The sequence below is a fragment of the Chrysochloris asiatica genome, unplaced genomic scaffold, assembly GCF_000296735.1.
Source record: "Chrysochloris asiatica unplaced genomic scaffold, ChrAsi1.0 scaffold00011, whole genome shotgun sequence".
Classification (NCBI taxonomy): domain Eukaryota; kingdom Metazoa; phylum Chordata; class Mammalia; order Afrosoricida; family Chrysochloridae; genus Chrysochloris; species Chrysochloris asiatica.
The window spans coordinates 16,872,179-16,938,157 of NW_006408529.1; the positions used below are offsets into that span (position 1 = coordinate 16,872,179).

General features: G+C 38.7%; 1 protein-coding gene across 4 annotated transcripts; it reads right to left on the bottom strand.

The window, feature by feature from the left end:
* Window positions 1–17,434: 17,434 nt before the first annotated feature.
* PDLIM3 (PDZ and LIM domain 3) lies at window positions 17,435–60,692 on the bottom strand. Of its 4 annotated transcripts, XM_006834441.1 has the most exons (8): window positions 60,599–60,692; window positions 48,008–48,159; window positions 44,735–44,819; window positions 35,806–35,873; window positions 25,909–26,172; window positions 23,949–24,079; window positions 19,215–19,326; window positions 17,435–17,624 (listed from the first exon to the last, which is right to left on the bottom strand). In XM_006834441.1, exons 1-8 carry the CDS (start codon window positions 60,689–60,691, stop codon window positions 17,435–17,437), a joined length of 1,095 nt encoding a protein of 364 aa, XP_006834504.1. In that variant the 5' UTR covers window position 60,692. The 4 variants fall into 4 exon arrangements, with proteins under 4 accessions (XP_006834504.1, XP_006834506.1, XP_006834505.1 ...); XM_006834443.1 differs by lacking the exon at window positions 25,909–26,172 and having other exon boundaries at window positions 60,599–60,691; XM_006834442.1 differs by lacking the exons at window positions 25,909–26,172; window positions 35,806–35,873 and adding an exon at window positions 36,205–36,392 and having other exon boundaries at window positions 60,599–60,691.
* Between the last annotated feature and the right edge of the window lie 5,287 nt (window positions 60,693–65,979).

The following is a 65,979-nucleotide window of genomic DNA, read 5'->3' on the forward strand; positions in this document are numbered from 1 at the left end:
GATAGGGACTATACTTTCTCTGATCACACATATCAGTCAGCTCACCAGTTGCCCTCAAAAACATCTGACTTTGTAAACTGTGAAGTTCATTGCTAAAGAACAGAATTGAAATTTGCACTGAAGACATCCAGGTGGCCAAGAAACATGAAGAAAGTCTCACAATCATTACTCATTGTTGTTGTTGTTAAGTGCCGACCCATCGCGACCCCGTATATGATTTCCAAGGAGCAGCTGGTGAGCTTGAACTGCTGACCTTGTAGTTCAAATGATTTTGCAGTTTGACATATTAATCCACAGTGCTACATCAGGACTCCCATTACCCATTTGTTGTTAAATGCCGTTGAGTCAGTTCTGACCTACAACAACCCTGTATAGGGTTTCCAAGGAGCAGGTGGTGAGCTTGAACAGCTGACGCTGCAGTTCAAACGGCTTTGCAGTCTGGTGCATTAACCCACAGCGCCACACCAGGACTCATTTGTTGTTGTTGTTAAGTGCTGTGGAGTCGGTTCTGACACATAGTGACCCTGTACAGGGTTTCCGAGGCTGTAAATCTTTACGGGAGCAGAACGACTCATCTTTCTCCCACGGAACAGCTGGCAGTTTTGAACTGCTGACCTTGCGGTTCACAGCCAGAGTTGTAACCACTACGTTACCAGAGCTCATTTACCGGGACTCATTTAGAGAGATGTAAATCATAACAACAATGAGATATCATCTCATCCCAGCACTAATAGCAAAGTTCAATAAACCAGAAAAGAATCAATACTGATGAGGGTGTGGAGAGACTGGGACCATCCTATATTGCTGGTGTGAAATAGTGTAACCACTGCAGTAAACAATATAGTTCTTCTTCAAAAAGTTTGAAATAACCATACTGTATGACCCAGCAGCAATCACTCTACTTGGCATATGTCTCCAAGAAATAAGAGCATGGCATGAGGAGATATATGCACCCCATGTTCATTGTAACACTAATCACAATAGCAAAAAGATGGAGACAGTCTAGATGCCCATCAATGGAAGAATGGATAAACAAACTTTGGTACATATACACAATGGAATATTATACAATGATGAAGAATAATGGTGAATCTGCAAAACACTTCATAACATGGATAAACCTAGAGGATATTATGCCAAATGAAATTAGTCAATCACAAAAGGACAAATGTTGTATGGGATCACTATTATAAAAACTCAAGAACAGACATTCATGCTAAAAAAAACCCCCAAAACATTATGGTTGCTAGGGCTGGGTGGTAAGGGAGAGTAATTCACTGGCTACAGGGTGGTGATGGTGATTTTTAAGTGCCATTGAGTCAGCTCTGACACCTAGCGACCCTGTTGAGAGTTTCCAAGGAGTGACTGGTGCGTTTGAACTGCCAACCTTGTGGTTAGCAGTCCAGTTTTTATCTTTCAGCAACACACTGTGTGATGGGGAAGGCAATATGCAACAAGAGAGAGGTTGGAAGAAGAATGAAGACACAAGGAGGAATGTAAGGGTTAAAGGGGATAGAGGTAAATACTGTTATATACACAAGTCTACAACAACAGTGTTGTAGGGGTAGATGCATGGACAGATACACAGGCTAAATGGGTATGGGAGGGGCAGTGGGTTGATAGAGGATGTTTGTACATGGATATATATTTACCTTTGCTGCAAACACACCTATGAATGTGGTAGAGCATTCAGGGGGCAAAATGATGAAAACTTCTTAGATGTTATTAAACATCTATAGTGAAGGAGTTGCTGGGTTTGGGGATACTGAGGTACCGTAGTCTCAGGGGATACCATAGTCAATTGGCATAACATAGTCCTCAAAGACAATGTTGTACATCATACTTTGGTGAATAGTGACCAGGATCTTGAAAGCTCATGAGCAGCCATCTAAGGTGCAACTATTGGTCTCTCCCTGTGTGGAAGAAAGAAGAGTGATGAGAATTGAAGATGCTTGGAATCAATTAGTCCAATGGAACATGTAAACGTCAGTCTCCATGATTCTGAGACCAGAAGAACTAGATGGTATCCAGCTGCCACAATCAAGTGCTCTGAAAATGATCACATTATAAAGTTCTGGATACAGTGGGAGAAAATGTGAAACAAAATTAAAAATTATAAAAAAGACTGAGATTACTCAGAAAGAGACTGGAGGAACTTGAGACTATGGCCCTTGACTGTTCTTCAGGTCTGGAATGAACTTTACCCACTGGCTTAATTTTCAGTCAAGTGGTAGATAAATAGATAGGGGAACAACAACACTAGTAATGTATGCTCACCATGGAAAGGTCAACCATTCAAGTTCAAAAGGGCAACATTTACCAAAGAACAAAGTTCAAAATTGGGAAGGAGGGTAGAATGGAGATGGAAACCACAGGGAGAAAGTGGAATAACTCTTGTTACGTGGAGAGGAGTGCAATCATTGAGATGTAACGAAGGGCGTGATTTGTTGAATGTAAAACTGATAATCTGCTCTGTAAACCTTCACTCTTCACAATTAAAAGTTTCCAAAAAGATTCTGTACTGATAACTTAAAAAAAAAAAAAAAATCTGTGAGTCACAGTATTTCAAAATCTTCAAATAGTTGCTTCTTTTAAAGAACCCACTCTCACCTGTTGACTAACAGCTGAAGATTCAAGAATCTGGAAGAAATTCAAGAGCATTTCCTAAGAACAAGCTAGTCCAATCTATTCTTAGCAACTTACTACCAGACTAAGATACTTTAGGGTTTTGTTAGCTTCATAAGATCTTTTTTTAAACCTGAGATGCCAAGGCTATTATTAATCATTACTGAGATCTATAGAGGTGTGACAAACAGCCAAACCACCCAAAGGGTAGAATAAATCTGGGCAATTTTCCTAAGACTTGTACTTTGGTCAGAGAAGGACCCCCATGTACTTAAGAAACTCTGGTTGGTATAGCTCAAATATTTTATTCAAATGTAAACCCCTCTACACCCAGCCTTCTTTAGTCTGTTTTCAGTGTTAATTTTAACCTGACTTCATCTATGTAACAGACTGAATTTCACAACTCACTAAGAGTAGACAGCTGCTTTGACTTTTCAAAAGTTGATTGACATTTTAAAGCGGGCTTACTTGGTGGCATGGTGAGGATACTGAGAAAGTCTTTATACTACAAAATCTGATGTGCTATATAGACTAAGAGAAATATTCAGGTAGCTTGAGAAGTAACAGATGTTAGAATAAAAGATATTTTTAGGATAGAGTGAAATTCTTGAGCGTGTTTGTAGGCTGAGAAAAAAAAAGTGGCGAAAAGAAGCTGAGTGAATGATATAGAGCTATTCTCCCCGACAGAGGCCAGGGTGCCCTCTTTCTCTGTAACAAGCTACTTATCTCAGATATGTTGTCTATTAAGTTTACTCAAGGTGTGTAGGTATGTATCAGTAAAGAGTAAATTTAGCTGCAGTAGTCTCTAGTTTTTTCTAGACCTTGGAGTCTTTAATTCAACTCTTAGCACATGAGCCACCTTTCTCCTGATGCTACATTGCTTTCTGGATTTTAGACACTTATGGAGGAGTGCCAACACTGTCTACTTTGACATTTTTAATTATAATAATGTGTTTTTGTTACTTTATAAAGATACCATTAATGTATGCTTCCAATTGTGCTGTTGTTAAGTGCTGTCAAGTCAATTCTGACTCGAGACACTCTATAGAGTTTTTGAGGAGCAGCTTGTGGGTTTGAACTGCCAACCTTGTGGTTTGAATTCCCATGCTGCTCTTTTAGCATCACACAGGTTAATTGTTGTTAAGTGCTGTCGAGGTGGTGCCAACCCATAGTGACCCTGACCCTGTATAGGGTTTCTGAGGATTGGGTTTGAACCATCAACCTTGTGTCTCAAGCTGACTTTGTGGTCTAGCACATTATCCTGCAGTGCTACACAGGACTCAACAGAGGGATGGTAAATAGAGGGATCTAAGTCTTCTGCATAGTCATAAAAATATAAACTATAGGAGCTTTTTGTTGTTGTTGCTCTTGTTATTCTATGCCTTTGCTTGAATCACCAAAATTTTAACTCAATCAGTCTTAATTCTGTTAACCCTTCAAATTTTAAAAGTATATGAATAAAAGTGATCTTGAAATAACCTTTGTCAGGGAGTCTTTAGCCAAGTCAGAATGCATGTGAGCTCAGACTTTTACAATTGCCCTCTTCAAATGAAGAAAAGTTCCAGAGACTTCAAGCTTTTGATCAATTTCAATGTGAAATGTCAGCTTTCCTGACAATCTAGTTCTGAATCTTCCAGTCTCTTCAGCTTGTTCCTTGTAGATCTCCCATGTGGCTTGAGATCAGTCTTGCCCCATATTTGCTTACTAGCTTGTGCTTGTCTTCTTATACTTCAAAAGAAATTGACTTGCTGTAGAACATGAAATCTGAAGGCTTTTTGCCTTTGAAAGACTCCAGCCTAGCAGAGCTTATTAGTTCTATCTTGTGCCTAGGTTTAAGTGTTCAGATGCCAATTTATCTTGAGTACCTCAAGCAACTCTAACACCTGAACTGCCAGAGTTAGAAACAATATATTTAAAAATAAGTTTTGGTGCCACTTACCTGAGCTAGCTCTTTCAGGAACATTCTTAGACATACCCCTTAATGGTTGGCTAGTTGTGATGTCATACCCCCAGAGCATCAGCTTGTAACTATAAGCTTTCCTTTCTGCCTCATGGCTGATGTCAGTCATGGTTATGGGAGGAGATTCTTTTGTTCTCTATACCCTAATAAAGGTCCTGGTATGGTGCTGTAGGATAAGCACTGGACCTCAAGCTCAGTTTGAATTGCAAGGCCAGCAGTTCTAACTCACCAGTTCCTATTTTATTTGCTATGAGTTTGAACCACCTCGATGTCACTTAACAACAACACAAGGAGGTAGAACTTTGGAAATTGATCACGGTGTCTATGATTTCCCTCACCTGGTAATCTATGTTTGTCTTTGTCTTATTTTACTTTTGTTTAAGACTTAATGTTGTTGTTAAGGGCTGTCCAGTAGGTTCTGACAGTCTGTATTTTATTTATATCTTTGAAGTCTCTTTTCTCCCCTATATCAGATTCAAACTACATCCTATACTAATCCCGTCTCAATAACAAAATAAAAACAGCCCATTTCCAAATTAGATTATAACCACAGACATAGAGGTTAGGGTTTATGATTTATTTTGGGGCGGGGGGACACAATTCAATCTATACCACTAGGAGATACATTTTTTAAAAGCTTACAAGATCAGTGTTGTTCCAAGAAAGCCAATAATTATCCTAAACTAAAAGTGATTAAATTTCTTTACAGAAACAATGTGTGATGATATAGTAAAGTGATCAAGAGCATGAACTCTAAAACGGATCACTGGGATTCACATTCTGGTCTACCATTTATTAGAGGATATTTTGGACAACCTCTTTGTGTTTCAATTCTTTCATCTATACAAAGGAACCTCACAGGGTTGCTATTAAAATTGAATGAGTTAATATATATAAAGTACTTAGAACATCACTTGGCACACAGTAAAATTATATAATTATTTGCTACTGTTTCTATTTCAGCAATGATCAATCTTTTTTCAAGAAAAGAAATTTATGGAACAGCTAATAAGGAGAAACTTTACTAACCATGCTGTTTCTTCTGAGTTCAATTTGAATCACTAAGAGATTTATCTTCAAGGTCGCTAATTCTGGCTTTCATCCCTTCAATTCTACTCCTTTGCCTTATCATTGTATTGTCCATTTCTGATATTTATTACTGATTGTCTGGACCTTTTTTTGTAGATTTTATATTGTCTCTAATGCTACATCTTATTTGTAATAATGCTATATCTTATATTTTATTTGATTGTTACTGTACCACTTTTCTGACTTCTTCATTATTTTCCTTTACCTTGCTGTGAAACATTTGGGTTCACCTCAGTATCCTTCTCCTGAATTCCTTATCAGGCAGTTCCAGAGCCTGAACTCCTTCCAATGCACATTCTAGTTCTACATCTTGCTGGTTTTGTTTGTGCTACTCTGTCTTGTTTCTGCATAAGAGCAGAAATTTTCTGTTGCTTTTTAGGCACTGTGGTAGTTTTGTATTTGTAATAATTAGAGATGAATGTTGGTGTATTCTTAAGCTGCTTCCAGTTGCCTCCTGGTAAATATGATCAGGAGATGGATGTCTCTTTTCACTTGTTTTACTGCTCAATCCTGAGTGTTTTTAGCAGTTGTTGGTTGTTTATGCTGCTCTGGTGTATAGCAGCTAGTATTGGCTCTTGCCTGGATGGTGGGATTTTATAGGGTGTAATTATAGCAAGGTTGGATGGCCACAATTTCTGTAACTCTTGGTGGGTAAGGCAAGAAGAGAAAGAACTCCCTCAAGATAAAAGGGGGATAGAAAAAAACAAAAAACAAAAACAAAACAGACTAGCCACTGAAGTCCAAAATCAGCAAATTCTTCCCCCACAAAACTGTGGCAAAATATGAGTAAGACTTTAACTTTGCTTTATGGCCTCTTGCCTTCAAAGCTGCCTGAGAAATTTCAAGATGTTCCCATAGCACCTGATGATGTAACTCAAGGTTTTGTTTTTGGCCTTTTTTCCTCCTGCCTCCCCACCCCCACCCCCACCTCCATTTAGGTTCATTAGGAGAACCAGCCCAGGACTGGCTAGACCTGATTTAAGACCCTCCCATTTTAAGCTGTTCCTCTTGACTCCTCCCTCTTCTTTAATTCTGCACCCAGTGATCCTCACTGTGCAGTTCCTTCTGCGGTGTAGTAGAACCTCCCTTGGGGGGTGTCCAGTCATTCAGATATCTCTTATGGTCCCCAGAGTAGAGGTGGGTAGACAGAGGAAAAGAAAAGAATGGAAAAGGAATGCCCACACTTTTATTTCTGCTGATCTGTTAGATCTCTGTGATTGGAGTGTTCTCTTCACTCCAGATCAAAATGGTTGCGCCAGGATTGTTGGCTGCTGCAAATCAGAAGCTACCTTGTTTCTTCCTGCTACTCTAAATCTTACTCTCAATAACATTCGATTTGTCTCTTTATCTGTAGTTCAGAGTTCTGTGACCATCTTGTTCCAGTGATTATTACAAGAGACATATTCTCTGACTTGTTGTTGTTGTTAAGTGCCATCGAGTCGGTTCCGACCCATAGCGACCCTGTATAGGGTTTCCGAGGGTGTAAATCTTTACGGGAGTAGAAAGCCTCATCTTTCTCCCGCGGAGCGGCTGGTAGTTTCGAACCGCTGACCTTACGGTTCGCAGCCCGATTCGTAACCACTACGCTACCAGAGCTCCTTGACTATTATTGTTGAATTGCTTATTTTTTCCTACTATTCTTTCTTTCCACCATTCGTCTGTCAGTTTGTCGTACTGTGGTGGCTTGTGAGTTGCTGTGATTCTGAAAGCTATGCCATCAGTATTTTAAATACCAGCAGGGTCACCCATGGAAGACAGGTTTCAGATGAGCTTCCAGATGAAGACAGACTAGGAAGAAGGAGTGACAAACTACTTCAGAATATTTAGTCATTGAAAACCTTATGAATAGCAGACAAACACTGTCAGATATAGTGCTGGAAAATGAACCCCTCGGGTTGGAAGGTACTCAAAATGCGACTGGGGAAGAGCTGCAGCCTCAAAGCAGAGTTGACCGTGATGATGCGAATGAAGTAAAGCCCCTGGGAGAAAAGCCCTGGGACCTTCATTTGCTGATGGGGCATAACTTAAAATGAAGAGAAACAGCTGTAAACATCCATTGAAAATTGGAACATGGAATGTACAAAGTATGAATCTGGGAAAATTGGAAGTTGTCAAAAATAAATGGAATGCATAAGCATTAATATCTTAGGCATTCGTGAGCTGAAATGTACTGGTATTGGCCATTTTGAATCTGATGACCACATGGTTTACTATGCTGGGAATGACAAATTGAAGAGGAATGGTGTTGCATTCATCGTCAAAAAGAACATATCCAGATCAATCATGAGGTACAACACTGTCTGTGATAGGATAATATCTATGCACCTACAGGGAAGCCCAGTTAATACCACTATTATTCAAATTTACGCACCAACCATTAAAGCCAGTGAGGATGAAATAGAAGAATTCTACCAACTTCTTCAATCTGAAATTGATCAAATATGCAATCAAGATGTATTGATTATTACTGGTGACAGGAATGCAAAGGTTGGAAACAATAAGAAGGATCAGTAGTTGGGAAATATGGCCTTGGTGATAGAAACGAGGCTGGGGATCGCATGATCGAATTTTGCAAAACCAATGACTTCATTGCAATAACCTTTTTTAAATACCATAAAAGTAGACTATACACATGGATCTCACCAGATGGAATACAGAGAATTCAAATTGACTATATCTGTTGAAAGAGACAGTACAAAAGCTCCACGTAATTAGACAAAACAGGACCAGGGACAGACTGTGGAACAGGCCATCAATTGCTCATATGCAATTTTAGAAACTTAAGAAAGTAAAAAGAAACTTAAGAAAGTTAAAACAAGTCCACAAGACCCAAAATATGACCTTGGATATATACCACCTGAATTTAGAAATCATCTGAAGAACAGCTTTGATGCATTAGATACTAAAGATCGAAAACCAGAAGAGTTGTGGAATGATATCAAGAACATCACACAGGAAGAAAGAAAAAGGTCATTAAGAAGACCAAAATGGATGTCAGAAGAGACTCTGAAAGTTGCTATCCAGGATAGAGATGATAATTCAAATGGAAGAAATGAAGAAGTAAAGAACTGAATAGAAAGGGTCAGCTTGAGAGGAGAAAGTCAACTATTACAACAAAATGTGCAAAGACCCAGAGTAAGAAAACCAAAAGGGAAGAACACACTCACCATTTTTCAAACTGCGGGAACTGAAGGAAAAGACTCAAGCTTCGACTTGCAATATTGAAGGATTCTATGGACAAAATAGTGAATGATACAGAAAGCATCAAAAGAAGATGTAAGAAATACGCAGAGTCACTGTACCAAAAAGAAATGGTTGCTGTTGAACCATTTCACAAGGTAACATATTACAAGAGTCAATGATACTGAAGGAACAAGTCCAAGGTACACTGAAGGCATTGACAAAGAACAAAGGCTTCATGAATTGATGGAATACAAATTGAAATCTTTCAACAAACTGAAGAAGCACTGGAGGCACTCAATCATCTGTGCCAAAAATTTGGAAGACAGCTACCTGGCCAACTGACTAGAAGTGATCCATATTTGCACCCATTCCAAAGAAAGGTGACCCAACAGAATGTGGAAATCATCAGATAATATCATTAATACAGCATGCAAGTTAAATTTTGCTAAAGATAATGAAAAAATGGCTGCAACCCTACATTAACAGGGAACTGCCAGAAGTTTAAGTTGAATTCAGATGCGGAATTTCATTGCTGAAATCAGATGGATCTTGGCTTAAAGTAGAGATAAACAGAAAGATGTTTACCTGTGCTTTACTGACAATGCAAAGACTTTCGATTGTGTGGATCATGACAAGCTATGGAGAATAAATATTGTGGAGAATAAATATTCCTGAACATTTATTTGTGCTCATGAGGAACCTGTGCATAGACCACGAGGCAGTTATTTGAACAGAACATGGGAATACTGAATGCTTTAAAATTGAGAAGTTGTGAGCCAGAGTTGTATTCTTTCACTATATTCATTCAATCTGTGTGCTGAGCACATAATTTGAGAAGGTGGGTTATATGAAGAAAAATGTGGCATCAGGATTGGAGGAAGACTCGTTAACAACCTGCAATATTCAGATATACAACCTCACTTGCTAAAAATGAAGAGGACTTAAAATACTTACTGATGAAGATCAAAGACCACAGTCTTTGGTATGGATTGCACTTCACTGTAAAAAAAAAAAAAAATCCTCACCAATAAATAACATCCATTTAAATGGAGAAAAGATTGAAGTTGTCAAACATTTCATTTTGCTTGGATCAATCATCAACACTCATTGAAGCAGCAGTCAAGAAATCAAACAATATAATGCATGAAGCAAATCTGCTGCACAAAACCTCTTTAAAGTGTTGAGGAGCAAAGATGTCAGCTTGAGGACTAAGGTGCTTTTGACTCAAGCCATGGTATTTTCAGTAGCCTCATATGCATGTGAAAGTTGGACAGTGAATAACGAAGACCTTACAAGAATCGATGCATTTGAGTTATGGTTTTGGAGGAGAATATTAAAAATACCATGGACTTCCAAAAGAATAAAGCATTCTCTGTTGAAAGAAGTACAGTCAAAATGCTCCTTGGAAGCCAGGATGGTCAGACTTCGTCTCTCATACTGCGGACATGTTCTCAAGAGGGATTAGTCCCTGGAGAAGGATATCATGTTTGGTAAAATGGAGGGTGGAAAGACCCCCAACAAGATGGATTGGCACAGTGACATCAGCAATGAGCTCAGGTCTAGCAATGATTGTAAGGTTGATGCAGGACTGGGAAGTGTTTTGTTATGCTGTGTATAGGGTTGCTATGAGTTGCTACTGATTTAAAGGAGCTCTGGTAGTGTAGTGGTTATGAATTGGCCTGTGAACCACAAGGTCAGCAGTTCGAAACTACCAGCTGTTCCATGGGAGAAAAATGAGGCTTTCTGCTCCCATAAAGATTTACAGCCTTGGAAACCCTGTATAGGGTTGCTATGAGTTGGAACCAACTCCATGGCACATAACCAACCAACAACAACATATGACCCACAGGTCGGATGTTCCCCACTCCTGGCATCAGTTGAGACAAATTTATGGGATGTGACATGAGACCTCTTCTTTTCCCTGTTCTAATTGACTAATATTGTGACATTGTAGAATAAGCACTGGACTACTTCCCTAAGTTCAGCAGTTCAAAGCCTCTAACCGCTCCTTGGAAACCCTATACAAGCCTTTATGAGTTGGAACTGACTAGACAGCATTTAACAACAACAACAACAAAAGAATTCACTAGTCACTGAAATATGCTTTAAATGAAAGGGAAATAAACATTTTTCAGAGAAAGTAAAATGAAGTAAATCGATCACTTTCAGGTTTGCACTAAAGGACTAATACATTTTTATGCAAATAACACTTTATATAGTTTTTCATACTATGCAAACCCTGTGGATTACTTTCATAAATGTCCTTTACAACTTTTTTTATATGATGTTGTAAGTTTTTATAAGTGTTTTCAAGTAGGTTCTGACTCAGAACCTGTATATGGTTTTTGAGAAGTGGCTGGTAGGTTTGAACTACTAACCTTATGATTAAAGTCCAGTGCTTGTCCTACAGTGCCACACCAGGACTCCTTTTACATGTTGGAAACTTCAATTTCATTTTTCCTTCCTGTCCAATGGATTTTAATGTTACGTCTTCATCTTGGGGCCTGTTAATGTGGAGGTTTGGGTTCTAGCACCAGATCCTCACTAGTCTATGCTTGAGATACTAAAGCAGCTCTGCTCCTTGCAGAATTTCCTCTCTGCCTTGTAAACCACTTTCTCCAATGCAGGAAGAAATCACTTTTCCCACCCTGAATATAGCACTTGTCAGGGCATCCTACCCCAGCCCAGAAAGTGTGCCAGCCTGTGCACCCCAGGCAGGAAAGGCCACTTAAGCAGGCAAAGATGGCATGTCCAAGATGCTCACATTCTGCCCACCATCAGGCTGGCAAGCTGATGCACTAAGGTTACTTGAATCTTCCATCCACACAGTCCCTGCATTTGATCTGTAGGAGCAGAGGGGTTGTGGTGCAGTGCAAGTAAAAAAAGAATATTATGCGATGATGACATGGTCATAAAAAAGCAATAGTTATATCAAGCACTCCCCTGCTTACACAGGTGCAAAAATATGTGATAACTAGTACTGTTCTTTCAATCAATCATACTATTGATGGCAAGTCTAGAAACTCTGTTGTATGTTTATTGTGAAACAAAACAAAACAAAATTAAAACAACCCAGTAATTTAGCTAATCTTGAGTTCAAAGTTCATAGCAGGCCAACTGTTAATCACGGATAGTCTCATTCATCATTGTTAGCTTTAATAAGTCTATAAATTTAAACACAGTGACTAGACTGTTTTCTAAGAAAATATGTTATTCTGTGAGCTAAATCAAAACTGATTGGCATTCAAAACCATTGTTCATAGTATGGAGTCCTATATAGAACATGCTGTGATTTTATTATTGAAGCAGACATTGAGGGAAAGAATGGTAGTATAGAGGGAAATATTCTAACTTTATTTTATAGAAAACTTTTAATTCCTTTTCACTTCGGCATTGCTATTTTCATTTGGTACCTGATATAAAGTTTTTAAAAATCCACATCACATTAATTTCTATTTACTAATTCTATAGTTTATTCCTCTGCTTTTCATACTTAGATTTCTGGATTTAATTGTCAAAGAATTATTTTTATTCAAAATATTGATTCTGCAACTTTAGGGCATGCTTCACAAGTTTTAGTCACATAGCCTGAATGATCATATTTAAGCATCCCTCCTTAATTTTTTATTAGAATCATGCTATTTACAAAATATCAGAAGTTCTTTATTAAATATTTGAACTTGAACTGTTCATTATGTACTCTAAAAAACTACCCAAAAAACCCGATGCCATCTCTAATGTCATCAAGTTGATTTCAACCAATAGGGTTTCTGAGGTTGTAACCGTTATGGAAGCAGAGTGCTTCATCTTTCTCCTGAAGACTGGCTGGTGGGTTTGAACTACCCACCTTTTGGTAAGCAGCCCAATATGTAATCCACTGTGCCACTAAGGCTTACTATTAAGTATTCTACTGCAAATAAAATGAATAAAACATAATTTTAAAGAAATAGTGCCCAATGTATAATATATAATGTCTGTTTAGTGTAAATCACAGTATTTTTTTTTTGAAACTTTTAATTGTGAATTGAGTATAGTTTTACAGAGCAGATTATCAGTTTACATCCAACAAATCACACACTTTGTGTCATATCCATTGCAATCCCCTCCATGTAACAACACTTATCTCACTTCCTCCTTGTTGTGTGCACATCCATTCCACCCTCTTTCCCAACCCCTCTGAACCTTGTCCCCAGGCAATGTTGTCTTTTTGATCTTGAATAGTTGGCTGTTCCATGGTGAACATACCTCACTAGTTTTTTGTTCCCCCTGGTATGGTGCCATAGGATCAGCTCTCGACCTCAGGGTCAGTTTGAACTGCAAGGTTGGCAGTTCAAATTTGCCAGCTGCCCCTTGGAAACCCTATACAGGGTCACAAGGAGTTGGAACCGACTCGATGACACTTAAAAACAACAACATACATCTATCCACCGCTTTTTTGAAAATTGGGTCATGAAGGGAAGTTCTGTTCCAGACCCAGAGGGTGGCTGAGGGCCATAGTCTTGAGTTCCTCCAGTTTCTTTATAACCATTAAGCCCAGTCTTTTAATACTTTTGAGTTTTGTTTCACATTGTCTCCCACTCTATCCCACCTTCAAATGTGGTCCCTTTTCAGATCAGTTGGTAGTGGTAGGTGGGCACCATCTAGTTCTTCTGATCTCAGAATCATGGAGACTAACATTCACATATTTCATTAGTCCATTTGGACTAATTGATTCCAAACATCTTCAATTCTCATCACCCTTCTTTCTTTTGCACATGGAGAGACCATAACCTTAAATTGTGTTTGATAATAGCTAAGATGTTTTCTTTATTTTGTCTCCTGTATGCTCCTCCACATTCATAGGTGTGTTTGCAGCAAAGGTAAAATTCTTGCTGTTAAGTGCCATTGAATCAGTTCTGACTCATAGCGACCATGTATAGGGTTTCTGAGGAGTGGCTTGTGAGCTTGAGCTTGAACCACTGGCCTTGTGGTTCAAGCTGACCTTGCAGCTCAGGGCATTAACCCACAGCACCACACAGCCATGTACAAACATCCTCTGTCAAACTTTTGTGTATTTGTGGGTATACTCTCACTCTCCCTCCCATACCCATTCAGTCTACATAATGTTTCATGTATACTTTTCTTATTAATCTTTTATACTTAAGTTAACCTTTTCATGGTACAGCATCATACATTCAATTATGGGTCTTATCTTCCAGTCCAGAGATACTACGTTTTACTTTCTCCAGATATGCGTATCTGACTTCTACTGGGATAGGATTGCTTTGCAATATTTGTTATGTTGTGGGGAGAATGCTCTAGTTTTTAAATACCTCTTAAAGAGCTGACTCTCAGTCCTCCTTTTAGTACACAGTTTCAATTATTTATTTTCCAGTAACTGGGGTACCAGCAAATTCGATCCATGACTTCTTGACTGTGGGCCACACCTTTATTAAACAAATATGATCAAAAGTAACATTTTTGGAATATTAAGTTTACTTTGGAAATGTGTTGTGACTTGTGGTGTATGCATAGGTGTGCTGTGTCAAGACTTTTAAAACATAACTTTATAATTTCTATTCTTTCTATGGATGTGTGTGTTATTTACATGGGCATGTTATTTGCAAAAATTATTGTGTTATTTTAAATAATTAAACAATTTTCAAGTCAGATGAAAACAGGGAAATGTTGAAAGAACCAGTTACAGAAACTTCCTTACTTTATTGATTTCTTTTATATAAGTTCAAAATCAGACAAAACTAATGTATAGCTAGTTGAAACATAGGACAAGTTTCAGGGAGAGTATTCTAAGTTCTAAATCGTTCTTAAACAGTTTACTCTCAGTTTTCCTTTTAGTAACTTCACCTTTGCCTTTTAGTCCAAAAATATCTGATCCTATCAATTCCCATTCTAGGAGGCAAATTGGATTGATTTTTAGTTTTCCCCACTGATACTTTGTTTTTTAATTCTCAGGTTTTCTAAATCAGTTATTCATTTGTTGAAGATGTTCTGGAGGGGTCTAGGTTGGGAGTTTGGGGAATTCAGACAGGAACAACTAGAGCCTCACAAACATGAAGGGTGGACTGAACAACACGGAAGGAAGTGGCACTTCTGGCATTATTGTTCATTGTGCATGATCTTGTATGTGACATTGGTTGTATGCAGAGCTGGATTAACCAATAAACATGAGCTTACATCTACTTACTGATTTGCAGTGAACAATTTCACATTTTTTCTACCACATCAAAGAATCTGCTTCTAGACATGGCTGGTTTCTTTCTCTTCTTCAACCTCACAGAATCTTCCTACAGAATCCAAATCTCTTTTCGAATTTGCAAAGAGGTTATGTAACCTAATGTCTTATGTATACTTTGCTCATTAATCTTTTATGCTTAATTTAAGCTCTTCTTAGTACAGCATTCATGCATTCAATTATGGGCCTTTTAAACTATTAAGTTTACTTCTGGAAATGTGACAGAGACAGAGTACCCAATAAGCAAGGTAAGCATGGGCTTACTTGTGCTTACGTATAACCTGTAGTGAACAATTTCACTTGAGTTTCATCACATCTTGTGAAAATGTTTTCTATACATTAGTAATAAGCACAAGTGAGCTTGTGCTTTCCTTGCTCATTGGATACACTGCCTCTGGTTGTATTTCATCAGTGTTTTAATGACCCATACATATGTACACAGAACATTGTTACAGTGCCTTCATTCCTCCTCTTCATATCCTTGAATGATTTTACCTTTTTTTTCAAAGAAATTTTTATTCCTTTTTAAAAATTTATATTTTTCTCAGAGCACAATATTTAAAAATGATATTTCTAATAGTTTTAGTTACATCTAGGTCTTTGATTTCAAAAGTTAACTTATTTTTTAAAAATAGCTCTACTGATGAATTTATGGAGCCCAAGTCTGCAGAGTCCTTGTGTGGCACTGCGGATTAATGCACTGGACTGCAAGAACACTTTTAACGGCAAGGTTGGCACTCCACTCACCAGATGCTCCCTGGAAACCCTATACAGCATCACTATGAGTCAGAACCAACTTGACGGTACTTAACAACAACAACAAAGTCTGTAGCAGTCAGGCAGGTGTTCTGACTCCTTGCACTAGGCCCAAACCCTGGACAGGTGGGTGTCAGAGATGATCAATTAAGCTTGGGAGAATGCAAGAGCAAGAGGACTTGTGCTCCATTTTCCATTTGGGATTCTGGGAGGAGAAGACTTGCTTCAGCTAACAGGTACCTGCTGCAGGTGAGCTGATAGAACGGTAAGGTATGGACAGGTGAAGAGCCTGAGAGCTGGAGATAATTCCAACCTCCCCCTTGCTGGATCCCCAAGGCTTGTACTTGGAGGGATAATTTCAGAAGTTCCCATGTATCTCCAGTGAGGAACATGGCAAGTAGGCGAGAGAAGCAAGTTAGAGTGTTGTTGTGAGGCCAACCAGAAAGAAAGGCAAAATGACCAGGAGCAGAATTTGCATGCAGACTGCCTGGACCAGGGCCTAGATGGAATTCATGCAGGAGATGCAAAGGTTCCGGGACTTCAGGAAGGCTGAGCTGAGACATTTGAAGGTGGTGGTGCAGACAGAGTTATTGCCTGGCTCTAACTATGTGAAAACAGACCACAAGTGTAATCATGCAATTCGTCAATGGATACAAGCAGGATGCCCAGAGACCAGTAGTGCCTCCTCTCTCCTCAAGGAGCCCCCTAAGCTGCCTCCACCTAAAGGGGACACCTTGCATGCAGAGAAACAACCCCGATGGACTTGAATTTTGAGTTTGAGTATTTATCTGAAAGAGACACTTCAGTTGAAAGAGACCATTTTAAAGCAAAAGAAACTCTTTTAATCTGAAAGAGATTAAATTTTTGTTGACCAGCAAATTTAAATTCCCTATGTTATCATCAAAAATAGGGGGCTCATGAGAAAGTGTTACAGAAAGAGTTAGAGAAACTAAAGAAGAAGCTACATTTTTCTTAAAATATCTGAGTTTGTGTATGCATCAAGATATGATTGAGACCTGTCATTAGAATTTATCTGAATTCATCGAGTACCACATCATTAGATATTTTTTAAATGCTTTATTATGTATGTTGCATCCAGTGGTATAATTTTTTATTATGAAACTAAAGAAATCCAGGGAATTTCCCCCTAACATGCACTATCAGAATCAATACAGACAATTACAGCGTGTGTTACGATACAAGATTGTTATTTGGCATTAACTAGAATTTCTGAAATTGTTAAGGAAAGACAAGTAGCCGCCCAAAGTATCTCAGTGTTCACATATTTGATGGTCTTAATATCAATGTAAATTTTGGAGTACAGCCTACAAAAATTATTGCTTCAAATGTCATTAAGTTATTGTTAGCTGAAAAGATAAAAAGAGTCGCAAAACAATGAAACATATGCTTTTGTTATATAGCAGGCATTTACTTCCCATCCTGTTCCTCAATACATAACAAGATAAACATTTAAAGTGTATCTTGTTGGAGGTGAGAATTTGCTTGCATACTCCCTGGCCAATGCTACTAATGTCTTCCTGCATAAAAGCGTAAATGTGAGTGGGTGAGTGTGCCCTTCTGCATAGGATTTAAGCTTTAGGATAGAGAGTAACTGTGTCATAGCCCTCTGGAGGCCTCGTGCGGGCTCGTGCGTGAGTTTCGCAGTACAGCTCTCCCTCTAAGAAGAAGTAGCCCTTTTGTTTGAGGTTGAGGTTGCAGTCAGCACACACGAAGCATTCCGGGTGCCGGAACTTATCCCGTGCCTTCACAACAGCACCACTGTTGGGGGAAAAAAGAAGTAAAGTAAAAACAACAAAACAAAGTAGGACACGAAGAGAGAAAGACAAAACAGAAAAAACAGGATAGGCTACAAATGCAGCGGATGCCATGTTTGACATTCTGAAAGCAATGGCCTCTGGCTGTGAAACTCTGTTAATGTCAGGGAAATCCAAGATCACCTTCAGAAACCATATCCTGTTTTTCTCTGATGTTTAAGTGTGAATACATATCAGACTTTTAAACCAGTGATTTATAGAAAATCTCATAGATTTCTACTTCATAGACATTCCCCATGGTTTCTCTGAAGAGGGAGACCTGCTGCAGATAGGACAAACGTTTCTACTAAGGACTCAAATTTTGATGAAGGTTGTTGTCTATACAATTAGACTGGTTTCTATTTTGGTGGTCCAGGCTCTTCTATGGATTTCAGATAAAACAGATCATAGAGCAGAGAAGAAATTTCCACAGGGTGGGAGGCATTGCCTCAACTGTCAAAACAGTTTATTCCAGTTTAGGAGCAATAATTCCTTTTGGTAACATGATCAACTGTCCGATTTTACTGGGGATGTCTTTGCTCCGGAGCTTCCTGTCCTGCTGTTTCCTTTTGGTCTCACAATTTTTCTTTTCAGGCTTATCACCTTCAGCAACCCGGGATGCATCTGGCTAATTGACAGATAGTACCTCAGTGTGGAACCTAATGGTAGAGGAATAGAATAAAGGTATGGCAAAAATGGCCGTGTAGGACATCTGCTGTGAGAGCTCAAAATTATCTGGTTCACTTGAAGATTTGAACATGTAAGTGTAGCCATAGAAAGCTAAAATCCCTTGAAATGAAAGTTGACTGTATTTTTAAATTATATTTTAACATTCCTGCAACTTAAGAAAAGTGAGTAAAGATAATGTGTTTTTATTAACAACCTGAGGACTCTTGTTTTTCTTTTCCTGGATTTGTACAGAAAAGGAAGTATTCAAACACTATGGCAACAGTGGCAGAGTCCTTTGAAGGAAAAGCTAGGATCTTTTAAAGTAATTTTAATATGCTATCGGATCATTTTTTTCCCATGAAGGTATATGAGGGGGCTTCAAAAAGTTTTGTAAAGATGGAATTGAAAGATAAATGAAATTTTCCCACAAATTTCTGAAGCCCCCCTCATATCTGGAAATCAAAGTCAAGGTTGTTATTTCAAGTTATATGCCAATTTTAAGTATATTTAAGGAATGCTGGTTCCTTAGCTATATATATATATATAGATATATATAGATATATATAGATATCTATCTATCTATCTATCTATCTATCTATCTATCTATCTATCTATTTCCTGATGTTGTTAAGTGTCATTGAGTCAGTTCTGACTTATAGCAACCCCATATAGGGTTTCCAAAGAGTGGCTGGTGAGTTTGAACCACTGACCTTGTCAAACCAACCTTGTGGTCCAGTACTTTATCCCACACTTTAATGCTGTAGAAATGAAATGATCTATTTAAATCTTTCATAATGGCCTTTTTTTACATATAAGGTCTTAAAGTTTAAGAAATGAACTGCCTCCAAGATTTATTGTGAATTCCTGGGTTCAAAATGCGACTTACACAATGCCACTGCCACATTTGTCACAGAACGGCATCTTTGGTGCGCCACCAGCACTGCCATGGACTTTTGTAACTGGAGCCCTCACACTGCGAGTTCCAGCAGGACGGTCATCTGAAAGAAAAAAAAAAAAAGTGTTTCCATTTATGGCCAGGGAACAGCTGGCTATAGTTTGTGCTTCACTTCTATTTTAAGGTGTGTACTCTAACCTAAGGAATTCTTAAGTTGCACTTATACTACCATTTCAGAAGGAGCAGGATGAACTCAAGGATAGACTTTATTCTGAATAGGTCTTACAGAGAGGAATTAGTTAAAACTTGTGTTATTGTTGGAAAGAGCTGATAGAAAATGCTCAATGGAGCATTGAATGATGTGTATTTTTGTATAACATTTCAATCAAATATGAATCTTTTATGGATGGAAAAGCATTAGAAAGTGTAATATCACCAAGGACAGTGGCAATGGGCGGGAGACCTAGTATGGTTCTGCTTTTACTGACTGTGACTTTGGACAAGCTCACCACTTCTGCGCCTTTGTTTCCCCATTTATTAATTACAGAAAATAAGAGTCCCCATCTCATGGAGTTAGCTGTTGTGAGGATTCAATGAGATAACACGGACAAAGTACTTAGCATGGTATTTGGATCACATTAATGACTCATTGTGTAGTTGTTAGTTGCTACCCTTGACTATGACTCATAATGACCTTTATGTATTACAGAATGACAGGTTGTCTACTCTTGTGCCATTTTCATGATCATTGCCATAGTGTAGTTAAATTGTGATCCATAATATTTTTGCTGACTAATTTTCAGAAGCAGATCACCAGTCCTTTCTTTCTAGTCTATCTTAGTCTGAAAGTTTTGCTGAAACTGATTGGTGACCCTACTTGATGGCATAGATTCTAGCATCACAGCAACATGCAAATCACCACAAACTGACAGATGGGTGGTGGAAAGGTTCTAGTGTTACTATTATTTTTAATTTAGATGATGATAATAATGATACTGAGGAGTGTAGGTGGGGGCTGAAAATTTTTACAATATCTATTTTAAAGTACCTGTATGCTGAACAAATAATCTGAGAAGCTGGACTATATAGGAAGAATGTGACATAATTATTAGAGGAAGATTCATTAACAACCTTTGATATGCAGATGATAACCTTGCTTGCTGAAATTAAAGAGGATTAGAAATATTTACTGATGAAGACCGCAGGTTACAACCTTCAGTATAGATTACACCTTAACGTAAAGAAAACAAAAATCCTCACAATTGGACCCATAAACAAACAGCATCATGATAAACAGAGAAAAGATTGAAGTTGTCAAAGATTTTATTTTACTTGGATCCACAATCAACTCCCATGGACGCAGCAGTGAATAAAATCATAAGATGTATTGTGTTTAGCAAATTTGTGGCAAAAGATTCACTTTGAGGACTAAGGTGTGCCTGATTCAAGCCATGGTATTTCCAATTGCTTCATATGTATGTAAAAGCTGGCCGATGAATAAGGAAGACAAAGAAAGAACCAATATATGTGAACTGTGTTGGCACAGAATATTGACTCTACCATGGACATCCAGAAGAATATAGAGAATGTTCCTCAGTGAGGATGCTGAGACTTAGTCTTATATATTTTGAACATGTTATTAGGAGGGACCAGTCCATGGAGAAGGACATCATGTTTGGTAAAGTAGAGGGTCAGTGAAAAAGAGGAAGACCCCCTGAGATGGACTGACAGACACAATGACTGCAACAATGGACTGAAACACAGGAAAGATTGTGAGGACGGTGTAGGACCGGGCAGTGTTTTGTTCTGTTATACACAGTGTTGCTATAAGCTGGAACTGACACTAAACAACAACAATTTAAAATTATATGCTATTATTCATATACAGTGTTAGCCTTTCAAAAGCAAAGTTATCAGTTTGAGGACTAAGGTGCACCTGGTCTAAGTCATTGAGCTCTGGTAGCGTAGTGGTTATGAATCGGGCTGCTAACCTCAAGGTCGGCAGTTCGAAACTACCAGTGGTTCCGCAGGAGAAAGATGAGGTATTCTGCTCCCGTAAAGATTTACAGCCTTGGAAACCCTGTACAGGGTCACTATGAGTCGGAACCGACTCCACGGTACTTAACAACAACAACAACAACAACATCTTGAAGTACAGCGCTGTCTGTGATAGGATAATGGACCATCTATAAAGCCAGTGATGATGAAATTGAAGAATTCTACCAACTTATTCAGTCTGAAGTTGATCAAACATGCAATCAAGATCATTACTGGTGATTGGAAGGTGAAGGTTGGAAACAAAGAGGAAGGATCAATGGTAGGAAAATATGGCTTTGGTGACAGAAATGATACAGGAGATTGCATGATAGAATTTTGCAATGAGAAATTAAAAGAGCTGAATACAACATTTCAAAGGGCAGCTTGAGAAGATAAAGTATTAAATAAAATGTGCAAAGATCTAGAGTTAGAAAGGGAAGAACATGCTTAGCAACTGAAGAAAAGAATTCAAGTCTCAACATTCAATATTAAAGGATTCTATGGGCAAAAAAATTAAGGAGCTCTGGTAGCGTAGTGGTTAATAATCGGGCTGCTAATGTTATGGTCAGCAGTTTGAAACTACCAGCTGTCCCGCGGGAGAAAGATGAGGCTTTCTGCTCCTGTAAAGATTTACAGCCTCAGAAACCCTATGCAGGGTTGCTATGAGTTGGAACCTACTCCACGGCACATAGCAACAACAACAACAATGGGCAAAAATTGGAGCCCTGGTGTGGAGACATAGGATAAGCACTGGCCAGCAAGGTTGGTTTGAACTGCAAGGTTGGTGGTTCAAATTCACCAGCTGCTCTTTGGAAATCCTATTCAGGGTCACTATGAGTTGGAACTGACTCGACAGTACTTAACAACATGGGAAAAATATGGAATGATGCAGAAAGCATCAAAAGGAAATGGAAAGTATACACAAAGTCACTCCAGCAAAAAGAAACAACAGATGTACAACCATTTCAATATGTACCATATCATTAAGAACCAATGACACCGAAGGAAGAAGTTTAAGTTACACTGAAGCCATTGGGGGAAAAAAAAATGGCTTCAGGACTTGATAGAATACAAATTGAAATCTTTCAACAGATTGATGCAGCACTGGAGAAGCTCACTCATTTTGCCAGGAAATTTGGAAGACAGTTACCTAGCTAACTGATTGGAAGTGATCCATATTTGTGCCCATTCCAAAGAAGGGAGACACAACAGAATGTGGAAATCATTCAACAGTATAATTAATATCATATACAAGTAAAATTTTGCTGAAGAGAATTTAAAAATGGCTGCAATAGTACATCAGCAGGGAACTGCCAGAAATTCAAGAAAAGGATGTGGAACTAGGGATATCATTACTGATATCAGCTGGAGCTTGTCTGAAAGCAAAGAATACCAGAAAGATGTTTACATGGGCTTTATTGGCTATGCAAAGGCTTTTGATTGTGTGAATCATGACAAGGTATGGATAACATTGCAAACTTAATTGTGCTTATAAGAACCTGTAACAGACCAAAAGGCAGTCATGAAAGCAGAACTGAATGTTTTAAAATCAGGAAAGGTGTGTACCAGGCTTATATTCTTTCACCATACTTATTTATCTGTATGCTGAGCAAATAATCAAGAAGCTGGGTTATATGAAGAAGAATGTGGCATCAGGTTTGGAGGAAGGCTCATTAACAACATGTGATAAGCAGATGATACAACCTTGCTTACTGGACATGATGAGGACTTAAAATACTTACTGATAAAGATAAAAAATTATAGTTTAAAGTGTGGATTGCACCTTAATATAAAATAAGCAAAAACCCTCATCAATGGAGCAGTAGATAAGATCATGATAAATGGAGAAAAGACTGAAGTTTCAAGGACTTCATTTTACTTGGATCTGTGGTCAACACTCATAAAAGCAGCAGTCAGGAAATCAAGTGACCTATTGCACTAGGCAAATCTGCTGCGCAAGACTTCATTACAGTGTTTAAGAGCAAAGATACCAGTTTGAGGACTAAGGTTCGCCTGACCCAAACCATGGTATTTTCAAATGCCTCATATGCATGTGAAACTTGGACAATGAATAATGAAGACCGTAGAATTGATGCATTCAAGTTGGAGAAGTGTTTTGAAAGTACCCTGGACTGCCAGAAGAACAAACAAATCTGTGTTGGAAGTACAGTAAAAATGCTCCTTAGAAGCCAGGCTGAAGAGACTTTGTCTCTCATTCTTTGGACATTTTATCAGGAGGGACCAGTCACTGGAGAAGGATATCATGTTTGGTAGGGTGGAGGGTCAGACAAAAAGAAGATGACCCCCAGTGAGATGGATTGGCATAGTGGCAGCAGCAATGGGTTCAAGTGTAGCATTGGGAGGATGGCGCAGGATCGGGCAGTGTTTCGTTCTGTTGTACATAGTGTCGCTATGAATTGGAACCAAGTCAATGGCACCTAACAATGACAACGTGCTAGACTTTGACTACTGTGGATGGAATTCGGTGCCTTTTACTTCTGATTTCAGTTTGTGGTTACTTGGACTCCTCCTAAGAGCTCCTTTCCTACACTGTGCACTACCCAAATCCTTCTGAGCAAAGATTCATTTGATTACTGACTAAGACCAAGTTTTAGACTTTCATTACTGGTAGTATGTTTGTTATCCTCCTGTCCTCACTTAAATTTGCAAACCTTAATGGCTGCTTACCAGGGCCATCGTTAACTAACTCCTGGAGCACTCGAAAGGAGCCTGATTGGCGAGGCTGAGTAGGCTCATCCCGACTGTCGTGGAGCATCCGGTACACATCTGACTGTGGGGGCACCGAGGCTACCGGGTCACTGAAACACAAGTGTGGCGGTGAAGTATTGTCAGGAACACTGAGAGGCATAGGACATACAAGATGCCACAACACATCAGTAAGCAGTGGTCACTCTAGTTACAGTGACTTCTGAACAGTTTCCATACCTTGAAATTAATCTCCATTATGGTTAAAAATACAGCATGAGTATTCACATGGATCGGGCAGTGTTTTGTTCTGTTGTGCATAAGGTTGCTATGAGTCGGTACCGACTCAATGGCACCTAACAGCAACAACAACTTAAAAAAAGTCATTGAGTAACTTGGGAGTCGAATAATCAATTTTCCATTTGGCAAAGTATTTTGGAGGGTGTCTGGAAGGTGACTGCTATGAAATAACTAAAAAAAAAAAAAAAAAGAACTGTATTTGATAGATATTAGCTACAGATGGGAACAAAATGAACCTTTCTCAGAAAAAATGACATATACATACATTATAGAAACTGTAGGAGTGAGCCCAATTTGATTATTTTCTGTTACACACTTGTCAAAAAAATTCAAATTCATTTTTGATATTAAATGTAAAGTACATGATTTAATTTTGTTTTTAAGGTTAATTTGTTACTCTTCCATATAAGTTTAAGAAATTCCACTTGTCAATATTTGAAAGCACATAATGATTAAGATTTCACATGTAAGTCTGCTCTACTGACTCCACTATATATTTAAATAACTACATTGTAGGTCATTTATAATAATGATAACAGCTTTATTTTAATATACTTTCTAGAAATATATTCATGATGAGCAGTAAAAATATATCTTAATACTACCAATTAGACAATAAATGCTTTTATGCTACTTCATGAGGTTATCTAGAAAAGACAGTTGCTATCTGTATATATTTTATTACCTACATCATATTTGAAAATAATAATTTTATATATATCAAATATTTTGAAAATTGATCTTGAAGTTTATTATACTACTAGTTCAATGTATTTATCCTAACAGATAGACTTTCCTAAGATATATCTTTACTAATCTATTGCTATGCAATGCTTTCAGGCATTTTTATACTTTAATTACAAAACCAAAAAGTGATGTTGTAATAATAAAAGAAATCATAAAATTGTATCCTACGATAAAGCTAACTAAAAGAAGTTGATGGTATAAGGACTTTGAACAAATATTCATAATAAAGAAGAATTTAGTCAAAATCAGTGAACATTAGTTATTTACTTTGCTATTTATTGTGGAGTATTTGCTTATAAACTTTCATCCATGGCAAACCTTGTAAATGAAAAAATAATTACCTCTCTACAAGGTGCCATTAGGAGAAAGAGGTTGTCATTTCTTATAAATCTCCACTGAACTGTGCCTCTCTTCCCCATTTTTGACCCCACTAAAGAGAGAAAACAGGTATACTAGATTACAAATCACATTGAGAAACTAGTATGCTGGACTTTAGGAGTCCTGGTGTGGTGCTGCAGGATATGCATTGGAATGCTGATCACAAGGTCAGTGGTCCAAACCCAACAGCCACTCCTCAGAAACACCATACAGGCTTGCTATGAGTTGAAACCAACTCAACGACGCTTAACAACAACATATTGGACATTTGTAAAGTACTTTGTAGCTTTCAGAAGACATTTAGTTCTTACTGCTATCACATAAACCTCTACGTAGGCAATTCCTTAAGTCTCCTTTATTATCAGCATTACTTATTTGCAAGAAGTCATTAATAATTTTTTTTGGATGTTCACATAGCTTTCTTTCAATTAAGATTTAATGTTAAAAGACACCAGCAAACTTGACACTGCCCAAGTGTTTAGTTAATATGCCCATGGTTCAAAAAGACTCGTATTACCTCATTGAGGGTGTTTCCCCTAGAGCTGTTGAAACCTGACCCTGAAGTGTTTCCAGAATATTGTCATCTGAGTACAACTGCATAGGTGTATTAAACTGAGCATGTAGAATCTTCACACCGGGAAGGTCCACTTCCAAAGGAATGTTAGGGGCCAGCTTAGCAGCAACTTTCAAGTCACCTGGGCAAATAGTACCAAGAGTACTGACAGAAGACGGGGTGCTACGTCCACTGCCACCATCAATACCGGAGGGAGTACTGCATCCACTGTGTTAATGACCATGTTACACAGAGGTGACATAAGGAACCAGAAAATCCAGACACGAGAACATAGAGAACAAGTACAGAGAGGTGAAAATGAATGGAAGACAAAAAAGAAGTGAACTACATAAAATTAAAATATAACAATTACTTCTGGCAAGAATTTATTTTTTAAAAAAGGAAAGAGATTAAAAATTCATGATTGAAAAAAATTAAAATACATAGGCAACATTGCATTTCTTGGCTCTGTGCTATGAAGCATTATGTATGCTAAGAAGTGCAGAAAGATTTGCATATAATGTATGAACAGTATAGAACTTCCATGTAAAAAACAGTTTTTCAAACTTGACAAATGACGCTGGGGAATTATTTTGACTAGATATTCATGGACATTTCTGAAAGTGAATATTTCAAAATAGTATAGTTAATGAATGGTCTATCACAAATTGTTACTAAATATGAAGTATGACAATTAAGTCAAATATTGGAGCTCAACAGTTCAATAAAAGAGTCAAACTTTAAATGACTAGTAACTAGGAATTTGAAGATTATATGGTAAAGATATGGAGTCCTGGTGTGGCACTGTAGGATATCACTGTACTGCAAGGTTGTCTTGAACCGAAAAGTCAGTAGTTCAAACTCACCAGCTGTTCCTCAGAAACCCTATGCAGGGTTGTTATGAGGAGGAACCAACTCGACAGCACTTAACAACAACAACAATGGTAAAGTTAAGTGTTTTGTAAATATTTTACTGCCAGATGTCATTTTTTTCTGTTTTCATTCTTTGATTTTGTAAAGAATATACTTTCAAAAATGGATGAATTCAGATTCTAGAAACTGCCAATAAATGCTTGTCACCTTGAAAAAAATGATTACAGAACAAACAAGGTAATCTCAGACTCTTTAGGACACTAGGGCAAAGATAAATTTCTTTTAGACATATTTAATTTCACATAAAAATTTGAAAGCACACATTTATAGCCATGCAAATTTCTCATTTCCTTTAAAGAACAAATTGAAGGGGAATTATCATTAAAAAAACCAGTCATGCAAATTTCGAAACAATTAGGGAGGTTTCATAGTTTCTATGAAACTGGACAGGAGGCCAATAGACATTCCAATGATAATAACTAATTTTTCTATGTGCATTTTAAGTTTACCATGGGAGATGCATTTAATGATGAAACGATCTACTAAGATTAAAAAAAAAAAAAAAAAAAAGCAGCGCAGTCCTTCAAGATAAAGCCAAAAAGGTATTAGCATCAATGTAAGCGTTAATGTAATGCCTATCAGTTAACCTTGCTGTAAAGTCAAGACAGATCAGATCTATATAGTGTGTTTACCTGTTTACCTCAAGGGCAGTATTCTCTCAGGTCTCAAGTGTGGTCCCATGTCTGCACTCACTCTCTGGGGCTGCTAATGCTAACTATAACTCCATACTGATAGCAAAAGCTAAAAAGATTTGGGCAGTGATCCTGTTGACTTCACTACTGTTGGTAATCAGACTGATTATAATTCTTTTTAAAAGTGGTAAAGGGTTTTGTGACTAGGGATCAAAGCATGCAGATATCCAGAAATGTTTATTGATTGATAGTTGTTGTTGTTAAGCACCATCCGTTCGCACCTATAGTGACCCTACACAGGGTTGAGGAGTGGCTGATGAGCTTGAACTGCTGACCTTGGGGTTCAAACTGACCTTGCAGTCCAGCGCATTAACCCACAGCGCCACACCAGGACCCCATTATTGATAGTAGATATATGATAAATTTATAACTAACATATTTACCTTACATTATAGGTGCATTATTGTAATTTGAGCTCTTTTTAAATTGTTTTTTTCTTCTTTAAAATCATTTCAACAATCTATACAGTTTACACTAGGCACACTCCTAAATTGACATGCTCCTTCATTTCCTGACTGTTTAGAATCTGTTAAAAATGCAATCAATTTGATTGGATCATGTACAAAAAACGTCAAGTGGCCTAGTCACCATTATCACAGGCATAGCTCTGGTAGAGTAGTGGTTACTAGGCAGGTTGCTAACCTAAAGGTAGGCAGTTCGAAACCACAAGCTGTTCGTTCTGCAGGAGAAAGATGAGGCTTTCTGCTCCCATAGAGATTTACAGCTTCAGAAACCCTATACAGGGTCGCTATGAGTTGGAACCGACTACATGGCACATAACCACCACCATTACACTGGCTTCCTAAGTCCATCCCACCTGGTAAAAGAATAGAAGTTGATTTGTTTTCAGTGTTGTCTGGTTTAATCTGGTGTAAGGAAGGTTTGTTTTGATCTAAGTGTAAGGAAGCTTCTGAAACGGTAAGTTATACCTTGGGAAAATTTGGCTCAAAATAGTGGTCCCAACAATCTCTTAATAACTTCTCTAACTACAAGTGCTGGTCATAGTTTTGACTCCGGCATTGTTTCCGAGAAAGTAACCAATCAGAAATCCATTTTCCTCTTTCCTTAACATGGATTCAATCAGTTGCAGTCAGCACAAATGCGGTCAGCACAGGTTATATAAAACTGAAAATTACAGTGCTTTGAAAAGCTGTAAAGGGTTTTGTGATTAGGAATTGCCACTGGATTACTTATCTGGAGCTGTTTACTGATAGTAAAGTTATGATAAATCTAGAATTTACCTACGTACCTTACTTTATAAGGAGCTCTGGTAGTGTAGTGGTTACAAATCGGGCTGTGAACCTTAAGGTCAGCAGTTCGAAACTACCAGCTGTTCCGCAGGAGAAAGATGAGGCTTTCTGCTCCAGTAAAGATTTACAACCTCGGAAACCCTGAACAGGGTCGCTATGAGTCGGGACCGACTCCATGACACATCACCACCACCACCACCACACTTCATAGTTGTAATTTGAGGTTTTTTTTTTTTTTCCATTTAGTGGTGTTTTTGCATACATGCATGTTTGAGTATTCATTTTATTTAAGCAAAAACTGTGTCTTCTATTTCCTTAGATCTTTTATCACTCTATGTAGAGTCCAATATCTATTCAATGAGCCCTGGTGTGGCACTGTAGGATAAGCACTGGAATGATAACTGCAAGGTCAGCAGTTTAAACCCACCAACAATTCTCAAAAACCCTATACAGGGTTGCAATCAGTTGGAACTGACTTGGCAGCAATGGACAATGACAAATCTGAATATTAGGAAATAAATCCTAAGTAAACAAGAAGTACTACTTACAACTTTCTGGAACAATTTAAAAATATTTGGTATTTTTAAAAAAATAGTTTTTATGGACTCCAGTCACCGTGGATAGAGTATTGGAATTGCACTGGAGGATAGGCACTGGACTGCTAACCACAAGGTCGGTGGTTCAAATCTACCACTTGCTCTTTTTGGAACCCTATACAAGGTCTCTAAGGAGCTCTGGTAGTGTAGTGGTTACGAATCGGGCTGCGTACCTCACGGTCAGCAGTTCGAAACCACCAGCTGTTCCACTGGGGAAAGATGAGGCTTTCTGCTTCCAAAAAGATTTACAGCCTTGGAAACCCTGTACAGGGTCGCTATGAGTTGTAACTGACTCCACGGCATATAACAACAACATACAAGGTCTCTATGAGTTAAAATCGACTCCATGGCACTTAACAACAGTCACTGTGGATATTACCATGAATCATATGACCTATATTCCTGGTGACCTAACGAGCTAGCTTGAGGCAAGTGTCTTGGCAAGACCACTTGTAAGGCTGATAATGAAGTCAATTGCTTTACCCCTGATAGGCCATTAGACAGTGAACTAATTTCCCTGGAGTGTACACTGACAGTTTTAGAGGTTTCTGGAAGGACCTTGTCCAAAAATGACTCCCATAATTGCGTTTTATCATTTGGACCTATAAAATACCTTGTATATATTTTTAATTATAGCTATAACTTTACATTTTTACCTATTTGCATACAAAAATACTGGTTTTTAATATGCATCAATTATGAAGTAGTTCACGTGCCACTCCTTGGAAACCCTATACAGGGCCGCTATGAGTCGGAACCAGCTCGATGGCACTTAGTAACAAACAACAATGAATTGTTAGTAGCTTTCTGCTTCTGTTCAGATTTACAATCTCGGAAGGCTTACATAGAGTTCCTATAAGTTGGATTCAACTCGATGGCAGTGAGTTTTTGTTTTTTGTTTTTGGTTCGAATAGCAAAACCCTAGTAGAATGAACATATTACCCATTTAGCATCTCCAACTTCTGATTAAAGAGAAGAGTAAGTTGTAGTTACAGCAAAACATGCTGTTATTGTTAAGTGCCGTCAAGACAGTTCCCACTCATAGTGACCCTGTATAGGGTTTCCGAGGAACAGCTGGAAGTTTTGAACTGCTAACCTTGTGGTCCAGTGCATTATCTTGTAGTGCCACACCTTGATGAAGACTTATTTGGTGAGAACAAGAAATTCAGAAGATAGAGTAACTAGTGAGGAGACACAGGAAAAATATTCTTTAAACTTGTATACTGGTACTTGTTTTTAGTCAGCTTTAACTGCAAGGTTGGCGGTTCAAGCTTATCAGCTGCTCTTCGGAAACCCTATGCAGGGTTGCTATGGGTCGGAACTGACTCAATGACACTTAACAACAACAACAGCAACTTGTTTTTAAAGAAAACTCTCTCAGTTATATTCCTTCTTTCCCTTCTTCCAAACTCAGCAGTATTAAGAAGTTACCTTCAAATGAGAAAACTATGAGGGATTTATCATTGCCACGATGTTTAAATAAAAATGGAAACCTCAAAGAAGGGATATTCCTAACTTTCCCTGATTTTACAAAATGACATATATTCTAGGTCTTTAGAAAATATCTGAGCAACTCTAATGCCATACTTTATTCTAATCCCCTGAAGCCATGAGACTTAAGTTAGTGGGCTTGCAGTTGTGTGAACCTCACAATACAAAGACGTTCTTTTCACAGAGCTTCCTTTGGAAATTGTATATGTATTAAGTCAATAGTAAAATTGCATTTTAACTTTTAAACCAGTGTTGCTATGTTATTTGGTGTGTGGTGGGGTGGAGTGGGGTAGAGAAGCTGTTAAATGTGAAGAAATGGGGAAGACAGAAGAAAAGAGAATGGAAACAAACGAAAAAGAAAGCATTGTGTAGAGTTGCAAATATGAGGGAAGGGTAATAGCAGGTGACTCTTTTTGACACTCAGGAAATATTGGGTATGCAGAATTTTAATCCTTTATTTGATGAACATTTATTTATTGACTGTACTTCTAGGTGCGGGGATATAATGTTAAACCAGCAGACAAGGACTCTGCGGATACTGAGCTTACATTCTAGTGAGAAAACATATATTTGGTAGTCATTGCTTTCTTAGCTCCTTTCTCCTGCTCTTCTCACTCTGTAAGGGATGGGGAATGTCCAGCCCGCAAGCCTGACATGGCCTGTGAAATCGTTTGGTCTAGCCCTGCCAAGGCAATCACAGTTCCAGCCATCACGTTGTTGTTGTGTTAAGTGCCATCCAGTCGGGACCATAAGGTTTCTGAGGAGCAGCTGGTTAGCTTGAACTGCCAACTTTGTGGTTCAAACCAACTTTGCAGTCCAGTGCATTAACCCACAATGTCACATCAGGACTCCAGCTATCACATTGGTTGGTTGGTTGGTTATGTGCCATGAAATTGGTTCCAACTAACAGCGATCCTGTATACGGTTTCCAAGGCTGTAAATCATTATGGGAGCAGAAAGCCTCCTCATCTTTCTCCCTCAGAATGGTTGGTAGTTTCAAACTTCTGACCTTGAGGTTAGCAGATATCACATTTGTTGTTGTTGTTAAGTGCCATTGAGTCAGTTCCAACCAATATTGACCCTGTATAGAGCCTCCAAGGTGAGCTAGAACCACCGACCTTGCGGTTCAAGCCAACTTTGCTGTCTAGCGCATTAGCCCACAGCGCCACACCAGGACTCCATTCATCACATTAGGGGTGAGTTAATTAAATGTTTGACTAAATATAGCAGGCAAAATTTTAAATTGATAGTTTTGTATGGTTCACGAATGATGTTAAAAAATTTGGGCAGAAAAAAAGTTTCCTACGACTCGACGGCACTTAACAACAACAACAACCTCTGCTCTAGTGCTCCTTCCTGGGTTTGATATTACAGAAATTGTCTAGCTTATTTGGAGTCAATCCTCTTATGAAAACATCTGCACATGGAAATCATATATGAAGTAATGACTACCCACAGCAGAGTCATAAACTCAGGTGTCTATGGGGGCCAGGAGGGCTACACATATATGAAACTGGACCAGGAATAATAGTATAAGGAGTAATGGGCATTTTGACAAGCTGAAGAGTGCACATCCCATCTAAAGATATTAAGCCTTTAAACACCAGGAGGAGAAAATAAAACATACCTAAGAATTCAATAGGGTAAGCACTGGACTGCAAGGTTGGCTTGAGCTATAAGCTTGCTGGTTCAAACTCACTAGTTGCTCCTCGGAAGCCCTATACAGTGTCGTTATGAGTTGGAACCAACTCAATGGCACTTAACAGTAATACCATGAACCACCATGGTGTTGCAGTGAGCTGCCTACTGCAAGGTCAGCAGTTCAAAACCCACCAGTTGCTGCTGAGAAGTAAGATGAGGCTGTTTACTCGTGGCGTGGCACTGCAGGATAAGCACTGGACTGCTAACCACAGGGCGGAGGTTCAAATCCACCAGCCACTCCTCAGAAACTTTACACAGTATCTCTGTGAGTAGGAAGTGACACAAGGGCACTTACCAACTCCTGTAAAGTCTTGGAAATCCTAAGGAAGAGTACTACACTGTTCTATAGTGACACTATAAGTCAGAATTGACTTGATGATGGTAGATTTGGTTTTGGTTTATGGGCCAACAGGAGTCATGGTGGTGATGTTGTTAGGTGTTTGACTGCCAACCAAAAGGTCACTGGTTCAAACCCACTAGGGAAAGGCATGACAGTCTGTTTCCATCAAGATTTACAGCCTTGGAAACCCTATGGGACAGTTTTACTGTGTCTTGTAAGATTAACAAAAGTCAGAATTGATTTGCAGCCATCTTTGGTTTGGGTTTTAATGGATCACCAGTTTGGGACCTAGGATGTATTTCATTATTTAGTGTTCCTAACCAGTTAGGTAGGATCCCTGATGGCACAACAGTTAAGCACTTGATCGATAACAGAAATGTTGGCTGTTTGAACCCAACCAGAGAGAAGCTCCGTGGGAGAAAAGGCCCAAAGATCAGCTCCTGTATAGATGACAGCCAAGAAAACATTGTAGGGCAATTCTACTCTGTCACACCGGGTACTAGGAGTTGGAATCAACTCATCAGCATCCAACAATAACAACCAGTTAGGGTCAATCCAGTCTAACCACAGACTTCCTTCCTTTGGCCTCACTGATTTAGCTGTAGTCAGAGGGGTGGGCTTCAGGTTCCCTAAAGTCATTATTTCTTAATGTCAAGATGTTGTTGTAAAGTGCCAATGAGTTGGTTCAACAGGATTTTCTTGGAGCAGCTGAGAGGTTTGAACTGCCAACCTGACTAATCATATGTTGTTGTTGTTAAGTGCCGTCAAGTAGATTTTGACTCATAGTGACCCAGTATATGGTTTCCGAGGAGCAGCTGGTGGGTTTGAACTGTTGACCTTGTGCTTCAAACTGACCTGGTGGTCTGAGCTGATCCTACAGCTCCACACCAGGACTCTGGTCAAAATGTTGTTGTTGTTAAGAGCTGTCGAGACAGTTGCAACTCATAGCGATCCTGTAGAGGGTTTCTGAGTAGCAGCTGGTGAGGCTTGAACCACCAACCTTGCAGTCCAGCGCATTTTCCAACAGTGCCACACTAAGACTCCTCTGGTCAAAATAAAAAGCATTAATTTCCTCCCACTTAGGCAAGGTTGATAATTCAAACTTAGCAGCTGCTCCTTGGAATCCCTATACAGGGTTGGTACGAGTTGGAGCCGACTTGATGGCACTTATCAACAACAACAGCAAGCTGGAGCTCAATTTCTAGAGTAGACATTAAAAAAAGGATCATTTGGAGATGATTCAATTCATGACTGACAACAATGAAGAGTTTGCTTATTATTAATCCAATTTGTACACTGCTATCCTAGGAGCTCTGGTAGCATAGTGGTTACGAATCGGGCTGCTAACCTCAGGGTCAGCAGTTTGAAACTACCAGCTATTCTGTGGAAGAAAGATGAGGTTTTCTGCTCCCATAAAGATTTATAGCCTCAGAAACCCTGTACAGGGTCGTTATGAGTCGGAACCGACTCCACGGTACATAACAACAACAACATCCTTGGAGTGGCGCTGTGGGTTAATGTGCTGGACTGCAAGGTTGGCTTGAACCACACGGTTGGTGGTTTAAACCACAAGGTTGGTGGTTCAAACTCACCAGCTGCTCCTAGGAAATCCTATACAGGTTGCTGTGAGTCAGAACTGACTCAATGGCACTTAACAACAATAGTCCTTGGTAGAGAGTACAGACTGCAAACCACAAGGTTGGTGGTTCGAGCCCATCAGCTACTCTGTGGGAGAAAACTGAGACTCTCTGCTCCCTCAAAAGAATTAATTCTCAGAAAAGCTATACAGGGTCATTATAAGTCGAAACCAACTCCATGGCACTTCATAACAACAACATCGTTAGGGGAAGGAGCCCTGCTGGCACCATGGGTTAAGCAGTTGACTGCTAACCTCAGGGCCAACTGTTCAAACCCACTAGCTGCTTCTCAGGAGAAAGACGAGAGGCCTGACCCCTAAAATTACAGTCTGGAAAACCCTAAGGAGAGGGTCCTACTCAGTCTTATAGGCCCGCTGTGAGTTGGAACTGACTCAGTGGCAATAGATATGCAAAACTGGTGCAAAAGGAATACCTGTTCACCTGCTAACCAAAAGGTTAGAGGTTTGAGATCACCCAGAGGCACCTCAGAAGAAAGGTCTGGTAATCTCCTTCTGAAAAAAATCAGTCACTGAAAACTCTATGGAGGTCTTGTCTGACACACATTCTCACCATGAGTCAGAATCAACTCCACAGAGTCTGGTGGTGGTGGACCCAAGAGAGTAACCAAGAGATCTCACTTCTTCTCTACTCTTTTTTTTATACTGACTTTCACCCAAGGGAAAAAATCTGCTTCCTTTGAAAAATTATTTTTACATAAGAGCTAGAATCAGTGGGATTTCCCAATGGGCTCCGAAGGAGCAATGAGAGGCAGTTGCTGAGGTGGGAGGATGGGAAGAACAGATAAGCTCCCCCAGTGTCCCACGTGGGTACCACCTGTTTCCCTGCTCCTGGCCAGGGGCTGGTTTCCTCTTACCTTTGCTTTGGCCGGGCTTTCCTGACCTGGTACAGAGCACGTCTGCCTGAAAAGGTCACGATGTTCTGGATGGGATCCCCAGAGCATCAGGGGTATTAGTTAAAAATACACATGGTGACTGCACAGAATCCCACAGCTTTATTATCTTGTCAATATTTACTCTTGGAAACTGAGGTTATTTGACAACTGTTTTCTTTGCAAAGCAAGTTTGTTTCTTTTGCTTTTGAAATAAGTTTCAAAATGAGCAAAGTCACTCCAAATGCCTCAAAGTTACTTTGCATGGTGATTAGTAAGGATTTAATGAAAGACGCATGCACGCCACACGTCACAATCTCAGAGTTTATGACCTGCTTCGGCTTGGGATTATGAAAGGTTTGGGCCGAATATTGTGCTTGTGTTCAAAGTAGTTCACATCCTGTAAAAATAAAGAGTTATATGCTTTCTGAGAGAAAATTAAATGACTGGTGATTTTACAGAGAGAATTATTTACCACCAAATATTGATATGACTAAGAAGGGTGAATGAAACCAGAGCAATTTCTTCTTTTTATCCACCTAGTCACTAGATGTTCAGGAACTGGCTGGTTGGGTTTCAGAACAATAGAAGCATGTCTGGAAAATACAAATCTGATTGTACCTCCAGGAAAGCAAAAACGAAACAGCAAGAGCTGGACTTTCAAAAGGAAAAGACACTACTCTATCACTGTTAAGAACACAGTGACCATAAACTGAAAGTCAAATACTTACTTTTGAGGTGAACTAGGAATGAGACCTCGCAGCTGTCCATGAAGCGCGTCTTGTATATTGCTAGTTGAATAGAGGCCAATTGGTGAGTTATAGGAAGCGCTCACTACCTGTCTTTTGTCGTCAATGTTTGCCGCTGCAACAAAAGGTTGAGCCCTTCTGTTGTGCGCTGTACCAATGGGTTTGAATTCCTGTACAATGGCAGACAAAATACACAGAGCCACAGAGTGCACAATAAAGCTGTTAATGAGCAAAACTAACCACATTGCTATTGTTAATAAAGGCATCTTTACCCACTAGGAGCCTAATTAGAAGGTGAAAAAAGAAAGAGTTGGATAGAAACCAGTCTGTGATTTTCTATTAAATGCACATGTGTCATATTTATTTACCAAATGATAAGCTACAAAGGAAGTGACCTATTATCAAACATTATAAAACAATTCAAACATTGTATCTCATATCTGCCCCCTGTTGACTTCTACAGCTATAACTTTTTAGAAATTCTAATGTGATTCATTTGAATACAGAGATTTGCGTCAGGACAGAGATTTTGGCTTATGAAATGTCATTATACTTGTTTTTGTTTTTCAAGTAGAACTCACTCCTACTTCCTGTTCTTTTTATTAATATCTTTAAAAAATGGCCCCCATTTTAATAAATGGGGAAGTCAAGCAGGTCATGAAAAAATGAGCTTTTATGAATAACTGAAGAATCATTTTATCAATCTAAGTAAAAATTGTTTTTCTTTTATATCTGTAACAACAACCAAAAAATCTTAATCTGGAACAAGTTATAACCTTAATGTTAGAAAAGAAAAAAAAAAAGACAAGAATTAAGGCTGTTTTTCCTACCTAAGCAGTAATCACATTTAGTGAAAACCTGTTTTCTCATGTAATGACTACATGGGTGTTTATAAGAACTCTTCATGTTTACTCTAGTCTCAGAAAGACTTCAGATAGCTAATATAATTATTCCACCAAAGGATTTTCATTTTATTGCTGGGGAGAGAGAAACAAGCATCAAAGTTCTAAACTCCCAGTCTGAAACATGTATGAGTGATCTGAAATCCTATACTTTTTATAGTCTCCAGTTTTTATATAAGCTTATCATTTTTACAAAGTCATTCATTCTTTTTTCTTCTAAGCAACAGAAGAAAACCAAAAAGGAATGCTAAAATGCACATGAGCCAATTCTCTTTCTGAATCTTTCCATTTGGTAGAAATAATAAGATAAATCTTTATAAAAATATTTTCACTCACACATTCCCATCAACTTCATTTTACTTTTGTAAACGTGCCATGATGTCTCACACAGATTTCAACTAGTGCAAACATTTATGTAGTCTTGAAATGTAGTCTGGAAAGAAGTCATTTTTGTTTGAAAAAAGGAAGATCTTATAATGTTCTTGTTCATTCATCTTCTTCTTTTTCTTGTCATTACAAATGAGGAAGCTGTGGCTGTTACTCTTCTGTAGCCTTGGAAAAGCTAGAGTTTTTTTTGCAAAGATTCCTATGTCAGAGAATACCAACAACTGCCTGATAGAACTCAGGCTGCAAATACTTTCTTCTGGTTTCTTTGAGCAGGCACTCATTTCATTCTCTCCAGTGAGGCCTTTTGCAAAAGTTTACTTGTTTTGGAAGGAAAATGGTTATGACAAACCAGAGGGGATCCAGATGCCCCAAATTTCATTACACCTGAAAATTGGTGATGTGGTAAAGAACCCTTTTATACTCATCAGCCTTTGACAGCATATCTTAACAGCCTCTGGAACTTGAAGGTCTGAGGTGAATAAAACTTAGCCTGTGACTCTACATAGTTGTTGCTGTTGTTAGGTGTCATGGAGTTCGTTCTGACTAATGGCAACCCTGCGTTGGGTTTCCAAGTAGCAGTTGATGCTTATCCTATAGTACCACCAGTGCTCTTGTGACTCTAAACTGTAATTGAATGGACTTCTATTTCCTTGATTCTATTTTTTCCTCTGTAATAATGACTCACTGATAAGGAGCTGGTTGAGTAACAACGTAGTGTGACTTCAGAAAAATGCTGAGTTCCAGAACGTGTGAACTATTTAAGTGAAGTGTAACATTTTAAAAGAGGTACAATCTGGTGGTTTTAGTTGATTTGATACTGAAATTGGATTGTCTGTGTTCTAAGATTAACCATTATAATATAGCCATTATTACAGCATAACAAAAAGTGACCTGGAAATGATTGTAAGTAATGACAAAGGCCATGACTCAGCCCATTGTTAGGCTTTTTGATATGAAAGAAGATAGAAAGCTAATTGCATTGTAATTTCATTTTGAAGTATTACAAATTCTCAGGTTAGCTAAAAGAGTGAATCAGACCTGAGTGCCTCAGATTCTGTAGAATCTAGATTTTTAAAAAACCCAAAACACAACAGAATACGTCCTGCGTTAAAGATCTTGATAAATAGAATCTAATTTACAAAAATGAGTCGACATAAAGTAACTTCAATGGTAAAAATATCACTACTCTTATTTTTCCTCAGTCTTAAAATGATAACTAAACAAGGATGTTGATGGCTGTGTAAACAGGGTGAGTTCTCTAACAGTAACACTGATCTCTAGCAGTACCCGCAAATAGCAGCTCAAAAGTTAACCAGCTATTAGCTTTTTCTTTGCCATTTTCAGTCTTGGTAATTTATTACAAAGGTGGCAAATGTTAAAACAACAACAACAAAAGAAACAAAATCTATTTTTCACTCAGATCATAAAATAGAAATATTTCAATATAGGCTTTAAACATTTGTATTTAGGCTTTGCAAAGCATTAGCTTATGGACTGCTATAGTCATTCCGAAAAGCACAATGAAGTGTATGCATCAATGGTAAACAGGACATTTAAGTATGGCACTGAGAGTCAACATTCTATCCAAATCTTACATCATTGTTGATGGTCAAATATAATCAACGGACAAAACCAATTAGAAACTTGCTGTTCCACTTTAATTCCTTTTTATTTTTCCTGTGAAATCATGAGCTACACAAAATATCAGTAAAAAAATTATATAACAGTTAGTATAGTCCAGCTCTTGTGTTTATCCTACCCAGGCAAAACCATATAAATTATTACTTCAGGAATCATTCTAATGAATTAATGCATTTAAAAATATAATCTTTAAATGTTAGGAGCTTACACTGATGAATAATATTTTATTTTGGATAGCAATAGAATGCTATTGCTGCCAGAGTAAAGGCCAGATGACTTGACAAAGTTCTGTTAACATCAGGAGAGGAAATGTCGTTTTTGATGACAATCTCCCAAGTCCTTGGGATGACCTCAGTAATGATAGCGTTCAAAGATAGTTCACCTTTCAATTTTGTATTTGGAGAAATTGTCCACAGACAAAAAATTCAATCCGAGTACTAAGACCATTACTAGGTCAAAGAAAACCAGCATTTTCTCTTTGATTCACATGTATATACTTAGATGAAAGAAATGACAAATGAATGATGGAAACAAACTATATTAACAAATCAAAGATTTGCTCAGACCATACTGAGGAAATGATTGTATTTAAACATTGTTTGGCACTTGTGAACAAGCATCCTCCTCCTCAAGCACACACCTCAAGTGAAAAATAAAGCAACCCTTATAAACAGTGTTTCTCCCGTGATTAGTTTCAAGTGTTTTCCATATTTCACTGGGGAGAATTTGGGAAGATGGGAATTATGAATATTTAAATGTTTTGTGTAGGCTGACTTCCAGTTACCAAAGCATTATAGATAAAAAGTTATTTTTATGGAAATATAAACAATTTCAATCCACACTCCATTTGGCTGTGCATTTCTTTACTATATATATAAAGCTCTATATGGGAATGGAGATCACTTTTTCCTTGTGTAGAAAAGAACAATTTTTTGTTTCTGAAAAGTATCTTTTCAGTATTGTGACAGCCACACTATTCCTTGGAACTCTTGGATTAATAATAAGCAGGGTAATGCTTTATTTGAGAATGCAAGTTCTAAAGAAGGGCAAAAAAAAAAAAAAAAATCTAACAATGTACCTTTAGACTAGAGTATTGCTTTGAAGAGAAAATGAGTATGCCTACTTATAGGTCATACTTAGGACTGTAGAAAAGGAGTTTTAAAAATGTCTTGGCATTGCTTTCTTTTCAAACCTAATATTCAAGTCAGAATTTGTAAAAACTAATTTTAACCATATGATGGTAGTGTAGAAAAGTGAAGAACCTAGATATCAAAATTTTGTATAAGTGGTTACTAAGACTGTGCAAGGCAAAATGCCGCAAAGCCTTTCCAAAGAGAAAAGGACTAGGAAGATACAAACTAACCTTTTATTATTTGTAACTGGGCTTGGACGGTAGGATGTCATACTTTTTCAATGACATATATGTAAACCTACTCCTCACTGATTGACTGTCTTTTTATCAGACATCTAGCACGAAGACAATAGTAAAAATCTACTATGCGAATATTTTTGTGCATGAATGATATACACATGGAAGTAATGAATGCCAAGGTGCCACTAACACTTGATGTGATTGTTGAGGTTATGTGTCTTGGCTAGGCCATGATTGTAAGTGGTTTGGCAATTATGTAAGATAATTTGGCAGTTGTGTAATGATGTAGATATCCTTCATTTTGTGATCTAATGTGCTTATCCTACATTTTTACATATAATGACTTGGTCTTTAGATCCTAACTATGTCAGCAAGTGGGGAGTGGGTATATTATGGTTAAAATGAAAAAGAGTATTGTATTCCAATAGCAAAAGCAAAGTCACTTACAATACGTGTGACTTGGGTTGAGGTAAAAGAACTCAAATATTATATGGCCCATTGGCATCTTCAACAGAAACTTAAGCATGGTGTATTAATGTTTCTGTGACTGACACCTTTGTCATGCAGATTACATTATTTGCAAAGTTCATAATTAAAAAAAAATATTTATATGTCAAGTGAGTAAATAGATACACATCTGGAACTATAACCTAATTTTTGTCCAATCCTAGTCTGTTGTTGTTGTTAAGTGCTGTCGAGTCGATTCTGACCCATAGCGATCCTGTATAGGGTTTCCAAGGAGCAGCTGGTGAGCTTGAACCACCACCTTGCAGTTCAAATGGCTTTGCTGTCTGGCGTATTAACCCACAGTGCCACACCAGGACTCCAATACTAGTCTACTAAGTTAAAATTCACTGTTTGATTTAAAAATGTCTTGGCATTGCTTTCTTTTCAAACCTAATATTCAAGTCAGAATTTGTAAAAACTAATTTTATCATCGCACTATATCCTAGTTTATGCCAGAGGGTTTTTAGATAGCATGAGTTGTACCGAAATTCACTTTTTTTGGGTAGGGAATGCTTGCCCTATGGTGCCAAGTTATACAAACTGGTTGTGCAGAAATGTGGCTTGAGAACTTCATAAGGAATAGGAATTGGTTGGTCCATTAAGGTAAGAGGTGAAATTATTCTTATCTCTAAGCCCTTCAAACACCAGCCTCTTGTAGAGGATGTCAGTAAGAATTCGGCCTGACTCAAATGAATGGAATTTTCAAAGGTTCCATCTGACTGCCTGCTGTAGCCCTTAACCCTCTCTTTACCATTTCTAAATTTTTTAACCTATCTCTTTCCTATCTGTAGTATAATAAGTATCCATATGCATAAGCCAACATACAAGATACATAGGGTAATACATTACACACTATTGAAAATTAGAGCTATCGTTAAAAATTCAACATTTGGGATAACCTAAGTTTCCTAGACTGTTTGTTACAGGAGCAGATCTTTTCTCCTGCTGAGTTGCCAAATCTTTTTTCCTGTGGGGCTGCTGGATGGGCATGAACCAACAACCTTTTATTTAGCAACTGAGTGCTTAAACACTGTGCCACCAGAGATCCTTGGAATAACCAAAGTCATAAATTAATACTTATAGTTTTGCAAATTAATACTTATAGCTATACTTCTATAGCTACTATCAGAGAACTGCCTTTACATTACACTTCTGGAGAAATGTCAGCAAGACAGATTCTTATCATGGTCCAGCCTCCCCCTGAGCTTAAAAAAATTCCTGTAGAATTCCATTGAGTTTGTTCTGATGATGATAAGAGGTTGCATGGTCAACATATGCATACAGATAAGCCTTAGATCTTCTTTATTTTTTAGCACCACCTGGTCACTTTTCTCATCAGTTGCCTCCAAGTGACAATGGATGAGGAAGCAGGGGCTTGGACATGGCTGCAAGTAGCTTTATTGAAGTGACAGGTCTGCCCTGATAACTTTATTTTTCCTTCTTTTGATCTTTTCTTCCATCAAAGAAAATGCTAACCTGAGGGGTTACTATCCACCAACCCAGCTAGTAGCCTAGCTAATGGGAAGCTGCACCATTAACACTTTCCGCATACCTCCATTCTCACTGCTCCATCCACTGTATCTTTTGTACATTAAACCTGAAGAATTAAAATTCTTACCTGAACTAAATACCCCATTCACTTTTCAAAGTCATTTTTACAGTGCAACAGGCCTGGGGTAGGGGCGTGGCAAGACACCACCTGAAAATTGGCTCCCAGCCTTGGTCCTGTGCTATGTTAAAATAAGCACAGTTTGACTTTAGGTTCTCCAGTTTCTCTCTTGACTTTGCCAGCTATTTAGTGAATACTTAGTGTGTGTTGTGCCCCAAGGGATTCTGGGAGAACAGCACAAACTATTGGCCTTGTGGTCACAAATTCTATTCTCCTCCTTCTGCTCTTTGATCTATCCATTCACAAACCTAGGACAAGAATCTAATAAAATCATTCCCTCTAAAGATTAAGTTGCTCAATTTCTTGTCCTGGAGGAACTGCCTTTTAACTAAAAATAAAGCTTAAACCTAAAGTAACTTGGAGTGGTACTGGTAATAGTAAGGAAGAAGGCATTCCTGGCTTCTAGGAAGCCCTATCACATAAGCAACTGCCACTCTCTCTGCTGAAAAAGACCAGAAACATCTGATTATGGCCTGATGGGGAGGTACGAGCACTGATAATAAGACCTACCACTGAGTTGACTGATCTCTATGTCCTCAGAGCAGAAAATGGTTTGGCCTCAGCTACTAATCAGCAGATAACCATTAAGGTTGGTGATTGACACTCATCCAGTGGTGCTGAAAAAGACAATCCTAGCTATTTACTGAAGATTCAGCCATTGAAAACTCTGTGGAGCGAAGTTCTACTCTGAACATATGGGATCACCAAGAGTTGAAATATACTTCATGGCAACTGGTTTCATGAGCAATTCAATGGGATAAGCTCCTTTTCTATGTTATTTTATTTAAATCTTAGAAAAGTCATATGTAATCCATGAATTGATGTTATTTTAGAAGCCCTGATGGTGCAATGTTTAAGTGCTCAGCTGCTCACTGAAAGGTTTGCAGTTCAGACCCACCAGTCACTCCATAGGAGAAAGATGTGTAAGTCTGCTTCTGTAAATATTTATAGCCTTAGAAACAAAGAGTAGCATCACTCTGTTTTATATGGTTGATTTAAGTTGGAACTAACTTACCAGCAATTCCCCCCCACCCCCACCTCATGTATTTTTCAGAGAAGAAAATGGAGGTGTGTGGAGGTAAGTGTAAAATTTGGACAGATCCAGGAATTGATCCTTCCCTAAAGGAAAAAACTGCTGAAGTTTAAATTATGAATATGATATTCAATTTATTTTTGTGAAATTAAAATACCTAGAAAATCTATACTTTGGGACTATTTCATAAGTTAATATGAATACTTGTTTTAAAAGGATAGTACATCTTTTGATCAGTAAATCTGGGGAGTTTCTGATTAGGATTTAAAAAAGAATTCTAAAATATTTTTAAAAATTAGATTTGCAATATATCATAACCAAAGTTCAATTGAATGTTAGTTTATTGAAGCTTTTGAAAGCAGACATATTGAGATAGCATCACATTATTAGATTAATTTAGCTCATTAAATAGAGTTGCCTCAAGAGAAATATTTAATCATTTATAATTTATCGCCCTGGACAGAACATCACCCATGATAACAATGCAAAACTCTTCCCTTAGAGCAAGCTTAACTATAGAATTTCAGAGCTGAGAATTAAACAATATAAAATAAAATCTGGATAAAAGCCTTGGGGGAACTGAAGTTCACAATAACTATTTGATTAGAGACACCTGTTTCAAATGGGAGATTATACTTTTGTTTTGTTTTAACAATGTACACTTCTTACATTACTTCATAGTCATTTGGCAGAAATTCATAATAAAAAATGAAAAATAGGTTTTCTATATTTAGATATAGCTAAATTCTTTCGGATGAGAACATATTTGTCTTTTAACAAGAAGGTTTGTCTAATAATGCTATCTCTTGATGTTTCTCTCCATCTCTCTTTTTCAGGAGAACACATGAGAAATACAAATTAACTTGAAACAGAAAAGACAGATCATTATTAGAAGCTTGTTCCAATTTTTATATTTGCCACTTTTTTTTTTTCTCTTGGAAGACATCAACATCATTTAAATGGAAATATAATGGGAATAGCTTTAACTCTTAAAGTCCTACCTGTGGTTCTGACTCTAAGTTGACTTTGAAAGGATGAGCTTTCCCATCTTCAGATACCTGTGGTGACCATAAGCGAGTTTCCGCCCTGTGAATAAAAGAAAGTTCTTAAACTCCAAATTCTAATAGTACTTCGAGTTTTACCATCCTCTAATTTCACTTTGTATTTGTGAAGCTACTAGTTGCCTTCAAGAATGTCAGCAAAAGCGACATTCTTTGCTTGTTATTTATCCTCTCATCTCATTATGCTAATGATTTTAGTGACCTTTAATGGATCAAAAATGCCTGGAGGACACTGAAGTTCTGGAGAAAGTAGGTGTCCACTGCATCAGGGAAACAGGACAGGGGTGTGGGGAGGGGAGACTCTGGAGACTCTATAGAATTACCACAAGGTAAACTCCCTCAGTCTTCCCAACCCAAACCCACTGCTACAGAGTTCATTCTGACTCCCAGCAACCCTATACATGGTTTTCAAGACTGAAAATCTTTACGGGAGCAGACAGCCTTATCATTCTCCCATAAAGTGCCTGGTGGGTTTGAACTGCTGACCATTAGTGGTTAGAATACTAATGCCTAATTCACCATGTCCGTAGGGATCATTAGGTCTTCCCTTGTGTTGTTGTTAAGTGTCACCTCTGACTCATAGTGACCTTATATAGCAGGGGTGTTGTTGTTGTTGTTGTTAAGTGCCGTCAAGTCGGTTCCAACTCGTTTCGACCCTGTATAGGGTTTCCAAGGAGCGGCTTGTGAGCTTGAACCACCAACCTTGTGGTTCAAATTGACCTTGTTGTCCAGCATTAACCCATGGAACCATACCAGGACTCTTATAGCAGGGGTGGGGAACATTTTTTTCTGCCAAAATTTGTAACATAATTCGTGGGCCATACAAAATTATCAACTTAAAAATTAGTCTGCTGTATATGGTCAAACATTTAATTAACTCACCCCTAATGTAAGGAGCTCTGGTAGCGTAGTGGTTATGAATTGGGCTGCGAACCGCAAGGTCAGTAGTTTGAAACTACCAGCTGCTCCGCGGGAGAAAGATGAGGCTTTCTACTCCCGTAAAGATTTACACCCTCGGAAACCCTGTACAGGGTCGCTATGGGTCGGACCCGACTCGATGGCACTTAACAACAACAACAATGTTATGACTGGAGTCCTGGTGTTCATTGCAGTTAATGTGCTAGACTGCAAGGTCAGTTTGAACCTCAAGGTTGGTGGTTCGAGCTCACCAGACACTCCTCAGAAACCCTATACAAGGTCGCTATAAGTCGGAACCAACTCGACGGCACTTACAAACAACAACAATGTGATGACTGGAACTGCAGTTGCCTTGCCACGCCCAGACCCAATGATTTTGCAGGCCTTATATGTGGCGCTGTGGGTTAATGTGCCAGACTGCAAAGCCATTTGAACTGCAAGCTCGGTGGTTCAAGCTCACCAACTGCTCCTAGGAAACCCTATCAGGGTCGCTATGGGTCGGAATCAACTCGACGGCGGCACTTCACAACAACAACTTATGACCAATGGGAGGATGTTCCCTACCCCTGCTGTATATGGTTACTGAGGAATGACTGGTGGATTTGAACTGCCAACCTTGTAGTAGGTTCAATGCTTATCCTAGAACACCACACCAGGATTTCCTTGCTTCCCCCTATTCTCTGCACTTCACCCCAGGAGATAGTGAGTTATTTGCCAGGTAGAATTGCCACTGTCATCAAGAATATGTGCTCTGTCCATTTCTTCTCCTACAACTATTTGAGACCTCACAGCTCCTAAGGGACCATGTGCTTGGCAAGAATACAAGTTATGCACAGTACCGAAAGAATCTTTCGTTGTTGTTATTGTTGTTGTTAGGTGCCATCAAGTTAATTCTGAATCATAGTGACACTGTATAGGGTTTCTGAGGAGTGGCTGGTGAGTTTGAACCACTGACCTTGTGGTTCAAACAGACCTTGAGGTAGAGTGCTTATTCTATGATGAAATTGCATACTCACTGACTAATTGTGCTTTCTGTATCACAGCAGGGAAAACTAGGATCATTGTGAATACAACAGGATAAGCAACCATTACAGCAGATCACTAGTTTCCTTGTTCAGCTTCAGATCAAGGCTTTTATGACAAAGATCAAGTTCTATTTTCTAATATTCTTTTTGGCTGAAAATGTTTCAGTATATAATGAATTCGTATGGATTTGTGCTCTCATATCTTGTAAGATTCTTCTAGTCTGAACTCTGTACAAAACAGCCAATTGTTGCTGTGTGCTGTTGAGTCAGTTCTGACTCATGGCAACCCTGTATAGGGTTTCTGAGGAACAGGTGGGTCCAGTGCTTATCCTATAGTGCCACACTAGGACTCAAAACAACCAATGGCATATGACATAGAGGATATTAACAACCAATTTTTAACATGATCACAGTTAAGAGACTTTCTAAATATTTTCCAGTCTCTATCACACTGAAAACAGTAGTACAACTAACCATGTTATACAGGGTCTGTGTGGCCAATACCAATACCTTTAATGGCTCCACAAGAGGGTTTAAGAAAGTATGTAAAACAATAGATCAAAGAGATAATGGAATTTTCTATTTGCTTTTTGAAGCCCCCTCATATTTTCACAGCCAATTAACTAGGTTGTTGCTTTGTTAAATACTATCAAATCAGTTCCTACTCATAGTGATTCGGTATCGGGTTTCCAAGGCTATACATCTTTGTGGGAGCAGAAGGCATCATCTTTCTACCAAGGATTGGTTGGTGGGCTTCAACTGCCAACCTTGTGGTTCACAGTCCAGTGCTTATCCTACAAAGCCAACATGCTCCTAATTAACTAGGTTGTTGTTGTTAAGTGCCATCGAGTTGGTTCTGACCCATAGCAACCCTGTATGGGGTTTCCAAAAAGTGGCTGTTGGTATTGAACCACCCACATTGTGGTTCAAACTGACCTTGTGGTTGAGTGCTTATCCTACAGTGCCACACCAGGGCTCCTAATTAACTAGGTTAGTACACACAAGCATTTTTTCAGTCTTCTTCATCAATTTGATATTCCAGGGAGTTGCTTTTAGAAACAGTTTCTCAACAACAACTAGACTAACTTCAGCGAAGAGGAGACTAAAGTGGTATATATATATGACATGATACAACACATATATGTCATATATGTCATAATTCTAGGTCTTGTGCTACTTCAATACACCGGGAGGATGAAATCATGTATAGCTCTGGTTCAGGTTTTCCTGCAAAACAGATCAAGTGTTAACATCATTAATTGAGGAGCACCTGTCAATTTTGAGACACAGCTGGTGTGCCGCTGCTTTAATCCTGTCCTGCGCGTCTGCATGAGTCATGGATTCTGTATCATAGCCGTCAATTGCCAGGATGACATCTCCAGGACACAGGTGGGCAGCCTCAGCCTTGCTTCCTGGAGTAATCTGGAAGAAAGCATGGCATCATTTAAAAACCAATATGCTTCAATACCTAGAGTTTTGCGTTTCAGCTGGTAACATTTAATATATTTCACTCAGCACGAAATCTTAAAACTTAGAAAAAGTTTCGGTTGATCAATTGTTTAGCACTATTTTCCCATCTTATTAAATCATTTTGCTTAAGTGCTAACCAATTTGTTCTATTCTGGCCTCTCTATCTTTGAAAACTTCCATAACTTCATGCCTAAATCATAATTTCTTTGTTTAAAGGGAAACAATTTGCTTAATTCAGAAATAGAACATTACTACATTTAAGGATCTAATATATTAAAATTGAAACTGTTTTAGTATGTGTATAATTTTTCATATTCACATCTCCCATGGGGAGCAACTAGGAATATAGAAAGCTGGAAAAAGCACCACTTTTTTTTTTTTTTTTTAAGTTCTTATTGTGAATTATGTGAGTTTAAATGGGAGAACATCAGTTTCACATTTTTACATTCATCCTATCATATTTCATTTCATTGCAATGATCACAATCATCAAATAACCAAAGGGTACACCCCACAGGCCCACCCACTGCCATCAGCATACAGCCCTTCTCCATCCCTGAGTCTAGTGTCCACAGCCGCTCCATCTGTCCACATCATTGTCTCTGTCTCCATCCCTGGTGTCATTGCCTCTCTGGGTAGGGTCATGCTCTCCCTTCTTCTCACTTGATGGTCCCAGGGACCTCTCTGCTCCTGGGCTGCAAAATCAATCACTCCCCTCTTTTTGTCAAAAAACATCTACCTCTACATTTCTGACCCTCACAGTCAGTCCTGATGGCAATTATTCACAACTGTACCGCAAGAGTCTTATCCCCATTTCCTTTGGCCAGCTTGGTCCCAACAGATTGGAAATTATTCAGTGGAGGTTAAACCTACCCCTGCCCCATCTGGAACTAGGCTCCCTCTTGAAAGCTTGTAAGCCAGTCACTTCTTGCCTTTATAGCCCCTCTCCCCCCATTTGGGGTAGCCAATGTCTAAGCTACCCATCCCTGCGAGGGGGTGAGAGTGATCCTTGCTGTAAAGATTTTTCCCCTTTTTGAGCTACTACATCCATATGTATAGGTAAAGTTCATCAAATTGTAGTGGGTTACTCTTTTTTCTTTTCTTTTCTTTTCTTTTCTTCCCTCTTCTTTCTTCTTCTAGTTGAGTTCTGACCATCCAGCCATCAAAGCCAGGTCAAGTGGGTACTATCTGAAAGCATGGATGTACTTGTGTATCTCCCCTCACTTCATATCAGCTGGACACTTCACTCTCCACTCTAGTCCTCTGTGGCCATGTCACTGTCTCTGGGCCCAGGAGTCCCCAGGTCATGCTGTAACTGCTGGCCATCCAGGTCTCCGCCCAGGTTCACAGGGGTCTATTAAATCTGGTTGGACTTAGATCCCAACTGCATTGCTGTTTTTTCCCCCTCTTCCACTTATTGATGACCAACGTGGTCACCAGCCAGACCACGTGCCTGATCGTGTATTCCCCTGAGTCTTAGTCTTGGGTGGGAGTTTGAAGAGCACCACTTTTACACTGATAAGAAGAAACTTGGTATCTACTAAATTATACTTTCCCCTGGATTTTTAGGAAGATACAGGAAACTCTGTTAGCCTGAAATCTAATGAAAGGCAGCATGCCTCATAGAACAAGATATGAGCATGGGCTAATCTTTATCAGAGTACAGAAGAAGATGGGACTGTCAGAATGCTAAGAATTCAGCTAAAATTACTGTTGACTTAACTAAAGACCAAGTGTGAATTAGCATGAGAGTATTGAACCCCAGGGAACCACAGACACAACAGAAGTTTGCATTCACTTGTAGTCTCTTCTCCATGGTCAAAGAACAGATAGAACAGACAGAAAAAAACTAGCAAGATGGTAGATTTTAATGAATCCTTACCAGTAAATGCACTATGTTAAAAATGGTTTAAATACCCCAATTAAAGTACAGGTATTGTCAAACTGAGTAAAATAACAACAACAACAACAACAAATTATGTGCTGTCTACAAGAAACTCACTGTTTTTGGAGGGTGGGGATGATAGGAATATTTAAGGATATGGGGAAAATATGGTGGTTAAATATTTCAAATAGAAAATTGATATTACTATGTTGAGTATTCAGTTGATAGCAATGCTTCTTTTGGCTACTCTGTTGTTCTACTGTGCCTTTGAGTTGATTCTTACTCATAGTTACCCCATAAGACAGAGTTGAACTATCTATAGGATTTCCTAGGCTGTCATATTTATGGGAGAAGGTCTTTTCTCTATGATGCTTACTCACAACTTTTCTGGATAAAGTCCAACTATTTACCTAATAGGCCTCACATAGTCTGGCCCTGCTTATACCTCAAACCCAATCTCAAACCACTCTTGCTACTCCTCATTCACTGTGTTTCATCTCAGAGGCTCTGTGTACAGTTTTTTTTCGACCTCTACTTTTTCCCTTGTTGCTTCTCTCCACTTCTCACCTGATTGCTCCTTCTTAAGCTCTAGACTCAAATGTTCCATTCTCAAGCAACTTCCCTGGTCATCAGAGGTAGTTTCTCCAGTTCCTATCCCATTATTTGTCACCATTATAGCCTGTTCAATTCCTTTATGGAATTTACCACAATTTATACCAAAAAGGATGCTAGAAGAGACGATAAAACTTGCTCTCCAGCTAAAGATGATAAAACAAATGGAAGAAATGAGTGAGTAAAAGAGCTGAATAGTAAATTTCAAAGGGCACCCGTGCTTTATTGACTATGCAAAGGCTTTTGATTATGTGGGTCATGACAAGCTATGAATAACATTGAGAAGAATGGGTATTCCAGAACACTTACTTGTGCTCATGAGGGACCTGTATATAGACCAAGAGGTAGTCATTTGACAAGAACAAGTAGATACTGAATGTTTTAAAGTCAGAAAAGGTTTGTGGCAGGAGTGTATTCTTTCACCGTACTTATTTATTTTGTATGCTGAGAAAATAATCTGAGTAGTTGAATTATATGAAGACAAACATGGTATCAAGATTGGAGGAAGACTCATTAACAACCTTCAACATCCAGATGGTACTGCCAGCCTTGTTTGCTGGAAGTGAAGAGGACTTAAAATATTTATTGATGAAGATCAAAGACCATTGCTTCCAGTATGGATTGGACCTCGATGTAAAGAAAACAAAAATCCTCACCACTGGACCAGTAAATAACTTCATGATAAATGGAGAAAAGATGGAAGCTGTCAAGCACTTCGTTTTGCTTGGATCTACCATCAACACTCATGGAAGCAGCAGTCAAGAAATCAAAAGACATATTGCATTAGGCAAATTTGTTGCACAAGTTCTCTTTAAAGTCTTCAAGAGCAAAGATGTCAGTCTGAGGACTAAGGTGTATCTGACCAAGCCATGGTATTTTCAAAGCCTTATATGCATGTGAAAGTTGGACAATGAGTAAAGAAGACCATAGAAGACTTGATGCATTTGAATTGTGGTGTTGGACAATAATTTTCAAAGTATTATGAACTGTCAGAAGAACAAACAAATCTGTGTTGAAAATACAGCCAGAATGCTCCTTAGAGGCCAGGATGGTGAGTCTTTGTCTCTCATACTTTGGACCAGTCCCTGGAGAAGGACATCGTGCTTGTTAAAGTGGTGGGTCAGCGAAAAGATGGATTGACACAGTAACAGAAGTAATGGACTCAAGTGTACCAACAATTGTGAGGATGGTGCAGGACCAGGCAGTGTTTTGTTCTGTTGTGAATAGTGTTGCTGAGTTGCAACTGACAGGACAGCATCTAACAATATATTTTATGCTTGTTTATTCACTTGTAAATTTTCTACCTCTTCCATTATACTTGAGGGCTGATACACTATTATGTTTGGAGTCCCCATACGGTGCTGTAGGATAAGCACAGGACTGATAACCCTAAGGCTGGCAGTGCAAATCCACCATCCTCACAATTGTTCCTGTTCAGCGTATTGTTGTAGCCACTGTGTCCATCTGTCTCATTGAAAGTCTTCCTTTTGTTTTGCTGACCCTCTACTTTTTTTTTTTTTTAGAGTTTTTATTGTGCGTTGAGTGAAAGTTTACAGGGCAGTTCATCAGTTTTACATTCTACAAATTGTACACCTTGTTTCGTTACAATGTTTATAATCCCTTCCATGTACCATCAGTTAACAGTATTTCTCTCTATCCACTTTAGCTAATTTAACACTCAGGCATATATAATAATTTACACCACAAAAGGACACATTCTGCAAGTCTACCTCCTGGCTGCCAGCTCTCAGTCCCTCTCTTTCCATGAGTCTAGAGTCCTCAGCTGGTCTCTTGCTCCATGTCCCCATATCTGCCTCTATCTCTGATGTCACTGTTTCTCTGGATAAGGTCTTGCATTCCGCTCGTGCTCTTCTCCCTTGATGGGCCTAGGGTCCTGTTTCTGGACTGCAAGATTAACTACTCCCCTGTTTTTGTTCCAAAACTTCTACCTTTATAACTGTGGCAGTTGCAATTAGTCATGATAACAATTATTCACTATTGCATTATATGAATTTTATTCCCCTCTCTTTTCACTAGACCCATCTATACAAAATGAAAACTGTCAGTGAGGACTCTATCTTCCCCCACACACTTTTAAACTAAACTCCCTCTTGAAACCTTGTAAGCCTTTATCGCTCCCTCATTTTCTGACCCTCTACTTTAACAAGCATGGTGCCTTTCTCCAGGGACTAGTCCCTCCTGATAACATATCCAAAGTATGTGCGATGAAGTCTCACCATCCTTGCCTCTAAGAAACATTCTGTTTGCACTTCTTTCAACACAGATATATTTATCCTTCTGGCAGTTCGTTTTTGTTGTTGTTAAGTGCTGTTGAGTCAGTTCCAACTCATAGTGACTCTGTACAGGGTTTCCAAGGAGCAACTGGTGAGTTTGAACCACTGACCTTGTGGTTCATACCAACCTTGAGGTTCAGTGTTGTATCCTACAGCACCACATGAGGCAGTTCAGAGTATATTCAATATTCTTTGCCAGCCCCATAATTGTAAGGCATATGGTGTTGGAGGAGAATATTGGAAGTGCCACGGGCTTCCAAAAGAATCAGTAGATCTGTTTAGGAAGAAGTGCAGCCAGAGTGCTCCTTGGAGGCCAGGATGGCTAAGCTTCGGCTCTCATACTTCAGACATATTGTCAGGTGGGACCAGTCTTTGGAGCAGGATATCATGTTTAGTAAGGTGGAGGAACAGAGAAAGAGAGGAAGATCCCCAAAGAGATGGATTGGCCAAGTGGCAGCATCGATGGACTCAAGCGTGGCAACAGTAGTAAGGTTGGCCCAGGATTGGTTAGTGTTTCATTCTGCTGTGCATAAGGTCACTATGATTCTATGGCACCTAACAACAACAACAACAACAACAACAACAACAAAATTATTCTTTGGTCTATCTTATTCATTGCCCATCTTTCACATGCATATGAAGGGATTGAAAATGTCATGGTTTGAGTCACCTTAGTCCTTAAAGTGACATCTTGGCTTTTTGACACGTTAAAGAGGTCTTTTGTAGCAGATTTGCCCAATGCAATCTGTCATCTGATTTCTTGACAGTTGCTTCCATGTGCATTGACTATGAAACCAAGTCAAATGAAATTCTTGGCAACTTAATGAATTCTTTTATAGTATTGGTGACAGTTTCTTATTTCTTTGCTTCTTCAAATAAAGAGAGAGCTATAGTAATGTATAGATTTTGTCATTATTTATTTATTATTCAAATATCAAAAGTACTATAGTGATCATTGGAAATAATACTACAATCCCTTGACACCATGTTTTCAAACTTGTCTGAACAGAAGAATCACCTGGGACTCTTGTTGGAAATAAAGGCTCTGAGATTCCACTCCAGGTATATCGAATCAGAATCTTAAGGAGAGGAGCTAGAGAATTTGTATTTCTTACAAGTACCTCAGATGATTCCTTTTATTTATATCAATCTATTGCTTGGAATTTTTTGAAAACAAAACAATAACTAATTTAAAATACAGAGGAAGCATCTTGAATGTCCCCGTTCCTGTGGAAGGTCTAAGAAAAAGTTCACATATGGGTTTAATATAAATTTGAAGCTGCTATGGAGTTGTTAAGTGCCATCGAGTCAGTTCCAACTCATTGTGACCCTCTGGAGGGTTTCCAAGGACTGGCTGGTAAGTTTGAACTATCAACCTTGTGTTTCAAACTGACTTTGCGGTCCAGTACTTTACCCACAGTACCACAAAGTGAATACTACAGGACTATTCTGAGTGGCATGAATCACAATTTTGAGAAACCCCACTTTCTGTTGCTCTCCATTGCTTGTAAATAAACTGTGAATCCCTATCCTGCCACCTAACACTCTCCAGCATCTGGCTACAACATACAATTTCTAGAACCATGCCTTAGACCAATTAAATCAGAATCCATGCAAGTAATGTCAGAGCATGGATATTTTCAAAAGTTAGCTCAGCGATTCTACTTACAGTCAGGGTTCAGAATTACTACTGAATTTTATTATTGCATTTTTATTCTGAATTTTTATCTCACTTAAGTATCATGACAATCTGAGAAATATAATGATTTCTGTTTTATAGTGAGAAAACGAATGTTTAGAAAGTATAAGAAACTTATTTGTGGCCACACATCCTGTGCAAATCTGAAATCCCTGCCTGGGTCTTTCTAACTTTATAGTTCAGGCTCTTCCACTATCCCACAATTCCTCTCCTGTAGGCAATCTCTCCCCTTGACACTCATCCCACCTATATCACCTAGATTTGTGGAATCAGGAGAGGTTGTTTTTAACAACTTGAAAAGTTATTTATGTCCCTTCTTTTCTACTGAAATATGAGCCTCGCAAGGGGTAGAGAGGTGTCTAAGTCATAATTGTATCAGCACAGTGCCCCTCACATATGATACATGCTATGCTTAATATTTATTTGTGTGATTTATGAATGTTATGGAGTCCTGGATGGTGCTGTAGGATAAGCACTTGACCTAGAGGTCAGATTGAACCACAAGGTCGCCTGTTCAAACTCACCAGATGCTCTTCAGAAGCTCTATACAGGGTCACTATGAGTTGGAACCGATTCGACAATACTTAACAACAACAGCAATGACTGTTATGAATGTATGAACCAGTACTCCCATGTTGACACAGTATAAGAAAAAAATTAAATAGGCTTTTAGTCTAATCTAAGAAATTTAAGTTGTTAAAGCAAAACAAAAATGTGATCTATCATTTGAATCAATAGTTACTGTGACATTCAATCCCTCAAGGCTTTTACTTAGATTTTCTTTTACAATCTTTATTTCTCAATTCTGGCATTCTATGGAGTCCTTGGGTGGTACAACTGGTTGAGTGTTAGACTAAACAAAACAAAACAAAACAAAATAAAGTACTAAAAACTAAACCCATGGAGTTAATTCTGAATCATAGTGATTCTATAGGACAAAATAGAACTTTCCCATAGGGCTTTCAAGGCTGTAATCCTTATGGAAGCAGACTGACACATCTTTCTCCCTTGGGGCTGCTGGTGCTTTAAAACTGCATCCCAGTCCTTAACCACTGCACCACTAGAAAAGTTGGTGGCTCAAACTCATTCAGGGGTGCCTTGAAGGTAAGACCTGCTGATTTGTCTCTAAAAGGTTATTTGCCTTGAAAACCCTATGGAGTTTTACCCTGCATGCTTGGGGACACCATGAACCCCCAAGAATACACTAACCATTTCCATGTTGGTAACCAAGTTCAATTAGCATTCTCACAATGCTCTTAATCCTGAGTGTTATGAAAAGAAGAGTGGGTTCTGGGTAGGAAGGAGGGAGGGATGAAGAGGGTGAAGAGTGATCAAGTCAAAAAGAACATACTGGCATCAGATGTTTATATCATGTAGACTAGCGGAGCTCAACTGTACTCCAAGTTAGTCCATTTGCAAAAAGAATCTGTAACTTAGATGTAAGAGTAGATTCACTTTCTGGGTGGTCCAAGATCTTAAAAGACTCCACATCATCAACTTGCAAGAAGAAGGAGAAGAGTTCACTTAGAGATGTGAACCTCAAAACTTATATGACAAACATGTTTGAAACAACAGCCTTGCCCACCATTACCCCTAGCTCCTGTTGAGCATCCCAAACTTCAGTTTTTATTGCATAAAGAAAATCACAGCTATTGCCTAGACACTGCTTTCCTACAAATGTGCGTATCACATCCAATGGGTAGATTTGCCTTTAGAATGTCTGGTATTTAATTTATTTTACTTTACTCTGACTTTTTTTTTTAATGATACAAAGATTCACAAAGACAATTAAATAGATTGCAAACACTTCCATGGGCTGCTGCTGATTTTATGAATTGTAATTTCAATAGCTCTGGATGGAACAGAAGGCCACAGACATGACTCTAGTCTGCATTCATAGAGAATGAGGCAGGGAGGGAAAGGTATATTTTAGGGGAAGACAAACATGGGTTTAATTGACTTGATGAATACGTCTCATTTATGGGATTTTTGTGTGGCATTAAGTCTACTGTTGGTAAGTGCCATCGAGTCAGTTCTGGTTCATAACAATCCTGCAGAGGGTTTCCAAGGAGAAGTTGATGGGTTTGAACCGCAATCCCTGCAGTTAGCAGTCCAGTGCTTATTCTACAGTACCACACCCATTAAGTCTAGATATTGGCATTTCAACTGTCTACATGCAAGAACTTAATCTAAAAATAGATGAATCAACTAAGACTAAAACAATTCTCATCTATTATGGTGAAATATTTTTAGAACACAATCTGCATCTATTTATGATGTGAAAAGTGCTAGGCATTGACTGGCCCCCAAACCAGGAAATTCCTGTCCTAAGGGAGCATACAATCTGGTGAGATCATGTGTACTCAAACCTGTGTGATAGAAGACATGATATGCTGTATTAATCAAATGGATGAAATGCTTATTGTTGGAAGACAGATTGGAGGGTGGTATTTGGGTGAGTTTCTACAGGTATAGAGAACAGTGGGGTGGGGGAGGGGTAGAAGAGAATTCTCAGGAAATTACAGCAGAAGCAGACATGCTGGGGGCTGTCACAAGCAGTCTAGAGTAACAGGCACTACTGCCTGTGGAAGGAAGGGAGAGAGGGGAAAAAGGAAGCAAAGAAATGATGTTGGAAATATGAGTTGCAAGAGATGGTGAACAGTCACGGATACTTTACTAAAGATCACAGTTAAATAACATCATGCTAAATGGAGAAAAGATTGAAGTTGTCTTGGACCCACTATAACCACTCATGACAGCAGCAGTCAAAGAATCAAACGACGTATTACATTTGGCAAATCTGCCGTACAAGAACTCTTTAAGTGCTGAAGATCAAAGATGTCAGTTAGAGGAGGGAGGTGCATCTGACCTAAGCCATGGTATTTTCAGTTGCCTCATATGCATGTGAAAGTTGAACAATGAATAAGGAAGACCATAAAAGAATTGATGCATTTGAGTTATCATGTTGAACAAGAATACCATGGACTGCCAGAAGAACAAACAAATCTGTGGTGGAAGAAGTACAGCCAGAATGCTCCTTAGAAGTCAGGATGGCTAGAATTTGTCTTTCACACTTTGGACATATTAGCAGGAAGGACCAATACCTGGAGAAGGTTATCATCCTGGTAAAGTGGAGGGTCAGTGTAAAAGAGGAAGACCTCCAACGAGATGGATTGGCACAGTGGCAACAGCAACGGGCTCAAACGTAACAATGATTGGGAGGCTGGTGCAGGACCAGTGTTTCATTCTGTTATGCATGGGGTCAATACAAGTCAGAGCCATCTTCATGGCACTTAACAACAGCAACAACTTGTCAACACAATTAATCATATGTTTGAAATTTTGAGTCGTTAACCTTATATATGTTTATTTTAAAGCAATGTTCTTGTAGAGTTGAACTAGAGAAGTTATTGGTAAAATATTAGGTATAATATCATTTGGAAAGGCATTTTTTAAGGTTTTAGTTCATTTTGACACTTGGTTCTATAGCACTGCAAAACAATAAGTCATTATTTCGTTTGATGATGGCTTTTCACTTGAATTAACTTGTTAACTCAAGAAAAGAAGGTAAAACTAAAATTTTGTATTTCCAACTGTCCCCAAATTAACTATTATACCTAGTAAGTCATTGTGAATAAATGAATGTATCTTTAAAATGAATAAGGAAGACTGTAGAATTGATGTGTTTGAGTTATGATGTTGGAAAAGAATATTAAAGATACCATAGACTGTCAGAAGAAGAAACAAATCTGTGTTGGAAGAAGTACAACTAGAATGCTCCTTAGAAGTCATCATGGCTGGACTTCATCTCTTTGTTTTTTATCAGTAAGTATTTTAAGGCCTCTTCACTTTCAGCAAGCAAGGTTGTATCATCTGCATATTACAGGTTGCTAATGAATCATCCTCTGATCCTGATGCCATGTTCTTCTTCATATAACCCAGCTTCTCAGATAATTTGCTCAGCATACAGATTGAATAAGTATGTGTTGACATGTTATATGTTAACAGAAAAAGATTTCTTTTATAAATCCTAAAAATATGTTATGACAAAATAATTTATTTCTTCAGGATTTAATACAAGTATGAGTTACTCTTTGTTAGGATTTAGACACTTATTTCATTTAATATAAACAAATGAAAACTATACACCAGAAACTTTAAGAATATTTCTTAGTAGAGATAATGGAAAGCTATTTCCTTTGGTAAATCCATAAAAGTCATCGCTTGCCCCAGATCACTGGAGCATTTTTTGCTTAATTTATTTAGGAACCTTTTGAGGGTATGTTAAATTTTCACACCTCATACAAAAAACAGGAGTCAGACATGTTTATATGTTTTGAGACATGTACAACAATGCTTAAAATCTTCCATCGAATGTGTCTGTATAATACATATCTTGAGATACTGTATTTAAAAAAAAAAAAACTTTGCTTCCTAAATCTCATTTGTTGTTATTAAGTGCCATCGAGTTGATTCTGACCCATAGTGACCCACACAGGGTTTCTGAGGAGAAGCTGATGAGCTTGAACCACCGGCCTTGCAGTTCAAATGACTTTGCAGTCTGACGTATTAGCCCACAGCACCACAAAATCTCATAGACATATATAAATAGAACAAATTTTACTATTACTTTGTTCAAAAATCTCTAAATGAATCACATTGTAAAGTATATATTTACAAAATTTATAAACAGTAAAGAAAAAAGAAAGAAGATAAAGGTATGTTTGTTGTTGTTGTTGTTGTTAAGTGCCGTCGAGTCGGTTCCGACCCATAGCGACCCTGTATAGGGTTTCCGAGGGTGTAAATCTTTACGGGAGTAGAAAGCCTCATCTTTCTCCCGCGGAGCGGCTGGTAGTTTTGAACCGCTGACCTTAAGGTTCGCAGCCCGATTCGTAACCACTACGCTAGAGGTATAATATTATGAAAATAAAAGTATACTATTTTGAAAGTTTATGTTGTTAAATTAGGTTTTAAATTCTCTATATGTGATAACTGAAATAATAATACTTTTCTATTAAGGCAAACGCTAACATTAGGTGAATAAAAGTCAACTAGAGCAAATCAAGCCTTATTATTAATCCTAGAAACTAACTACAGAACTTTGAGGTTTCACTTTTACTCTTTTTTTTTTCTTCCCCTCTTGTAAAACAGTACTCTAGAGAGCACTAAATAAGGAAAAGCTTGGCTATGATATTCAATTATTTCTTTAGAGTTATTAGGCTGATTGGTTACTTTCCATCAGGTAAACTAAACTGACAAGTTTTCTTTGTAGTTTGAGTTATAGGTGATGATTCCGGAGGCAAGTTCCAAGTTTAGGAAAATATTTATTCAAAATGCCTGGAAACCCAGGAATACACATTAGTAATATTTTCCCTGCAGGCTGATACGACCGGCTCCAATTTGGCCAACCCAGATTGTGCCCTGTGAACAGCTTCGCGCTGAAGTTTACAAGGAAAGCTCTTAGAGGCGTGCCCCACTCTAATAACCATTGTGTAGGTCTTTCTGTCTCTCCTTTCAGGGATCCCGTCTGGTTTGTTACTGAAAGGAGACGCTGTGTAGAGGGAGGGAAGGCACCGCAGTCCTCGCAGCTTAGCCTTCTGAGAGCCCAGCGAAATCCCGTGCTCAGTTTACCTCTCCTCTGAAAGTTACTGTGGACCGAGAGGATGCAGAGACCCTTTGAGCTAACATTGTTAACTCTCTCAGATGCTCTGCATCCTCCCAAGTTCGGTCCACCAAGGTGCTGCCGCCCCTCAAAGTTGTGAGCCTACAGCCCTGGACTCACTGTGCGCAGCACCCCGTGAGTCCGTGGGACTCACCTGTCACCCTCCGTTCCAGGGGGACCCACTGCGCCTCTCGGGATGCCAGCATCCCCAACTGTCAGTAAAAGCAAGAGAATACCTACCCTGGTGATGATCAACGGCTGGTTGAAGTCTATACCTCCTGAGAGTCTAAATCCCCAGGGCGCTGGACCCGGCAGGATCACGTTCTGGGGCATGGTACTTAAGCAGGGGCGCTTCGGCTCCCTGGGAGTAGGGCGCAGAGAGCGGCGGTCTGTGAACGATGAGTGTCCCCCAGTGGACAGCCTGCTTTGCTCCCCGGACAATGTCCTCGCCCCGACTGTGGACCGAATGCTTTATCCCTGCAGCAGAGTGACGTCACTGATCTACCCTTTTCCCCACCCCCTCCCACCAAGGAGAGCTCCAACTTTGGAAGTAAGAGCCTGGCCAGACCCTCGTGAGTTCACTGCCGGCTTGCTGACTGTCCCAGGCCTGTCCGGCCTTCGCTGGAGGAGGCTTCGGGTTACAGCTTCCACCACTTTCTTAAAGTAACACCTGTCCTCTTCTTTATCTTCTACTTGAAACTCAGCGGTGGTGCACGTGATGCAAAGGGCAGTTAAACCACAGGTTCTAGGCTTGCCATGAAAATGAAATCATCAATAAAATGAGAGCAGTTTTGTTGTTGTTGTTAGATGTCCTCAAGTCAGTTCCAATTAATATCCAGCTTATGCATGACACAACAAAACGCTGTCAGATCTTGTGATATCTCCACAATTGTTGCCATGCTTGAGCCCATTGCTGCTGCCACTGTATAAAACCATCTCCTTGGGATCTTGCTCTTTTTCACTGACCCTCCATGTTTAAGTTTACTAATGTCTACCAGTGTGATACTGTAGGATAAGCATGTGACTGCTAACTCCAAGGCTGGCAGTTCAAAACAACTAGCCACTTCTTGAGAACATTATACAGGGTGGCTTTGAATAGGAACCACTCAACTGCACTAAACAATAACAACAATATTAACTTATCAGTCTTGTAGTCTGTTTCCTCATCTATAAGAAAGGAGTGATCATTTTATCAGCATGGGAGAGCTGGTGGCACTGTAGGATAAGCACTGGCTTGCCAACCAAAGGTCGGTTGTTCAAACTCAACAGCTACTCTGAGGGACAAAGATGAGATTTTCTGCTTAGGAAACAATTTACAACTTTGGAAACTCTATAGAGTGTCGAAATGAGTGGGATCTGACGCCAAAGCACTTAACAACAATTGTACCACCCCAAGAATTACTGTGAGAATTAAATGATCTACTTCTGTACACCACTGGATTAGTTTGTTGTATTGTGCTTGCTTGCGTGTTGTTGTGGTTCTGGGAACTATGCCATTGGTATTTTAAATACCAGCAGGGTAACCCATGGTGGACAGGTTTCAGCTGAGCTACCAGACTAAGACAGACTAGGAAGAGAGACAGACTACTTGTGAATATTTAGTCACTGAAAATTTTATGAATAGCAGTGGAACTCTGTAGATAACACTAAAATATTGAATATTAAAGCATGATGAAGACCACCAGGATATTGTCAGATACAGTGCTGGAAGAAGAGCTCCTCAGATTGAAAGGCACTCATAATACTAACGGGAAAGAGCTACCTCCTCAAAGTAGAGCTGACCAAGATGACGGTACCATCATTTGCTGCTGGGACATGACTCAAAATGAAGAGAAACAACTGTAAATACCCATTAGTAATCGAAACATGGAACATGCAAAGTATGACTCTAGAAAAAATTGAAACTGTCAAACACTAAATGGAATGCATAAACATTGATATCCTAGACATTAATGAAATGGACTGGTATTTGCCATTTTGAATTTGACAGTCACGTGATTTACTATGATGGGAATGACAAATTGAAGAGGAATGGCATTACATTCATAATCAAAAAGAACATTTCAAGATTTGTCTTGAAGTATATGCTTCCTGTGATAGGACAGAGAATGTCCATACACTTACAAGGAAACCAGTTAATACCACTATTATTCAAATTTACACATCAACAACTAAAGCCAATAATGATGAAACTGAAGAATTCTACCAACGTTTTCAGTCTGAAATTGTTCAAACATGTAATCAAGATGTACTGATAATAACTAGTGATTAGAATACAAACATTGGAAACAGTAGTTGGAATATATGACCTTGGTTATAGAAACCATGCTAGAGATCACATGATAGAATTTTGCAAGACCAATGACTTCTTTATCGCAAATACCTTTTTAAAACAACATAAAAGATGGCTATACATATGGATTTCACCAGATGGAATACACAGAAATCAAATAGACCACGTCTATGGAAAGAGATGGTGGAAAAACTACATATTATCAACCAGAACAAGTTCAGGGGCAGACTGTGGAACAGACCATCAGTTGCTCATATGCAAATTCAGGCTGAAGCTGAAGAAAATTAAAACAAGTCCACAAGAGCCAAAATATGACCTTGAATATGTACCCCCTGAATTTAGAGTTTATTTGAAGAACAGATTTGATTCGTTCAACTAAAGACCAAAGACCAGAAAAGTTTTAGGATGACATTAATAACATCATATACGAAAAAACAAAAGGTAAGTAAGAAGACAGGAAAGAAGGAAAATAACTAAATGGATGTTAGAAGAGACTCTGAAACTTGCTCTCCAGCTTAGAGAGCTAAAGCACATGGAAGAAATTAGGAGGTAAAAGAGCCGAAGAGAAATTTTCAAAGAGCAGCTTTTGAAGACAAAGTAAAATATTACAACTAAATACGCAGAGACCTGGAGTTAGAAAACCAAAAGGGAAGAACATGCTCAGCAGTTCTCAAATTGAGGGAATTGAAGAAAAAATTCAGGCCTTGACTTGAAATATTGAAGGATTCTATAGGCAAAAAATAAAAAAAACCCTGATGTGGTGTTTTGAGATAGCACTGGACTACACGGTTGGTTTGAACTGCAAGGCTGGCAGTTCAAATTCACCAACTACTCCTTGGAAACCCTATACCGGATCAATATGAGTCATAACTGACTCAATGGCACTTAACAACAACAGCAACAACAACAACAACAATAATAGGAAAAATATTGAATAACACAGCAAGCTTTAAATGAAGATGGAAGGAATACACAGAGCCACTGAATCAAAAGGAAATAGTTGATGTTCAACCATTTCAAGAAGTAGCATATGATCAAGAGCCAATGATTCTGAAGGAAGAAGTCCAATGTACAGTGAAGGCATTGACAAAGAACAAGGCTCTGGAAATTGATGGAATAAAATGAAAACCTTTCAACAAACTGATGCAGCATTGGAGGCACTCACTCAACTATACCAAGAAATTTTGAAGACAGCTACCTGGACAACTGATTGAAAGAGAACCATATTTGTGCCCATTCCAAAGAGAGGTGACTCAACAGAATGTGGAAATCATCAGACAATATCACTACTATCACATGCAAGTAATATTTTGCTAAAGATAATTCAAAAACTGCTGCAACAGTACATTGGCAGAGAACTGTCAGAAGTTCAAGCCAGACTCAGAAGAGGATGTGGGATGAGGTATATCACTACTGACATCAGCTGGATCTTGGTTGAAAGCAGAGAATACCAGAAAGATGTTTATCTGTGCTTTCTATTGTGTGGATAATGACAAGCTATTGTGGAGAATGAGTATTCTGGAACACTTAATTGTGCTCATAAAGAACCTGTACATAGATCAAGAGGCAGTTATTTGAATAGAACATAGCAACATTGAATAATTTAAAATTAGGAAAGTTGTGCACCAGTGTTGTATTCTTTCACCATACTTATTTAATCTGTATGCTGAGCAAATTATCTGAGAAGCTGGATTATATGAGGAAGAACATGACATCAGGATTGTAGGAAGACACATTAACAACCGGTGATATGAAGATGATACAACCTTAGTTGCTGAAAGCGAAGAGGTAGTAAAATACTTACTGATGAAAATCTATGACCACAGCCATCGGTATGTGTTGCACCTCAATGCAAAGAAAACAAACCTCATCAATGGACCAATAAACAACATCCATATAAATTGAGTAAAGATTGACATTGTCAAAGACTTCATTTTGCTTGGGTCCATAGACAACACTCATGGAAGCAGCAGTCAAGAAATCAAAGGACATATTGCATTAGGCAAATCTACTGCACAAGACTTCTTTAAAGTGTTCAAAAGCAAAGATGTCAGTTTGAGGACTAAGGTGCACCTGACCTATGGTATTTTCAAAAACCTCATATCCATGTGAAAGTTGGACAGTGAATAAGGAAGACTGTAGAAGAATTGATGTATTTGAACTCTGGTGTTGGAGAATATTAAAAGTACCATGGACTGCCAAAGATCAAGCCAACTTGTGTTGGAAGAAGTACAGCCAGAATGCTCCTTAGAAATCAGGATGGTTAGATTTCATCTCTCATATTTCAGACATTATCAGGGGACATCGTGTTTGGTCAAGTGGAGGGTCAATGAAAAAGAGGAAGACCCCCCCCCAGTGAGATGGATTGGCCGCGTGGCAGCAGCAATGGTCTCAAGTGTAACAATGATTGTGAGGTTGGTGCAGGACCTGGCAGTGTTTTGTTCTGTTTTGCATAGGGTTACTATGAGTCAGTATCGACTTGATGGCATCTAACAATAGCAACACTTCTATACAAGTGCCTGGGTCAGCATAAATGCTCAATAAACATTAAGGTATTTCTATAATAAAGAGTATTCATATATATTTATGGATATACATGCACATACATACAGAAATATTATTGCTATTGTTAAGTGTTGAGTTGTTTCTGACTCATAGCTATCCTATATAGGGTTTCCAAGGAGCGGCTAGTAGGTTTGAACAGACAACCTTGTGGTTATCAGTCCTGTGATTCTCTCTCTGTCTCTGTCTCTCTCTGTCTCTGTCTCTCTCTCTCTCTATATATATATGTATATAGTTGTTGTTGTTGTTAGGTACCAAGTCAGTATCATTTCATAGTGACCGTATACACAACAGAACAAAACATTGCCCTGTCCTCACAATTGTTGAGGACATGTCCTCACATTGCCAACCTCACAATTGTTGCCACGCTTGAGCCCATTGATGCTGCCACTTTTCCACTCCATCTCACTGGTGGTCTTCCTCTCCTTCTCTGACACCCCACCTTACCAAACATGATATCCTTTTCTAGCAACTGGTCCCTCATGAGAGTATGTCCGAAGTATGAGAGACAAAGTTTGGCCATCATAGCCTCCAAGGAGCACTCTGGCTGCACTTCTTCTAACACAGATCTGTTGTTCTTTTGCCAGCCCAGGGCACTTTCTGTATTTTCCACCAACACCATAACTCACAAGCATCAGTTCTTCTATGGTCTTCCTTATTCATTGTCCAGCTTTCGCATGCATATGAGGTTATTAAAAATACCATGGCTTGGGTCAGGTGCACCATAGTTCTCAAGCTGACATCTTTGCTCGTCAACACTTTAAAA

Excerpts from the sequence above, each read along its gene's own strand:
- PDLIM3 (XM_006834441.1), bottom strand. The coding sequence starts at position 60,691 with ATGCCCCAGAACGTGATCCTGCCGGGTCCAGCGCCCTGGGGATTTAGA. Across the intron at positions 26,173-35,805 it reads ATAATCCCAAGCCGAAGCAG|TGGATGCAGTACTCCCTCCG; the intron begins GTCATAAACTCT and ends TCATTAACACAG. Across the intron at positions 19,327-23,948 it reads GTTAGTTAACGATGGCCCTG|ATGACCGTCCTGCTGGAACT; the intron begins GTAAGCAGCCAT and ends TTTTTCTTTCAG.